The sequence below is a fragment of the Camarhynchus parvulus genome, chromosome 2 (genome assembly GCF_901933205.1).
Source record: "Camarhynchus parvulus chromosome 2, STF_HiC, whole genome shotgun sequence".
In the NCBI taxonomy this organism is placed as follows: Eukaryota; Metazoa; Chordata; class Aves; order Passeriformes; family Thraupidae; genus Camarhynchus; species Camarhynchus parvulus.
The window spans coordinates 130,800,770-130,872,858 of NC_044572.1; the positions used below are offsets into that span (position 1 = coordinate 130,800,770).

The window sequence follows — 72,089 nt, forward strand, 5'->3', positions numbered from 1 at the left end:
AGATGGTCCTTGGCCCCTCAGCAGCTGGGGCTGTTCTCCCAGCTAAGAATGACTCTGCTTCCCCTGCTGCAAGGGAGTCAAACCTGTCCAGTTACCTGCAGACCCAAGGGGCAGGTACCAAAATACCAGGTAAAGCAAAAATTAGCAAAAGATGTAACAGAATACAAATTGCCCACCCTTCCTAGGCAAGATGACAATTCACTGCCTTTGACTGGGGAGCTGAAGCAATCGGACTGTCATTTTGAGGCATATGTTGAACTGGGACTGCTTGAGTCTCAGCCATCCCTGCAGAGGAGCAGAGCAAAAGCATTGGCTGCTGGAGTCTGGCACATGCTGCCTGCCTGGGAGAGGCATCTGAACATTTTGGTGCTTTTCTGCTTCTAGAAATGTTCAACCTACTCTAAGCATCAGTGTCCATCCACAGATTGCATGCACCTGCCCAGCTTGTGGGTGTTCCAGTGAGAAATCCCAAATCCCTAGTTATGATGGTGTGTTGTTCCCATGGAAGCTCACTGGAGAGCATCATGATGAATGCCTGGTGAGGGCTTCCTCCCCCAGGCTGCTGCATTTGGTGGATGCAGTGGGAGAGCCAGGCACTGCTGACTGGGCCCAGAGAAGGGAATCCCCAGTGGTTCATTGCAACATCAGCCTTGCTCCACCTTGGCCAGGACTGGGTGCCAGGGGTGTTGTACAGTGCAGCACAAGCTCTGCTCCACAGATGAGTGAGCTGATGACTGGGAGGAGAAGGGGAGGGCAAGGCACAGCACCAGGGTGTGTATAACCCATCCAAAAAGGGGCTGGAAGAAAAGGAGCATGGAGGGAATTGCATCTAGCCCAGCATTACAGACTTCACTCAAAACAAGAGCTTCAGAAACATCGCTGATACTCTCTTTGCTTGGCCTGCATAGTCTGGGGGCATCCTGAGTTGTTCTGAGGCAAACCCTTCCATCCTGGTTCCTACTACACTCACAGGCAGCCTTCCCCCAGATCTGCTCTTGCTCTGTGTGTACAAGTGACAGCAGCCTCTGAATAAGCAGAGGATGTTAGCTGTCATCCACTGAGGAGGTGGCAAAGTCCTATGGACAAGCAATACTTGGAACATTGCTGAATGTTTTATCTTAATACTGCTTAAGAGGAAAGATGAACCATTAAAAGGCCAGGAATTTTTAACTACAGTAGAATGAGCACAGTGAAACCCAAAACAAAAGGCAAATGAAATAGAAACAGCTACTAAAAACGCATTGCAAAGGCAATCCAAAGAAATATATAAATGTAGAAAAAAGAATTATCTTTCCATATACTGCAAGCTGCCAGTTTTTGAAAGCATCATGAAACAAGCTGTTGAGCAGTGGAATGGATAAAACCAGGCTCCCAAAACACAGCTCTGCTGAGCTGCCTGGCCCATTCAATCTCACTGCCAGTGATGCTGCTGCTGGGCCAGAGGCAGGTGGGGCATGGGCACCCCAGCTGTGCCCCTGTGCTGAGGGGTGGCTGTGCTGAGTGGCACATCATCTGCCACCTGCCAGGCCAAGCTCCTGCCAGGCGAGCTCAGCCTCCCTTCCGTGGGCAGGGCTGCTGCTATCTCTTGCTGCTATCTCTTTCTTCTATGCCCGGCTACCAATTTGCAGTAAATTTATCAGAACCTCTATATTTGAGGCATCTTGGCCAAATTTCATCAAGGTTACCTAGGGATACTGAGGAAGAAAACAGGCAGTCAGGCATTGGGAATTTACAAGTCTCTTGCCTTTATGAAATGCAGACTGAAAATAAATGCAGAGCTCAGAAGAGTAGCAAATGCCTCTGGCTGTTAGAGAGTGCCAGGGCCTGAGACAAGTGCTGTGCCTTGTGCACAGAGGCACCCACAGTACTTCTGCCAAACATGGCACTGAACTGGGCATGCAGCACCAGAGGGGATGTCCAGCCAGCACAGGGATGGGCATCCCAGTGCAGATCTTCTGATGGGAATCTGCTGCTGCCCTCTTCTGCGGCTCTCAGCCTGGACTGTGCCTATTGCATGTGAGGTGTGAGGGCCTTCCACAGCTCAGGTGCCCCAGTGCTGAGAGCAGGGATGTTCAGGTACTTCAGTGATCTTGAGTGTGAAAGTCTTGATGAACGTGGACTTGGATTTGGGAGGCAAAAATGCAAAGCCAAATAACAGGTCTTTGATCACCACAAGGATCTCACTTACTCATGGATATAGACTGCTTTCTTCTAGTTGGCTAGGGGTTTTTTCCAGGTGTTTTTCTCTGTAAGAACAAGTCTGTTTCATCCAGCTGCTCCTTTCAGCCTGCTGCTGATGTTTTTGTGCTCTCTGCCTGTGCTACATGCTGCATGGGCATGAATAAGCAGGTACAGCACACTGGCAGACTCTCAAGGGATCTGCAGCAAACCGAGAGCACGGTGATCCAAAATCATCTTCCATCTCATGCTGGCAAAGAACAAAGCCCAAGGGCACTGATGCCAGCCAGCATAGCTGGGCAGGGAGGGATGGGGAGTTCCAACTCCTCCATGTCTTTTCTGACATCACTGCCCCATGGGGCTCATGCTGGGTGTTGTTTCCTGTGCTCCCTAGTGTTGCAGCCAGCACAGCTTCCATGGAGTGAAGAGAAGGTTAACAACAGCCTCTGCTTTCTGCAATGGTGCCACTGCAGCCAGGTTACTGGTCTTCAAAAACAAGTTGTCACTTGTTCAGCTGATTTGCACAAAAGCAATTCCCTGTCCATCTTCATAAGAGCTGGCTGGCAGCTCAGATTTAACAGCTTCAGTTTCTTCCCCGGGCACAGACAAGATATTGCCAGATTATTATCCAAAAATTTCCCAAATCCAGGAGGAAGTCTTTGCACTGGGGATCTTGGTGGACAGCAAGGCCAGCAGTGCCCTTGAAGCCAAGAAGACCAAACTTATCCTGGAGCGCATTAGGATAGGGTGCCAGGAAGTCAAGGGAGGTGATCCCGTCCCTCTGCTCAGCCCTGGTGAGTCCTCACCTGGAGTTCTGGGTCCAGCTCTGAGATTTCCAGTTCAAGAAAGACAAGGAAATACTGGAGAGGGTCCAGCAGAGGGTAATGGAGGTGATTCACAGAATCACAGGGTTGGTTAGGGTTGGAAGTTGCCTCTGGAGATCATCTAGTCCAATTGATTAGGGGTTTGGAGCACCTCAGTTATGAGGAAGGGCTGAGGGAGCTGGGCCTGTTTAGCCTGGAAAAGGAAGGGCTGAGGGGGACCTCACCAATGTCTGTAGGTGTCTGAAGGGAGGGTGTCAAGAGGATGGAGCCAGGATCTTCCTGGTGGTACCAAGCAACAGGACAAGAGGCAGCAGGAAGAAACTGGTGCACAGCAAGCTCTGTCTGAACATGAGGAGGAATTCCTTGCTGTGAGGGTGACAAAGCACCGGAACAGGCTGCCCAGAGGGGCTGTGGAATCTCCTTCTGGAATGATTCAAAAGCTACCTGAACACAATCCTGGGTAATGTGCTTTGGAGACCCAGCTCATGCACAAGGTGGAACTAGATGATCTCCAGTGGTCCCTTCCAACCTTACCCATTCTGTGATTCTGGGAAGAATCCACAGCTACCCTCGGGCTACAGGAATGTGGAACAGAAAAACAGGGCTGGCTTCCCATGGCTTTTTAATCTCACTTTCTGAGTAATTCTGTCATTTTGAGAGTGGAAACAATCCTGTATTCTGCTCCAGAAGGATCAACCCCAGGAAGGCATGAGTGTCCCAAAGCAGACCACTCCACAGGAAATTCTGCTGCTAATTAGCTTTGGCTTTCCTGATTTTCTGTTTAATTTTACATTTTTCTCACTTTTATAGATGAAGCCTTCTGCCACTGTAGCCAAATGGTGGCTGGAGCACCAAAATGAAAGGCTTTCTTTTCTGCATTTTTGTTCCACTGGAAAGGGATTTGCATCCATGCTTTACTCAAGATCCTGTTACTTGTACCTGGTACTCATCTCTGCTCTTCAGTTTTCCTGCCTATCCCCTTTCCATCTTTGTTCTTATCGCTGGGTCCATGTGAAAGCCAGTATTTTTTATAGCAGGAATGTAGCACTAATTCCCACTGCCAGGGAGCAAACAGGAGCCCTGACATGTTCTGCTTGGCTTATCAGAAAGCAGGGCTGTATGGTGAGGAGCTGTAGCAGGCAGGAACACACAACTGCTTGTGCAACTCCCTTCCCTGAAGGGGAGAGTTTGCTGTTAGCCAAACAGAGCAAGTCACAGCAGCCAGCAGCACCAGTGCTCCTTCCACACTGCTGTCCCCTGGCTGTGCCCTGGGGGAAGAAAACAGGGCCAAGGAGATGGCCTGGAAATGCTGAGTCCTGGCCAAGACAGGAGGCTGCCAGCACATTGTGCAGGCAGGGCACAGATCTGGGCCATGTCCAAGCCCCTCTGAGCTTGGGGGTGGGATCTGCAGGAAGTGCTTGGTGCCAGCTGAAGAGCCACGGGGAGGAGTGAGCCCTGCTGAGCCCAGCTGCCTGTGGGGGTGAAGGCCCTCGCTGGTCTCCCTGCCAGGGCTGGGCTGGTGGTGTGCAGTCTGCAGCTCTCCTCTCCCCTGGTGCACTGCTCACACCTCCTGCACCTGCAAATTGCTTCTCTTCATCCCCCTTTTCCCCTTTGCAAGATGGTCAGAACAAGGGTCCCATCCAGGAGTTTTATGTTCTCTAAGTTACTTTTTTTTATTAAATTATTGTATCATTTCTCACTCAGCCTCCTGACAGATCCCTAGCTGTTGTCTTGGACCATTTGGAGCCCCTTGGTTGCTGCCCCATTCTCTGCTGGCACAGAAGTTTGTGGCCAGGTTGTGGTTGCAGAACATCAATCTCCAGCTCTCAAGAGCCTGGCACAGTTTCCTGTGTCCCAGTCCTTCTCCTGCAAGCAGCCACCAGACAGGTTGTTTGAAGCCACAGCCTGGTTCTTAAGCATTTCCTATTGTTATTGTGGAGATTCTGAAGATTTTTTTCTCAGTCACTGAGGAAATCAGCCTGAAAGACAAACTGGGAGCAGAGGGTTTCCAGCTTGGTCTTATTTGGTGCAGAATGCCTCATGCTTCATCAAGGTGCTGGAGCACATGCTGCCTCCATGAGCTGCTCATGAACTGGATTGCACTTTGAATCTCCACCTGGGGACAATTCCCAGACTGAAAACCAGTAGGTGTCACACCTTCCTCCTTATGACCTTCACATAGGGGGTGGAGGTGAAGTTTGGCTTGGTTGTGGAGCCAGGAGGGAGTATCTTGACTCAATACAGATCTTGGGCTAGGGACACAGGGTTTGAAGCAGTCAAGTTAGCAAGTTAGAATCATAGAATAGAATCAGAGAATAGGTTGTGTTAGAAGGAACCTCTTATAATCATCTTGTCCAGCCCTGCTGCCACAGACAGGGACATCATCAAGTATATGAGGTTCCTCAGAACTCCAAGCTGACCTTGAATCTTTCCAAGGATGGGGCATCCATTACTTCTCTGCACAACTGTTCCAGTGTTTTGCCATCCTCATTATAAAAAAAAATCTTCATTATATCTTAAGTTCTATTCCATATGCTGAGCTGAGCTTGACCCTACACGAAGTAACACATTTCAGACTACCAAAGCTCCCAAACTGCTGTCCATCAGCTGAGCCATCAATTGTGACTATTGTGCTCTTCATGCTGCCACGGAAGTGTGCTGAAACCCGAAATAAAGTGGGACTCACTCAAGAGCACTGGGCTGGGTCTGGATCTGTGTTTGTCCCTTATTATGAGGGTCTTGCAATCAAGTGCTCATGTACATCCATGTCTCCCAACATCTTTGAAAAACTGTGCAAGCAACAGAATGGTGCTCAGGCTGTTTCCTTCATTATTCTCCATGAACACAGCTGCACCTTTAACAAAGCTGTCCCAAAATAAATGAATAGTTGGTGCCCTCTGTTCCCAGCTTTGGTGTGAGAGCCAGCCCACAGAGGCTCTCCTGGCTCTGCTGGCTCCCTTCCTACCATTCTTTAGTCCACTATCATAGGGGTGGCACAAGGGCTTTCTCCCTGCTGTGGACAGGGATGATCACACCCAAGGCTACATTTATACACCATTATCTCAAGTGTGAGATCAACCAGTTAAAAACAGTTACCTTCTCCATCTCTTCCTCTGTGTTTCTCAGCTATTGCACCAGGAAGATCTGTGTTTCTCAGAAGAGCCTTGTTCTCCACTGCTGTTTTGACTGGCAACAGGTTGGTGGTAGCCTGCCTGCTGCACCCCATGAGTGCTCAGCCTGGGGCCTGTCCTGCCTGGGCAGAGGGCTGACAGGGATTTTCTAGCTGTGCCTGGCCCTCTGTGTCACTGTCACCCACTGGGAGCCTGAATGAGGTGGCCAGAGGCTGCTGGTGCCAAGATGCAACTCCCAGGCACTACTGCTGCTGCTAATTGTAATTTCCCCTGGCTGTGCCATGTGGATGAGATAATAGGATAGCTGTTCTGCTAGGCAAGCTGTATTTGGTTTTACCACTGATATATCTTGCTTTGTCATGGTTTCCTTACTTTAATAAGGAGCTTTTTTTGTTTGTTTGTTTTTAATTAAATGCCTCATGAATTTCTGTAAACAAGGAGGGTGAGGCCCATGTTGGAGAAACTTAAAATGTTTTCAGTGAAATCCAGTGTCACGGAGCAGAGATGTAGAGACTGGAAACTGACCATAACTCACCACTCCATCCCTCTGAAGAACCACATCCAGAGATGGCAGTATTTGCCACTTGATGGCTCCTCCTTCATGCACTGTTGGTGGCCTGATCCAGAGGTTACTGGCTCCTTACACTGACTTCTGTGGGAATGTTTTTGTGCTTTTTTGTCCCTTTGCTGGACCAAGGTTGGAGTACTTCATGTGCCACATGACAGAGCCTGCCATGTAGACCTGTCTAGTCATTAGTTCCTCTGACAGCAACAAGGTTTGAAATATTTCTCTGAAATCCAGTAACAATCCAGAAGGGAATGAGATCCCATCTGCAAGAGCTTGCCTGGAGAGCTGAATGGAAAATTATAGCTCTAGAACACCATTTACAAAAGACTGGTGCAAGACCTTTTTGGCTAATTAACACTCCCTACCTTGTCTTTTGAAAAGCAGAACTATAATTTACAGGGAAGCTTGATCCGGAAGCTGGGATCTCAAAAATTACGTGTGTTTCTGTAAACATCTGATTCATGTCCAGAACTTGCTGCTGGTTTCTGCTTCTCTGTATCTCAGGACTGAATGTGGGAGGATGGGCTCTGCCTCCCCTGAAGTTCAGGCTGTGTGGGTCTGGACACCTCTCTTATTTCACCTGTACAACCATTAGTCCAGCTTGAGTGCAGCCTATGTTTGTTAGACAGGCTGAACTCAAGCTGATGGTTACAAGTCTGTATCCTCAGAGCACCTTTCTCCCAGTGGTGGCAGAGTTCTCCCTGCAGACCTGGACAGCTTGTCACCCCAAAACAACATGGGGTGGAAAGCCACATTTAGGGTGTGTAACAAAAAAGGGAATTTAAGAAAGCTGTCTCTCCTAACTTGTTGCCCTGTGATGTCTTGCATGCAGGTGACCAGAGGAGCTTTTTTTTTTAAAAAGCTGATTACTGCTTTCTTGAGCTCTCCTTCAGCCTCCCCTTTTTTCACAGCTGATTGTTGTCCCTGTTCTGTGAGTAATGAATCAATGGCACAGAGATCTCACTGCCCTTACTGCTCCTCCGCCTTCCTTCCTGTTGCTTCACACCCTTCAGAGGTTTTAGAAAGAAGGTAAAAGCAGAACAGAAAAGGTTGCCCTTAAATGCTGATCTCCTTTTGCTGATCTCCAAATGGCCATGTTCTGCAACCTTCAGGGAGGAAGGAAGATGACACCAGGCTTTTAAACTCACTTCATTTTCCTGGCAGCACTGTCCCTCTGCCCAGGGAAGCTTACATCTCTTGGGTCTCCTGCCATCCGCTTTCCTGTGGCACAGGGTGGGGGGCTGCTCTCCTTTCTGTGTTAAAATGTGCAAAGTGATGACTCTTGAGGACAGCTTCTCCTCTAAACCATGTGGTGCCCTGAAGGAATGTCCAAGATTGCTCCCAGTTGGATAGGACTAACGGAACCAAAAAGCCTCAGGCTGCTCCCACCAGCCCATGGTCCATCCCCTCAGACATGTTCCCCAGGTGTGTCCCCAAGGCCTGCCCCAGAGCACTGCCCCTCTCTCTGCAGGCTGCCAGGCTTGCAGGGCACCCGCGCCCCTGGGCCAGAGGTGGGCTGGGTGCAGGTGAAGGGGAGGCTGACATTACCCCTCCTGTGGTGAGAGAAGCTCAGCACAGCGCTCCTGGCTGGCTGGAGCTGCCCTTCAGAGGCCACCAGCTGCATGTCCCTGCACCATCACACTGCTGGGGAGGAGAGGGAATGAGGTGTGTGGGAGCAAAGACAGCCGTGAGTGCTGGGAAATCACTGTGTTCATGCTCGTAACTCCACCACCAGCTTGTGGCCAGTGAATGCATAACCCCAGAGCCAATTTTTTACTATTGCCAGCATGTGAGCTCCTTTTTCAGCAAGATGATGTGGCCCCTGGGAGGCTCCAGCACTGACGAAGCAGCTGTCTTGCTGGATTTCCCCTCCTGCTGCTGATGAAAACCACAGCTGATGAAAACCACAGCTTCCTTCCACACCCCCTCCAGCCCCGCCCTGTCCCGCTCCCTGGGGTGGCTGGATGGCTGCTCATCTCTCCCGTGCGACCTCCAGCCCCTGGCAGAAATACCAAGTCCCCACACCATTTTTGTGCTCCTGATCTCTTGCATCCCCAGGTGAAGGACAATGGAAAAAGCTGTTCCAGGTGGTAAGGGCTAAGTGCACGGGGAGAAGTCTCAGTGTGGCACAAGGGGAAGAGGGTTCAGGGCTCCTGACAGCACCTGGGCACCTTGCTGTTGGTCCTGCTCCAAGCAGAGGTGCTGGAGTGATGGGCAGGCACGTGGCAACTCTCCATCTTTCTTACATGATGATTTTTTTATGCTGGGTAACCTGGTACCTGGCTATGTTCAAAAGGGTGCTGGTGGCTTTCTGAAAGCAAACATGTGTGCTCCATCAGGAGTGATGCTGCCTCTCTTCTTCCCAGTGTGGGGGGAGTGAGGCCAAATCAATCAATTAGCACTGATTAACGAGGAAGGAAGCAAAGCTGGCTCAGGTAACACATCCATGCACTCTGAGTACCAGAGCACAGAGTGTGCAGGTCAGGGTGTCCCTCAGTCAGGGCCTCAGACACATGGAGTAAGCTGTTCCTGGCTGCTTCTAAGGAGACAGCAGGCACAAAATCATCAGGGTTGGGCAGGGTTGGCCTTGGGCAGGAAGGGGTAGGGCCCAGGTGCAGAGGGCTGGGGTCAGTGAAGCACAGTCACCCCACAGGGTGCTGGCTTATAGGGCTGCCTTGGGAACATGCCTTATCTCAGTTCTCCCTGCTTCTCAGACATTGACACTTCATCACTTTGATTCCTCTTTTTCAGCATTCCAGCCTGCACAGTGGCAAAGGCAGTGCTGCAGCAGCTTCAGGTTTGCTTGGCTGTTTTCAGTGCCATGTGGCTGCTTGGTTGCAGTGCCAAACCATGGGGCTACTCTAACCTCAGGTGCTCAGCCCAGCTCCCAGAGAGCAGAGCTGCCTCAGCAGGCCTGGCCCTGTCTGTTGAGGTGGTGTCAGATTCACTTTGTTATAAACCCAGGGCTGGGACACTTCAGCAGGGAGCTCTGGTGTGCTTTGTCCAGTTGAAATTGGAGGCATTGCTGGTGGGAAGTGCTGCCTGCTTGGGTGGATGGGACCTGTATGCACACCTGAGGAGGCTCATTTAGGAATATGGGAAAATCCACTGTCTGCCCAGACTGAGAGGCCTCTGAGAGCTGAATGTTTGTCTGTCCTTCTCACCCCAAGCTCTGAGTGCAGCAGCACTCCCTCAGCTCACAGCTTACATCCAAAGCCTTCAAGTCTTTGGCTAAAGTCATATCTTGCAAGGGAAAAGCAGAGACAGACATTGTGAAACTGTCTTTCCTGTAAATGGGGACAACTTAGTGTGAGTTCAGTGTTTGCTGAATGGGAATAACCTGGTATCTCTTCCATGCTGCCTTACAAACAGTGCCAAAGTGCTGACTTTTTCATAACACAATATTTTGTCACTTCATTATTAGTGGGAGCAAGACTTAAAACTGCTAGGCTTGCAAGCCCTCCTACCTCCAGAGAAGTTGCCTGTACCTGGCACTTAGGCAGAGGCAGCCTGAGACAGCTCTTCCTTCCCCAGGACGCCAGGGGTAAGGCTTGGGAAAGCTGGAAAGAACAACCCAGAGTATTTGCTGCAGTGTTTTAAGCACAGAGACACACCACACTGTGATTATTTTCCACATGGATGTGAAGATATGAAACATGGTGTAATTTATGGTTATGTTAAAACTGCAGTGCATGAGCTGCTAAGGCGGCCCACGAGCGGCACTGGAGTTTGAGGAATGCTCAAGGGCAGATTCCTCTTGCTTCTCCAATCTATGTGGCATTTGGTGAGGTCTACATGGAAATGCATTACTCACCCTCTGCTTTCAGTGGGAGAAATTGCTCTGGGCTTCCCCAGGAGTGTCGTGGGCAGGAGTGGGTGGGGACTGAGAGCAGGTCACGAGAACAGTCCTTGCAGTGCCATATATCCCTCTGTCAGCCTAATGAAAGCCCAATAATTAGGATTGCCATTCTTGTTATTTTTAATTATGAGGTAGCACTTTATTGTAGTGGGCAAAAGTAACTCTGTAATTAGCTTGTGTGATTACTCAGTTATTAGCCAGTCTCTGATGCTGCAGACACCCAGGAGAACCCTTGGCAGGCTGTCACAGGGCTGTGTGGGTTGGATGGGACCCCAGGCAAAACTTCCCCATCCTGCTACTGAGACCATGCACAGACCTGGCAGGGACGAGGACAGCACAAGGCTTCAAGCATGAGGGGATGACCTCCAGCAGTGAGGAATTGCCATCCAAAATACTTCAGCTCAGCTTCTCTGGGCTGCTGAGACCTTGCCATCCTGCATCCCCAGTGCCCCCAGGGTGGTTTCTTTCACCTGCACAGCTACAGGCTGGATTTCCCAGCTCCCAGGCCCCACCATGCTGACACCCCATGCTCACTGGGAGAGGCTCTTGCCAGAGGGCATTGCTTAGCACTGCAGTGCACAGCAATATCAAACTGTTGAGGGCATGGGCTGAGAAGCTAATGCATTTATAAAACAAATTACTTAAGACAGAAAGAAAGAAGGGGTGCAGAAAACTGCTGTAAACAGCCCTGTGCTTCTCAGCCATCTGAATCCTAGTCTGTACAGCTTGTATTGGTGCCTGGGTTGCTCCTCCCCAGGGGCAGGAGGTGGCATCACCTCTGCCCAGGCAGGTTACAGCCTGCTTACCTTGCTTGGATCTGAAGGACTGAGCAGTTTATGTGGTCACTGCAGTGAGAACCAAAGAATCTTTACTGGGCATGGGGGAGGAGAGTGGTGCACTGGTGCAGGGAGCAGCTGGGCATGGGCCCGGCTGCCTGCTGCATGCGGGCTCACAGCTCTGCTGGAAACACCCTGGATGGGCCAAGTTTTCCTTCTGCTGGGCAGATGCAAACCCTGCTCTCAGCTTAGCTGCCACTGCTGCCTGCATCCCACGCTCTGCTGGGCTTGTGGGGGGTTTCTTGTCCCCTCCTCTCACCCCCGCCAGGTTTGCTTCTTTAGCTGAGCCATTCGGGGGCGGCTGGTATTTCAGTCACTGAAGAAATTAGTAACTGATTTATGTAACATCTCGTGGGACTGCCTGCAGGGTCTTCACAGAGAGACAACTGAGAACAAGTATGCCATCACCAGAATGAGAAGAAGGGGCCCAGAACACACCCCACAGTGAACTGTGGAATCCCACTGCAAAGCCAGATGCCACCCTGCTGTTGTGGCACCTGTACCTGTGTGCCATGGCTGTGTCCTGTTTCACTGCAGCTCAGCTGCAGGCCAGGCCCAGCAGCCACATTGCCATGTCCTTCCTTGGGCTCACCTGAGCTGGTTCTCACCTTGAAAAGGAGTTCCTGGTCTCCTCTGTTTCTCCAGCTGTCAGGCCAGGCCCTGTGCCAGCAGTACAGCACTCAGCACCGGGTGCTGTGTCTCCCAGGGCCTGCTCAGGCTGGCATCACCTGCAGCACCTCCCCTGCTGCCCCTGCCCAGCTGCATCAGTGCCCAGCAGACACTGGAGTTGGGGTTCAGCAGAGGCTGGGTGCTGTAGGCTCTTGCTCCTCCTCCTGGCTCCCTGCTGAGACTTTGTTGTCTGTCTCTCACCTCTGGTCATCAATGCTCATGGTGGGGCAGGAGGGACGGTCAGCCCACACGTGCATGGGAAAACCTGGGCAGAACAATTCTGGGACATCAGATCCTGCAGTTCTCCCTGACTCTCCTGGGGCTGAAGCTTTCAGCTTGGATGGTGCAGGGGTTATTCTGAGCATGGACATGTCCCTGGGCCACTGGTGGCAGACCTGACATCCCAGTGCAGGAATGGAAACCCCACTGGTTCAGCAGCGGTGGGCGGGAGGGCTGAGCAACATGCCAGCATCCCTCCCAGCAGCTGTGATTCAGTAGCAAAGGAAATAACAAAGAAATGCTTGCAAAATAAAAATGCTTTTGATGTGAATAGAAATGTTTATAATAATCTGGATTTTTTTTTTCATGTAAATAAGGCTCAGAAAATGTGTTTTGTCAAAGTGACACACAGCGAGCTCTAGTAGGTGTACCCATCTCAGCATAAAAGGAACAGAAGCCACTCACTTGATGAACCTGAAAGCTTTCTTAGAATTACAAAAGGAATAAATGATCTTAATCATATTAACTCCTGGGTGGTTGCCTGAGTCTTTGTGAGCAGTATTCATCACATCCCAGACAGTGTAGTTTTAAACTCACAAAAGGCAACTTCAGATGATCTCACAGTCGCCTTTTCAGCAGTGTAAATTATTGCTAATGCCCCAAAGGCTGGGATTTAACTCCAACAGAAGCATGTCCATTTCAGCAAACCTCAGCATGGGAAGACAACTGCTGCTCTCTGCTGAAGGAGCGCTCCTGGCAGCCTCCCAGGGCCTCTGCCACAGCCTCAGCATCCACCAGGGTCTCACAGGGGCTCTGGTGCTTGACAGCTGGGGAGGGGAGCAGAGGGGCTGCAGGAGCCGGGACATTCACTTCTGCCATGCAAACAGCTGGACAGGAGAGTGTGCCCCTCCTCGTGCCTCCTACAGGTGCCCTTCAGGACAGTGGTTCCTGCCCAAGGTCACAGTGCAGCATCGGCCAAGCAGCTGCAATCCTAACATCAGCTGCTGAAGCTGCTATATCATCATGTTTATAAAGCATGAAAAACAATGTCTGGATTGTACCTTTCCCTTCTGCTATGCGCTTTCAAAGGCAGTTTCCCAGACTGTCTTGGTCTCAGGTGCGAGGTGCCACTAAATTTTTGCCATACTGACATTGATTCAGCAGCTGTTGCCAGTCTTCTTGATCGTGAAATGAAAGTTCTTCACCAAAGGACTAATTCAAATGCAAAATGAATTAGGCTTTTTTAATCTTACTGCACATGTACTTCAGGAATTTAGGAATATTAAGAACCCCTAGAGATTACCTTCTTTTCAGTTACCATGGTTCATCTCGACAAGCAGCAACCCCCTCACTTGCAGGCAATGCCAGAGTTTTGCTTTCTGATGAGGGCAGGTGGGAACAATCCTGTGTTGTTTCTGGAAGAGGTGCTGGAGTCTGGGCACCTCAGTGTGGTGGGTGAAGTGTTGTGAAGGGCAATGGAAATCAAATTAATCCCCCACTCTCCCTCTCCCATCCCCTTTCCTGCAACTGAGCTGGTAGGAGATGGCAAACACTGTAAAATTCAGTTTATTCACCCAGGATCCTGGCTATGTGCTGTGGAGAGATTATCAAGTGAAAATGCACCAAGAGATGCTGTGCCCAGTGTTGATGATCTAAACTTGGTCTGATACAGTGTATGGGTTGTTTCCCTACAAACCTTTCATGGCTTCTGTCTCCAGCTCATGCTGGTTACTGCAGCATGCCCCCAAAATCATAATCCTGCAGCAAATGTTAAGAGATCTCACCAGCATGTTGTTTTCATTAAGTAACAACATGAGGATGAGATAATATGCATTGTTATATAATATGCACCCTTTAATATGCATTGTTTATAAACAGAAATCTCACCTTCCTCTTTCCTTTTGGGAAAAAAAATGGTGAAGCAAAGTGCTTTTTTACTGCCTAACCTAGTTTCTTTTCAGGAATAGAAAAAAACTGTAAACATTTTTAGCCTTGGTTTATATCTTACACAGGAGTAGAGTGTGTGCAGGACAGGATCCAGCAGTGGGTGACCTCTGCTTCACACAGGAGTGGCTCATGGATGAATCAGTCTGGCTTAGATCATAAATGCTCCCACAAAATACAGCTTTGCTCCACGGGATGGAGCAGCCGAGTCCTGCATGTGGCTGATGCAAGTTTTCAGGATCAGGCTCTGCATGCAGGGCTGTGATCACAAAGGGTGGTCCCCCATTCCTCGTGCCGATGCTGTGCCTCATGCCCTCACAATCAGGGACCTCACCACAAAAATACAGCTTGGGTTTCAGCTCATCAGTTTTCTGGATGTGAAACCACACAAAGAGATGTGGAGGATAGCGCAGGGAAATAAACAGCAGGACTGCAAATCTTACCCTGCAGTGTCAGCTACAAGTTTTGCCATGATGCTTTTTCTCTCCATTTGCAGCGCATACTTTCTGCCTTTTTGAGCTTCCAGTACAGTTTCTCTGAAGGACAACAGCAAGGCCTGTGCTGATCTCAGGAACAGCCAGTTCCTTGCCTGGGACTGGCTGCAGCACAGCACAAGGACCAGCCTCTGTACCTGGCCTGCAGGTGCTCCCCCTCAGCTGTGTGGGGGCTGCAGGGGCCACCTGGGCTCCTTCCCTTCATTTTGCAGGGGAGAGGAGGTCAGTGTTCTGGCAAGCACCAGTCCATGCAGGTAGCACCCACATGCTGCAGACAGCTTGGAATTAATGGCAAAAACGTGTCCACGTCCCATTTGCAGGTTTCCTGAATGCCCTCTCTGCTTGAATACATACTCTCAGCAGCATTTGGATTTGCATGTATGACAGGTTGAATCAAAGGTTTATTGTCTGCACAGCTCCTCTGTTTATCTAGAGATTGTGATTTTGGCAAGAAACGGATTCTTGAGGCCCTGGGGTGTCTGTAGGCACAAGGGTCACTGCAGGCACCAACTCTGTCAAGGGGTGACTCCGCTGCCTCCTGCTTCAGCCACATAAGCACAAAATTGAAAGGAACCTGGAGGATTTTGCAGGAATTGCTTTCCCCACTGCTTGGAAGCAAGGGAAATTGTTATAGAAACAGCAGCGTTAAGAATCTCCCTGCTCCTCGGATTGTCGTCCCCAGCCCTGCAGAGGGTGCCCTTCTGGAGCACTGCCCCAGCGGCTCCCAGGACAGGGACCTTGAAACGCAGCGAGCCTGGCGCTGAGTGGGGGCAAAGGACAGCGGGCAAGGCTGCACACACAGCGGAGCAGGCATGAGCAGGATGCAGAGGGGCAGCTCCTCTGACTCCAGCCATCAAACACATGGCTTCACCTGCCCACCACGGGAGGGAAGGGCATCTCCAGGAGATGCCTGTGCCTGTTACACACAGCATTAGTCACCCATGTAGAGGGATCCATTCTGTTCTGATGGCTTTAGAGGGGCCACAGGGATTACCAGCACCCTGCACGTTGAAGCTTGTTCCTGGAGACAGGTGGAGGGGACACTCCTGCTCTGCCTTCTCCATACAGTACCAAGTCCAAAGGTTAGATGCTTTACAGTTCACTACCATGGCCTCTTCTGTGGTTTGATGCTGAGGAATACTGTCCAGGGGTCTTTAGGCTCAAAACTGCTTCCATCAGGCTGGATGTGGTGTTGAAATGTGGAGCCTGACATCTTTCTAGCCCACGACCTACCACACCAGCCACTTGCTGCCATGAGACAGATTATGATGCTGTCCTATAAGCAAGGCAAAAAGATTTTGGGTGTTCTGGACAGAAAACATGCTGCTGCTCTACCAGAAGAGCTAGACTTCCTTATTGAATACAAGAAATGAAGTTTCAGTTTGAACTGCCAACCAGTGCTCATTTACAGGCACCAAGGCTTTAATACTTAGGTCTCTGGACATTTCTCCACTGAGTTACACATAGCAGATGGAGCTGCCAGACAGTAACGGACAGAGAAATGAACTTCAGCATCGTGTTCAGCCTCTGGAGGAATTCTGCAGATGCACTGAACAACAGCTGAGAGCACAAGTCCCCAGGGCATGTGTTTGCTATGCCCTGTAGAGCCCAGAACACCACTTGCTACCATTATCAACAGCAGAAGCATTTCTTGAGAGGTTTTCCTCTTCTTTCAGATAATTCTGCATCTTCTGAGAATTCTGTGACACAACACACCCTTTTCTCAGTGCTCCTTCCTCAGCCACAGAATAGTCAGACCTCTGCACAGCATCCTCAGGCTCTCAGAGAGGCAGCTGAAGGGTGTCAAATACTTTCAACAGTAACTCTTAAGTAACTAGAAAAATACTTGGTTTTTCATCAACAACATAAGCAATATTTTAATCTTTTTTGAAATGTGGTGTCACAGACATCTTTTAATGAAAATCTTTTCCTTAGGATTTTTTCCTCCTGAGAAGCTGTGAGGCCTCAGGAACAAAATGTAAATAATGGTTATCTGCTGCTGTGGAATGCAACAGGTGGGTTTGTGATTGGTCTTATGTGGATGTTTGGAATTAATGGCCAATCACAGCCCAGCTGGCTCAGACTCTCTGTCCGAGCCACAAACCTTTGTTATTCATTCCATTCTATTCTTAGCTTAGCTAGCCTTCTGAGAAACCTTTTCTTCTATTCCTTTTAGTATAGTTTTAATGTAATATACATCATAAAACAATAAATCAAGCCTTCTGAAATATGGAGTCAAATCCTTGTCTCTTCCTTCAACCTGAGACCCCTGTGAACATCGTCACAATGTGGATTTTATTTCTTGCTGTAACACACCATGAATTGTATTAGGGAGTCTGATAACTTCTTGATTTGTTATTTTGGTGGGTTTTGTGTTTATCAGATGCATATGGTCTTATAAGAAGGGGTTTCAGTCTATGACACAACTGGAAGCCTTAGCACATGCCACATGATAGAAAAGACATAATTAAAGAGGGTCTTGTCAAAAAAAACCCCAGTATCAGAATAAATTCTGAAGGACTTGCAAGTAAAAGAAAAATGTATCATCAGAGTGTAACAGACATTTCTTGAATCAAGAGAAGGTCATCTGGCTCATCTCCTGGACATTTCATTTCATCATGAAGGATTCTTAACTGATTGTTTAATTTGTTCCAGGAACCTTGTTAGGGAGAGTGTAATGTAGCTTTTGCTCCATATGTGACATGGAGTCTGTTCCAAATTCAGCTTACACGCCCTCAAAAATATCTGTGATTTTGTATAAGGTTTTAATTGCATCTTGAAGTTCCTTGTTTGAATAATAAATGCTGTAATTGAACATTTCCATTAAAAAGATCTCTTACATGAGCTTAAGTCAAACCTTGCAGCCCTGCAGACAGAATTCCATTCTTCAGCCAGGCAATAGGAGCAGGAGCAAGGCAGTCAGCCACACTGAATTTCTCTGCCAATGTCTCAAGTGTGACCTTTAAGGACAGCTTTTAAGGGCAGAGAAGAGCTAAGGCTTCCTCATTATCATTCCAAGAGAATGTAATTTCCTATTACCATCCCAGAACACAGAGAGCAGCAGTGAGGCTCGGTGTGACTGCAGCACAGAGAGCTGGCCCCTCTCTCTGGCTGCCCTTTGTGGGTGAGCTGTGTCCCCTGCAGTCAGCACTGGAGGCCTGCAGGAAATCCATCCAGCTCCTTGGGGTTTATCCCTCAGTGCCTTCCCCAGTGGAGGAGAAGCTGACAGGCAGGGGAAGGAGGTTGGCCACATTCAACCTCCAGGTTCAAAGGAACTGAATTCCTGTGGACCAGTGTGGAATTCTGCATCAGTGCAGACAGTGATGGCCATGTCCTTGTTTTTCTGACAGCTCAGGAGTGGCTCTCCCCTCCCTGGCTGACTTGTCATTCACACTGTCAGCCCTGGACAGGATGTCCATGTCCCAGACATTAATGACCATAATGCATGAACTGGCTAAGCTGCACAACTGCCTCAGGCATCCACCGTGCTGGCCTGCTGGGAGGGGAACTTGATGGCTCTGCTGGAATTTGTTTCAGGGAGGTGAGGCACAGCTGGGGTGCAGCCCTGGGGCCTCTCCTGTGCTCAGCAGCAGGTGCTCAGCACACACACTGCCCACTCCAGATACTCATGGAGACAGAGAAGCAGCACAACCTCAGGAGAAGAACCAAGAGAATGAGCCCTTGAACTTCTTTGGGGAAGAAGAGTCCTCATCCTTTTGCAACAAAATACAATATAAATATTATATGAACATGCAGTGAACATGCAACTCAGTAATTTGCCACCTTGTTTCATCCATTTGATAAAGAAAAGAGAAAGAAAAATATTGAAATCCAGAGATAGAAAAAACAGATCTTTTTTTGTCTGAAGTTTTTACGATAAAGTTTCTTTTTGAGTCAACTACTAGGCTAAAACCAGCCCAGCAACTTCTGTTTCTCACCCCTTTGTTATCAACCCCAAGGTATTATAGGATAAAGGAGAAGGTGACTCATGAATCAGTGTGGCTCTTTAGAGGTATGAGGCACAGTCTCATACACAGGAGGCTGTGAACTCATCACAGACTACATCCAGGGGATCACTGGAAGCCACCCTTCCCCATATACATTTTCTGTCACCACCAAATGGCCATCTAGGCATCAATTTTAGCTTTTCATCTGACTTCCAGGGGTTTCCCTAATTAAGTGCAGTTTGACTAGAAAGCATCCTGGATATTTCCTTTACATTTCCATGGGTTTAGAACATGAGGCACTACAAAAGTATTTAATAAGGGACTTTGGAGGGTTTTCCCCTGCTATTATTATGTTTATCCCACTGTAGGAACACTGTCCACTGCACCCCAACCATTAGAACTATTTCCTTCCCTCTCTTGAAGATCCATCACCTTCTGCTTTCCTAACGCCACACCTCTCTCCCAATCTGCTGAAAGCTGCTGAGAAGCCCCAGGGCTCCCTCAGGCAGTTTGTCTGCCAGGGCAGCTGCTCCTGACAGCTGGAGCCAGGGAATGCAGCTGGGTGGGCAGCAGGCAGGTAGCTCCCACATGATGGCTGCAGATTGTCCTTGGCTTGGGCAGGCTGCAATTCGAATGTCAAGTCCAATTTTCATTTTACTTTGCAAGCTTATTCAAAACCTTGGGCCTTGTGTATACAGCAGCTTCCAGAGTAGGGAAGAATTGTTCCTGGTATATATTGTATCACTGAAACAGCTGCTGCAGCACAACTCCCCTAGCTGACCAACCCCTCAGGATAATCATGTTGAGCTCCTGCAGTAATGGAAGAGGAGAAACTGTTGAGTCTGTGATGACATGCCCCAGCAAGGAAAATCCCAATCAATTAGGCACTCCTTTAAAACTCTTATGTGTGTGCAGCATTTGGTATCTTCACTCCAACAATGATGTCATTTTTACTGGTTCCTCTAGGACCTTAATTGTGACCTAAATTTCGACTGTGGATAGCAGTACAACCAAAACCAGATTTTCATCAACATCTCATCAGTTTTGTCATTAACACAGGCCTGATACATTAGCAGATAAATTTTTAATTTAAAAAAAGGTGTGAAAAAAAAAACTTAGAAACCTAACTGTGCTTTTGAAGGTCACATTTAATGAACCTGATCCCATTTTGCAAAAAGTCCAGATCATTTTTCTAGGTCGCTTTCTGTCTAAAAAATTCTCATGTGTCAAGTCCATGTGTGAGCAGCTTGTGAAACACCTCCCAGTCCTACACCATGAAGGTCCCACTGCATGTGCTACTCGAATGGTCCCAGCTCTGAGGGCTGGCCTGGAAGTTGGGTTGTGTAATCTCTTGTGTGCTTTGAGGTTGAATTTTTGCTGCCTCACTTCCCTATCTCTCTCAGCACGTCTCCTTACTTCCTTTTGTTGTAGTCTTGCTGTCAGCATTTTCTCTGCTCACCTCACCAAAGTGCCTGTTTGCCTTCTTTGGAAAATGACTGTTTATCTTTCAGAATACTTAACACCACAGACTTATCTTCCCTACAACTTAAACAAACTGTTTCTATAGCCCAGCTGTGCAACCTGCTGTTTTGCTGGGGCTATACCACACAATGAATTTCAAGCATGACAAAAACAGACTGGAAAAAGATGGATAGTCTACAACATTTGCTATGCAAATGTTAGACTTATTTATACTACTGATAGGCAGCAGGAAGTAAAACCCATCCTCTTTCCTTGGCAGGTCAAGCTATGCTGGACCAGCTTCATTTTGGAGAACTTGCTCACTGCTGATGGTTGCTGCCTGAGAAAATAGACCTGCACTTCTGTTTCCCTGTTACAGGGTAGGCACCTTGCTTCAGTCATTTTCTGCTCTAGTGCAAGAGCCTGTCACCCCTCCATGTCACTGCTCCTCCACACATGGCATGGTGAGCACATGGAGATGAATGGTCTGGAGTCACACTGCAATGCCTGACATCACTTGGGTGAGAGCTCAGCTGTAAGCACTGAGGAGTTAACCTTCCTCTACTGGAATGGAACTGTGAAGCTGCATAAAGAAAAACTGCCAGGTCTCACACCACGCAAAGATGCTTTGCTGAAGTTCAGTGTTTTCTTTACAAAGCTTACTGGAATCCCCTTTGGCCACCCCAGGAACATCCTTGGGCCAGAAAAATTCTCATTCATGAAATGCCACTTGCTGGCAATGCAGAGACAACCTCACTGACCTAGAAGGGTTCTCCAGTTTGTTTGGCAGTAGGAGTGGAATTAGATGTGCTGATGCTAAATGGCTTAGCATTAGCAGCAAAATAGCTTAAATACCCTGTCCCAGAAGGTTAAACTGTAATGAGCCTCTTAAAAAACTCTCAGTGCAATGGGCAAGCACTTGGCTCTGTAGCACAAGGCTGGGTGATCAGTCTTCCTCTCCCCTCCTTGTGTGGCTATACAGCAGCAGAAAGCATCAGAGGAAAACATTTCCAATATTATTTTTGAAACATAAGGAAATAAAATTATCACACTTAGATGTAAAAAAAATTCTTTCCTCTTTAAGGAACTTAAAAAATTCAGCAGCAGGGACTTGGCTTTGCAAATTTACACATTGACAAGCTGATGTGTCTGTCCTACAGGTCACCTAGGGTCCACACCAGTCTGCTGGGATGGTAGCTCAGGTGTATGATATTCAGATTTTATGTGGCTGGCATGCTCATCTACAGCTAATGCACCATCAGTGGATGCTTCCAGTACACAGATACCACTTTACTCACCAAAGCATGTTGATCCCTGATTAAATGTTCCAACTTTAAAGAACTACAGTACAGTTTATACAAGGGAGCAGGATTAAAAGCAAGGAGAAGAAAGACCATAAAGCAAACAAACAGAAAACGAGTAATTTCTCCCACTCAAACCGATGTTTCCTGCCACGCAAGAAGAAATGTCTGGTCAACAAAAATAATTTGCTAAGTTGATTCAGAGAAGCACATCTAGAGTTAGAAAGAAACTACCATAAAACACACTCAACCCTAAGAAAGAACAAAACAAAAACAAGGTAGTCTGTGGTTGAAAATACTACTTTCCAATCCCTTTTCAAGACAAGCCTCAGACATGTAACCCAGGGCATGACATATTTGAAGTTCTGTCCTTGAAACCATTTCTTTTTGCCCCCTTCCTCCCAGTCACAAGTCACACAAAGTAATGGGTCTGCAATGAATTACAGCATTCCAGATCTGCATCAAGCAGCTGAGTTAGGGGGAACCCGTTTCAGCCTCCTTCAAGGCTACTTTCAGCCACTACAGTCTGGTAACATCTGGAGGCCTTGCCAGGAGGGCAAAACAACCATCTGAGTAGTCACCTTAAAAGGTTTCTGGGAAAAATAATATTCTGAAAAAAAAAAAAGAAAATTGCAGAACAGCTCTACCAGAAAGTTCTTCAAAGATATCTGAAACTGCCTTGCTAGAGGAACCTTGGGTGTTCCAGAAATGTGGGTTCCTGAGAGGCCAAGCAAAACTGCATGGCTTGCAGAGTGACCCACCAAAGCCCTTTAGCAACTCCTACTTTCAAGCCATAATTGTTGCTGTATTTTGCCTGGGACCAGAATCTGAAGTTGTCATTTTCTCCCTAGTTCTAAAAAACCAATTTGGCATGTGGCATGACTGACTTGGCTCTACCCTGTATTTCACTGCTAGTAACTGTTAGCCCACTGGAAAACCAGAGGTGCATCCATCACCTAAATGGTGGAGATAAGGGATACCCAGTTAGAGCCTCACTCCAGGATCCAGGAGTCCTCCCACTCCAGCCAGTGCTGATGGGATGGCTCCTGCCCCTTGTGTCCCTGCTCATCTGTGAAGCAAATCCACACCTCTAGAATATTTAATATTCTAGATTTATATAAGAATATAAATTTGTTGTTTCAAGCATATGGTTAAAGATAGAACTGCTTTGCATCTACTGAAGCCACATCTCAGCCTTGCTGAGGAGAGAAGGTAATTTGACTCTCAGCTCCCAAGAACTGGTGATAATGTGAAGTGCTGACTCCAGGAAAATCACACCAACCTTGGGACTAAACCAGGAGAGCTGCTTCAGCTTTCCTGCTTTCAGCTGGAAACTGAATTACACAGACAGAAAGTCTTCAGAACACTTTTCAGTCACTCATCTGTCAAAAGCAGAGTTTGGAGACAGCAGAGCACAATGTAAAGAACATTGAATTGAGCTTAATTATCTGTATTCATATTGAAGTTGTGTCTTATCATGAATATTTCTGGATTTTTCAAAGATCAAGTAGTTGTTATGGCACTTTGCACTTAGTAGGTTAAAAAAAAAGTTTTTGTGGTTGCTATTTCAAATCCAGCTACAAGAGGACAAAAAGAAAAAAAAATAAAAAAAAGAAAAGAAAGCAATCCTTAGGTCAAATCATTTTGCTACAGAAGAATAAACAATCTTTACTGTAGAATTCATAACCCCAAGAGTTGAAAAGCATGCTTGGGTCTCACTCATCCCAACTAGCAGCTCCTAGTGCTACATCTAACAGGCAATGCCAGTGTTTCAAAGGTTTGGGGAGGCAAAACATCGTTTTGTGAAATCCATGGGATTAATGCAAGGTGTCTGAATACAGCTCAAAGGTAACAGTGACTGTTTAGACCAGCTCTCCACACGTGAGTTTTGAGGCCCTTAAAACCATACCTTAAAACCATACCAGTAGCAAACAATCCCCGTTTAAAGGGTATTTTGAGTAATCATTTTCAGAAAGGCTGAAATTCCCTATCTCTCAACAAATTTTAACTGTACTTTGGAAGAAAATAAAACTACTTACCATTAAAAAAAATCCCAAGAGTTGGGAAAAGTAGCTACATCTTGACTTCCAGTAAATTTTCTTGTTCCAAGGGCTGTCTGTCCGTCCTTCCATCCTCTGTCCAGAGTCAGGATGTAGCAGCCTGCCAGGAGCTGGCTGAGCTGTGATTCAGTGGCAATAAGGAATCTTACCCTCCACACAGTGCCTGCTGCACAGCTGCCTCAGCAGACAGGGCAGCCGGCTGAGTCACCTGCCTTGCCACAAGTGCTACCTGGGCTGTCAGGGCTGCTTCCGCAGAGCCCTGAACTTGCACCTTTAAAGCTTCTGCATGGCCACACCACCATCCTGGCAGGTTTCCCCATCAGAGGGGCACAGGGCTGCCAGAGAGGCTTGGCTGCCCCACGTTTAATGGGGGCTTCCTTGCAGACACCCCTAATCCCTCCTGGGTTTGCCTGTTCAAGCTGTGCTGCCCAGCCCCTGTCTGGCCCTATGCAGACAGATCCCCGAGGAGGGTGTGCAGTGTGTGGTGTCAGTCCTGCACTCAGCACTCGCAGCATCGCAGGCCCACAGAAGCATTTTCTGCTCAGCAAAGCAGGAGGCAGCACTGCCACACTTTAGGGGCTTCACAGTCAGAACAAAAACTGAAAGCAGCTGAAAACACGTTTGTAGTAAGAGAAGGCTGATCACTCAATATAGGACATTTTTCATCATCACATATTGCAGGTCACTTGAGTGGAAGAATGGGGGAAATGAAGACTCCATGTGAACCTTCTATGGTATTTAAAAGATCAGCATAACTGCTGAGATCAGAGAAGGCTTTCTGAAACAAAACCCTCTGCACCATTCAGTGACCTATGTAAAGATACCTTCGTATTTTGTGTTCAAAGGCACAAGAATAAAATATTCCTTCTGCTGTGTTCCCCTTGCATGATTATATGTGCTTCCTCATTTTCAGGAATACCTTGATTTCCCCAGGCACATGGAATTACTTCACAGAACCCTATTACTCAGAACTTTCTTACAGTTGGATAAAGGCTTAAAAAAATGAAAAAAGGGCATTTTTCAAGGCACATTGTTTCATCTAGTCTAAGTATTTACCATGCTAGCTGAAAGCCACATCCTTTCAGTAAGGGAAGTAGGCAACGTCTTCATTAAAGTGCATCTAAGACAGAACTCACATGTGCTGCAGAGCTGTGCTCCTTCCTAAAAGTGGATCAGATATCCCCACTGGAATTTTTTTAGTCATGGTCTATCAACTTCCCTCGCTTCCATACTGGAATGTAGCCCTTTGTTTCATAAATGTATGTGATGACTGCTTTTTCCTTCTGACAAGTGCTTTCATGTATTAAAGAAGTCATTGTTACTTTTTCCCTGGTGACTGAGAGATGCACCAAGCTCTCCTCAGAAAGCCTTGTTAACCTCTGCCCTCCATACACTTCCCTTTCTCCTGTTCTTAATTGGATTCTAATTTTTATTATGTACTGTAACAGATTATCACCTTCCAATTCTAGGAATGGTGACTATGTCCCTAACTACTTTTATAAAGGTGTAAAATTATCCTAACCACCTTTTCTACTTATCTTGATCCTTAAATACCAGAATAAAGGCTCGGATGCTTCTGGAAATGGAACATCATGGTCCAAATGCAGTGATGTAATTTAAAAAAAATTCAGGAATATCTAATTTGTAAAAGTAAGATCTGTAACTTGCTAAAGTCAATTCCACGTGCAAACGGGTAAGGCCACTGAGTTCATGTTCAGTGACGTGGTTCATTTGTTTCCTCCAGGTATCAAGATTAACGTGGTAACTTTTAAACCCTGTGAAGTGTATGTAAACTTAGAAAATACTTACACTGTGCTTACAGGTGCAGCTCAGTCAAGAAAAAGCCACATAAGCTTCCCTCCTGCTGACTACGTAAGTGTAACATTAATAATTGAATACAATTCCATTACTTTCCAAGATTCTCAGTACTTGACAGGGATATGACACTTTGAAAATCAGTGTCAATTTCTCCCTGTAACTATTTCAGTTTCACACCAAGTATCCACAAATGCTGTAGTTAGTCTGAATACCATGGATGCACACGTCCCTGGGGATGGGGAATGCAAGAGCATCATGCTTCAACACTCTAGACTTTTCCACAAACTGAGCTGTAGTGTCTGAAACCTCTGGACAATACAGAGGCTCCTGCTCAGTTCTCCTTTAAAGACCCAACAGTAGCAAGCAAGAGTTTTCCAAATAAATAAAACTATTCCAAAAGGTCAGCTCTTACAGAAGTTTTTAACGCCTTTTGCTCTAAGTCTGGGGACCATCTATGTTAAGGTACCTCCAGAGTTCCAGTCAGGAACAGTCAGAAAGCTCAACCTAAAAGTTCTAAACTAATTACTAGAGCAATCTTGAAATCAGATATGGGGTATTCAATCTCAACTTCCCTAAAATGACCTAAAATACCTAAATGTGTATTAAAAATTTCCATAACAGAAATACAATTTCATATTGAATTTCTGTCTAGTACTGCCATTCCTCTCAAAGGTGTAGGAAGACAGATGACATGAAATCTACACCAAAGGTAGTTGAAAAGTCCATTCATAAAACTTTTATTCCACTTACATCAACTTAATACACATGTTCTGAACAGTTATGCTTGGATTGTTCATGAAAATTTCATAAGACATTAAACAAAGCTAGCCATCATCTCAAGTTATTTCCCTGTTAACTATTTTTACAGCACATGCATGTTAGGCAAGTATCAAAAAAAAATCACAAAAGCAAAAAACCTAAAAAAGTTAAATACATGGGTTTTTGTTTTACTGCTGTGCTCGATATACAGTGTCATTATGAATATCAAGCAATTCATTTTTTACTGCATCTTTACTTGTACATTTGTTCTTAGGTTGCTTAAACCATTTAAATACAAATAAAATGTGTAGCAAAAATAATGAAAGCAACAGCAGGTAACTTTACAAATAATGGAATGTGAACCGTTTCTCTGTCCTTCTCTAGAGAAAGCTGACTGGGTAATCAAACTGTCTTAAGGAACACTTCAGCTGCAATCAAAGATGTACACTTGATTGGAATATTCCACAGATGTCACATGTTCCCCTGACATGCAATATCTATGGGACATCAGTTTATTCACAGCCATGTGTGCTCCAGCTTGGATATTCAGACTAACTACACCTGTGGCTGCAACATTGATTATCCCTTTTTTCCATCGTGACAGACCAATATGCAAGCAGTCATCTTTGCCTGACATAGAAAGCTGTTTTAACACTGGCCTTGTGGGAAGCCACAATGTACCAAAAGTACTATGCCAAACATGTAAAACTTGTATAAAAATTTCACAACCCTATATTGGCCACCTCAGATGAAAACAGATAAATTCCCCAAATGTTAACTGGCTCTATTCCCCTAATATTAAACAAAACCACATGGGAAATATAGAAATCCAAATAGAAGTAACATAAACCTGTCAAATCGTAAACAAAAACTATTTGTGGGACAGCATGGATGACAAATGGTCTACTGTTTAAATTTCAGAATGAGGCAGATGGAAATTGGAAGGCTGGTTAATTCTCCCCTCCTTCTCCTGCTTCAGCTTCATCTCCCTGGGTATCCGATGTCCACAACTGTTTAGGAAAGAAAAGAAGAGTAACAGGTACATTATTATATATTACTAATAATTAGTAAGTAATTTTTAGAAAGGTCTATGTCTTAATAATAGCAACTTCTAACAGGTCCTACTAAACACTGTGGAGAAAGAAAAAGCACACAGTAACATGAATCTATTTCTTGGCTATGGAAGATGGAAATTCAGTTCTAGGCAACCCAACCCTACACTGCATTTAATGAGCAAGTTTATGAACAGTGAAAACCCAAGTATCTTACTCACAGGGCTCACTAAAATACAACTAACAAGCAGGCAAGAATCAGGTTTACTAAGCAGGTAAGTGAGAATCAGGAACTAACAGCAATTTCTTTCTCCTCAAGCAAGTTTTACGTGCCTTTCTGAAGGAAAAACTTCAGCAAAATTATCTCTCCACATCCAATGCCACAGTGAATGTTACTTTTTCTTCAGAACAGGCATCTGAAGGTTTTGTCTGTTTTTTTAAACCCCAAAATATTTCATCAAAATCTCTACCCTCTGGCTCTGTTCAGTTAGTTGTGCTCCCCTTTAGCAACTTTCAGAACACTGAGCTGCCAACTTGGCAGGCAGGGCAAGGACGGAAGAAAATCAGGCTAGGCATGCACTATGCAAAAATGTTATTTTCAGCTCCATAAAATCATACTAAGGAACCATATATCAAGATTAAGTACCAGCTAAGGAAACTGAGCATCAGTTCCAGAGGAACAGTCAGTGCCAAGAAATTATTTCATGAACCAAATTATCTTCATGCTGGCTGCCTCCAAACTATTCCCAGCCCAATATGATTTGTCATCTCTCACTTTATGGAGTTAAAGAAGCACTAATCAAATGATTCATGCTCTACAGTATAAGGTGGTAAAACATAAAACCGACCATTCTCTCCACTGACAGTGCTGTACCAATGAAGTCTTACAGAATGCCTTTATTTTTAAAATCCATCATCAGAAACATTTCATGCTTTCAGGAGCAGAAGGCAACAATGAAACCTGCATAAGACCAGCAGCCTTGTCCTTGCTCTGAACATAATGCATGGCATCTGCACCTACTCCTCCTTGCTGAAGGCACTAAGCAACAAGTTATTTTACTGAAGATAACAGCACACCAATAGTCTGTTTCTAGAGCTGCACTGCAATCTTTAGTACATTACTGTATTACTACATTAGTCCCAAATTCAGTGCTATTCTTGTATGGAGAATTAGTAAGAACAATTCTATCGTCTTTTATCAGAATTCAGAAATCAGAAGTTTCTATTCTAAATCATCACCCCTAGAATACAGTCACAAGAGTAATTTAGGATGGAAAAGACCTTCAATATCATCAAGTCCAACCATTAACACTGCCAAGTCCACCATGTCCCCAAATACTACATCTACACAAATTAAATACTTTCAGGGATGGTGACTTAACACTTCTCTGGGCCACCTTGCTTGACAACCCTTTTAGTGATGAAAATTTTCCTCATGTCCAATCTAAAATACACATTCATTAAGACAAAAGGGCCTGACTGCTATGAAAGGGACTTTACCAATTTTACCAATTGAGACACTGAGATCACTTTAACCAATCTGCTCGGGGTGGGAGGGAAACGCCTAGGAAGGACTGCCTTTTATTTAATAAAAGAAAACAAAATTTTTTAACAGAGCAAAGAAATTACCTAGCAATTCCAGTAAAACAGATTTTGATATGTTAAACAGCCCTCTGAACACTTCTCTGCCTTCAGTCCCCACACAGAATGAACAGACTTCTTCAGCCATACAAGACTTGAGGTAAGACAACCAACAACTGAGAAAAGTGCAACTGCACAGAACTGATCAACATACTAAATCACTGTCTAAAGTCCACCTACCTCAGACTTCACCACTTGCATAACTAGTAAAACAGACCTTTTTTATATTTATGAAATTCACTGTAGTCTGTCAGTCACACACATATCAGAAGTTATTTTCTACCTCAAGAAGTTGTGGATAAACATGGAATCAATGCACTTGTACACACCACACTAAGCATTTAAGGCAAGATACATAACTTATTCAAGAATATGGAATCTTCCATCTGTTTACAGCTTTCTCCTTGCAATGGAAAGCTCACATCAATTATCAGGCCTACTACCCTAATTCACACACTATAGTAGCTCAGTCTGACTTCTGTTCTTGTGTGAAACAATTTGCTTTCCAATTGCTATGACAAGCTTTACATTATTTTTACTGGAAAGTTAACAATTAAAGTCAGCTTCTCTCCTGTTTCAAAACCACTCATTCAGAGGGCAGCTCTTAAGCAATCCCACTCAAGGGGACAGTACACAGACACTGAGAGCAATGCCAACACTTTATCTGTCTCCAATACAGAGGTTGAGAAATCACTTCCATTTGTTTAGTAAGCAACAAATGGAACAATAACAAGTAGTTTTTGCAGCAGTGTTAAGTTGCCATTCTCATGGAAAAGGTTCCAAAACACAAGAGAAATTAAATGTTAGATGCAAAAGCAGAAAGTATGGCAACTCCATTTTTTTACAACTGCACAATTTTACTTGTAGTTATTTTTAAAGCAGTGCAGCTATTTTGCAAAGGTGTCTGACATCAGAAGCACAAAGTGTTAACAAGGGGCTACATGTGGCAACAGTAAGTGTTTCTTATTTTTTTCATTTTTTGCTTGCAGCTCTTCTCCCCACAGACCAAGGAGTGAACTAAGCCATCTAATTACACTCTTGCATGTTTGCTCACATTTAAGCTTCATTTGCTTTAGACGTTTATCTTTGCCAGTTTTAAAGTTCAAAGTACAATAAAAAAATCCCACACACAGGATGAAGATTTTGATTATTCTGACAACTTACACCACAGCTGTGAGTCCAAGGAGGAAAAAAAAATTAATTAAGACAGTTATGTTACAACTGCCATGGAAATAGCCTGGCTAACATCAATTTCCATTTCAGCTTTACCAAAATTAAAGCCAAACAAAAAACCTCTAAACCACAAGTCCTTAAAGGGACTTGCTTGCTTTGTTTCCAGTTTTCATGTAGAATCTCTACCTTGCAGATACTTTAATGCAGAATAAGCTATATGAAATTTGACACAAGCTTTAAGAGGCAAATGCAACTGTATTCTCAAATGCTGCTTAACACTGGGCAGTAGGTTTGACAGTCACAGTTCAGACTCATCATTTAAACATGCTAGATTCCTTGAATAAAATAATCTGAAAAATGTGGTTAATTTGTCAGAAAATCATGTTAATTAGTATGGAAAGGAAAAAAACAAAACCGAAAAACAATCAAAACAAAACAAGGGAAAAAAAGCCCAACAAACTAGGCAGGAAAAATATTTAGCTCAGAAGGATGATGTACTGTAGACTTGTTTCTGAGTGACAGACACAGCTCCATGGCCAGGAACAAAAAGGACACCCTGAAGTGCCAGAAGACCAATTCTGTAATCTATTTGCAAACTTTGATGATACTCACTGTCAAATTGTCTCTCAGTAACTGCATTATTAGCGTGCTGTCTTTGTATGACTCTTCACTTAATGTATCAAGTTCAGCAATTGCTTCATCAAAAGCCTAGTGTTATAAAAACAAACAACTCTATTAGCCATGTGACAAAAGGTTATGCAAATAATTTAAATGGAATTTCCCCCTCTTTGACTTACCGTTTTTGCAAGGGAACAGGCCTTCTCCGGGGAATTGAGAATCTCATAATAGAACACAGAGAAGTTCAGAGCCAGACCTAATCTGATGGGATGTGTTGGTTGCATCTCCTTTTTACTGATTTCAAAAGCTTCTTGATATGCCTGTTGTGATTGCTCCACTATCCCTTTGGGGAAAAAACAAACACAAACAAAACCCACAACAAGTAAGTAATTCACACACTGTATGCAGGATACAATCAGGACTGTGTTCACACTTGCATGAAGAAACCATGTCAGGAGTGAATGCCTGTGAATGAGCACTTTACCTAACAAGTCGCTATTTAATAAAGATTTTATTAAATTACATTTTCAAATTATTAAAAAGGAGGGAAGTTGTTACTGACCAAATTACAGCTTTGAGTCTCTTCCCAATGCCCTGTGACTACTTGTATTTACAAATATTTGCAGCAGTTTTGTAGCACTGAAGATAAAACCCAACATCTACTTGATACAGTACCACAATTTCAATGTCTTTAAACACTGTAGAGCATTAGAGAGCCACATTTTAGTCACAGGAAACACTGATGACCTTTGCTTGTCATGCTGAACCCTTTCAGTGACAGTCATCTATGAGTCTCCATTCAAAACACTCAGCAAAGATAGTGTGGCATACCTCAAATAAAATTTAAAATTAAATATGTATTTTTAAAAGCTTCCAACACAGTTCTATTTCCCATGCAGATATGGAAAGCATTTTTACCTAACTTAGAAGTTCTAGTACCTATAAACTTTGAAGGGAGAAAAATTAATAATTTGGCTCCTTTATTTTAGAGATGAATCTCTTGTCACTCTTGTGACGTTGTACAAGTTATTAAGACTTGGAAAAACCAGCAACCACAATGTGTATATGAAGATTGAAGAGCTCAACAGTTTCCTTTTTCACTGAAGGCACGTGAACTTGGAGCAGGTTCTGCCTGCACAAGTCAGAGATCATGGCCCAACACAGCCCACAGGCTGCAGGGGCCAGGGAGCCGCTGCATGCTGAGCACAAAGAGGCACTTGTTCCTCAGCTCTCCACCAGCATCTGAGAAAAAGGTGGGCAGAAAGTCATCCAATTCAGATGCAAAAAGGATTCCAACCCTAACATTTCTGGATCAAACCAGAAATGCATCCAGCATGATGTCTGCGAGAGTGCAGTCACACGTATTCAAAAACAAAGGAATTTTAAGATAAAGACTCAAAAATACAAGCAGGATTTAAGTAAGGAGTTTTCAGACTCAAGTCTGAAAACAACTGAATACTAATACTCAGGATATCTATACAATCACCATTTGTTCACCTTCAGATAGTCACAAAAATTAAAGCATCATACTGTTCTCTTCACATGGAAGAGTGAGGACATGCACTGCACAGTTCATCAACAGTGCTCTCTCTGCACTCACCACTAATAATGGAATGCTTCAGATCAAACAGCTGCCCTAATGTCTTGAAAATGACCAGAAGTTAGTACACTGCAGTTGAGAAGAACTAGGTTTACTGCAAGTTAAATTTAGAAATTGTGAGAAATGTTTAACTCCTCTCATAATGGAAAAGCCTTAGAAAATGGTACTGTTTATGAAAGGCAAAACAAGCAGAATGAAAAACAAGTAACTTCAGGGAATGAAGCTGAGAGTTTTATTTTCTAATAATTTTTCTTTAACGTAATTTGAAAGCAAAAAGTGTATTTCTTCTCCCTATCTGCGAAAAGTTACCTTTTGAGCAACAAGTCAGAGCACTTAGTGCATAATTTGATGTATTCTGTTAATTTTTAAATCAGTCACACAGTATAAGAAAGTTCTTAACCTTGAATTCTTTAGGAAGTGCAGCTCCAAAGTTAAAGGATAAAATGGAGCGAGGTACCTGCTTGACATTCCTGTCTCCTAGACTGACATAAAGAAGCCCCAGCCGATAAAATAAACAATGTGGTTTAAGAAGATAAAAATCTAATTCCTAGTATTGGGAGCTTTATATTGTTGCTGTATTTACTGCTCCAACTGAACAGCCATTCTTTCCTACATAATAATTATCAACTGCTCTTCTTCAAGGTCACAGACAACATACAGGAAAAACATGTGACATGAAACACTGGAGGAAGGGGATGAATTGAAAAAATGGAAACCCGCCAAAAACTGCTCAGCCAGGAGACTGGGTTAAATAAAAATAAACTTTAAAAGCACTTTAAACAAAGATTTTCACAGTCTAATTTTAGAGCCTGTTAATTAATACAAAAAGAAACTTTGGGACTCAAAATATTGTACCTCCTATGCATGTGAACAGAGATCACTAAAATTACCAAAGGAAAACATGGTAACTCTCTTTAGCAGATCTAAAGCACTGGTAACACACACAATTCTGCAGTCGCCTGGACTGGCTCAGTTTGCATGCAGTAAACATCAGAAACCAAATCCAGCCTTACATACTAAGTATGAGGATCTCTGTGTAACTCCCTATTATCCAGCATGCTGGGAAAACTGGGCTTCACTGTGAAATGTGGATATAACACATGCCAGTAAAGCAGACACATCTATCCCCTTGAAATTATTCCATGCCTGCTTCACATCTATGACAGGCTCAATCTAGTCTGAGGTCCCACAGCCATGGTTCTGTGCCACACTGGGGGGGTTAGCCACGGGCTGCAGGAGCTGCTGAGGGTAGAGTGGGGCTGCACAGCTCAGCACTCCTCACCCCTGTGGGTTCCTGCATCCCCAGGGCAGCTCAAGGCAGTCTGACACACCAGGCTGGCTCTGTACTGCTCCTCAGGGCACACTGCCAGCAGCCCTGAAGTGGCTCCAGGAAACAGCCTGGCACTGTTTGCAGCGAGCTGCATCTTGCTAATGCATTGCTCTGAACTGAAGGGGACTCTGCACAGAGGCAGCAATGCTGTCAGGGTGGCTCCCACCACAGCAGGTAAGGAACTCAAAATGATGAGTACCTAACATTAACTTTTTAAACTAAAATTAGGTGAAGGCAACTTACCTACAATTGTGACAACCTGCTTACATGAAATTATAAGAAATTTGAGGAAATAGAAAGACATTTGGACATTAAACTATTGTGGTTACAGAATAAACTTTCCTAACAGTAAAATTAGTTTTATTAAATCTTTTCTCCTCCAGGTTGTTTCTAGTCTCTTTGCTCACTGAACCTATGCAGACTTCCTATATTCCGTAGAAATGCAGGAGGAATGGCAAGAGTAAGTCTAAGAGGTAAAACCCCTAAGATTCAGCCACACAGAAATGCATAAACCAGCGCTTCAGTGGTAAGCCAGATACATGTGTGTGGAAGTTGGAGACAATTTCAAGATTTTGTAACTCAGTGCCTGTTTTGTGCCTCCATCGGCACGTATGTGAATATTTCTGTAACTCTTGAAACCCAACAATCTATGATTTTCCTTCAGAAAACGGGAAGCCTATCACTAAAGAAATTTATATGCAAATCAGAATTACTCTAAAATTAGGGTTGTGTCACTACCCCACCAAAAGCAATCTAACTGGACAATGTTTATCTACAAGGTGACATACAATACCTTTCTTGTCATCTCCAGCAGCAACCTCAGCCAAGTAACGGTAGTAGTCTCCTTTCATTTTCAAATAGAAAACTTTGCTTTCTGCTTGAGAAGCATTGGGGATCAAGAACTTTTCCAACAGAGACTAAAAAGGAAACAAAGAACACAGTGTTTTGAACATATGCTGAACCAACAATTCAATTATATTTCCATTTATTTCAAAGTCAAGACAGCTTCACTTCTTGCTTATTTTCTTCACATCCTACATAACACAGTCAGCTAGAGAACATGTTCTGGATTCCAATTCTAGATTTAAAAAGAATGCTGCATTGTGTGCCTTGATGGGGAGAAGGAGGCTGTGTCAATTTAACACATGAGTTTATATGAACAAAGGATGGCTTTCTATAAATCACTATACAGAACTCTGGCAGAAGTAAGGTAGTCCAAAGACTCTGGGCAGAGGGTATACCATGGAAGAAAGCTTGCATCCACAAAATCTAATAAAAGGATTTGATATAATCAGTCTCCAAATCAGAGACCTCGTTATTTTACATACACAGGCAATAGATAAGCTTCCTCAGCCCAGCTCCCATTAACTTTAATGCACCACTGGCATTCCCAGCAAGAAACCACAAGGTGAACCTGTATTCTTGCATTTCCAGACAGCTAACAATCTGACATTCAGCTCCATAGCACTTCTATCTGACTTTATGTGCTGCCCTAACAGGTATTTCCATTATCTTCCAAAGCAAAGTAGCTCTCTAGAGTCACTCCACCAAATCCTCCCCATGGGCTGACATTTAAGACCAGGTTTTTCTAGATTATTCTAACTGCTTGTTAACATAGCAAGTTAACATAGCTGAGGCAGTCATGTAACTTAGCAAGAATTCTATTATGATGAAAAAAAAGGAAAAAAATCACTAGCTTCAACACATTCAGTCAAATTAAGGTACAAGCTTGTCAAACTTTGCGATATTGAGTGCTTGAAGTCAGACTCTAAAAGAAAAGTCAGTTATTTAAAAGTCAAAAAAGGTACAGCATGCCTGAATAGTCAGAATTCAATCAGAAGCTGGTACATATACTTGGTGAAGGCTATGCAGAAAATAATTTTTTAAAAGAAGTTTCAGTACAGATTTTTGGCCATTTTTTCCTGTATAAATTAGATGACTGACACTGCAGTTTTGCTACACTTTTTTAGCTTTTACTTCCAAGGATACCACAGAAACAGACAAACTAATTTAGTTCCAACTTACAGAAATGATGGCTGCTTTAGAGCACTTTCCTCTCAAGGCCATCCAGGAGGTTAAATGAATGTCCTACAGGACACTGCTGGGACAGGCTGCAACTACTGCACTGTGACATGGACACCTGGGGTACCTGCTCTGCCTAGCAGGCCAACTATTAAGCTACAGAAAACTGTAATTCACAGAAAGAGCAAGAAGAGCAAGTCTGGTCTTGGTTTTTGTTGCCTTTTTCTTTAATCAAAGTACTGCTAATTCATTTATATGAATAATGAATATTTATTGGTAGACTCAAACTTGCATGAAGCTCCTCAAAATGAAGCTATCCACCACAGCATCTCTCTCATTTCTATTGCAGCAGACAGATAATACAGAAATCAGGCTGACAGACATGAAAGACAAGGTTCAGCCATGCCTATGCTACAATGAGACAAAACCTGTAAGTGGACTTTCTTTAGTGGCTTCAACATAGTGGATTTATTTCTTTAATATTAGGCCTTTTCAGTACTGTGGGACCTGGTATATAGCTTCATTTTATAACCCCACAGTGAGACACTGAAAAATCCTGCATGTCCTCACTTCCCATCCAAATGACAGCAGAGACAATTCCTTGGCAACAGAAGGAACTCAACACAAGCCAGTGAGCAGCAGAAGTATTTTTCTGGAGACAGTCAAAAGGGCTGCTGAGCTGCCTCATGCCAAAGGCACCCTTCTGAGGGCATCCCACAACACCAGGAGAAGAGTTCAGAGCCAGCTCTGTCTCCAGTGAGGCTGGGATGTAGCAGGAGGCCAGCAGCTTTATGGGTCACACACCTCAGCTCTCTGTGACTCCTTACACACTCCGTCCTCACCACTAGAGAGCCTCAGGGTTTGCAGCTATGACATTTTCCTGAGTGCCAAGGACCTCCAGTGACAACTGAAGCTTGCCAGCTACTGAGAACAAGGCTCCTTATCAGCTTTTCTCTGTGAGACTTCAATTAAACCAGGTGTGGCAGTTTGCACCTACACTTCTGGCACTGTGGGGAGTTGCCCTTCTTCTGCATCCACCATTGATTGGCCGGACCAAAATGTTTTTAGTGATTCCAGACACAGAAATTATTCCTCATCCCTACAGAAGGTCATTTGATTAAAATGTACAGCTCTACTCTTTCACACAGCAGGAACCAAGCTCCAAGATTTAAACTTCACTTAGATCACAAATGAGGTGAAGATGTTTGCAAACTGAATGGGTGAATTGCACCAGCAGACAGATAGGAGGGAAGACTACTAATTATCTTTTTAAACAGACCAACACCAGCAGGGCAAAAGGAGCTTGAACACTGTAAATCTTGTACTGCAAGAAGTTCTAAAGCCATACTGAATTTCAAAGACTGATGAACTGAGAAAATCCCTTTGAACAGCTATTCACAAAATATAGCCAATGCAGAGACTCCAAGTCAAACTGCACTGGGAGCTTACTCATATTTGGATGAAAGAGTCCATTCTATACAAACAACACGTAGGACTGGGGTGCCACGTATCTCTGGAAAAATTTTATTTATGCCAAATACTTCATAAACAGCAACAATAAACCCTGAAAACAGATGAATATTTAAAAGCTAACATGTGAAATGATTGAAAGGAGATCCCTACCCTATGATTTATTTGGTCATATAAATTCAGTTTCTTCTGTTTGTATTAGTCCATTTATTTCAGGATCTATTTTCTTTTACTGGCAGAAGTAGACACAGACCACTCCTTTAAAGTTAGCCTCAAGATTCAGGGTACACAGATTTATCCTAGAGTGGTTGTGAAAGCATAACCTGCATGGACATGGTATGGCTACAGAAAGCCAGACAGGTAAGACCAATGAAACTACTAACCTTTTAAAGTTCAATTACAGAAGATAGCAGAATCAAAAGCACGACAAATCTAACAATTTGTTATCTCCCAACACATCAGCTTATGGGGAATACTGTTTATCTTGTGGATTTTTCTAAAAGCTTTAACTGCAAAGCATCTCTGGAGGATACATTCTTTTCCACAAGGAGGAATATCTAGGTATTTAAGTTCTATTGATAGGTTGTTTTTGCATACAGGGCAATACCAGCAATACAGGGCCACCTTCTCTCTCCTTTACCAGTTGATAGGGCAGTGTTTATGAGTATAGAGCTGATCACCATGCAGGCCACTGAAGTGGGAGCAGCTAGGCCAAGACTGGCTCACTTAGGTGATCTGTATTTACTAAGCTGATGTGATCTGCATCCCTGCAATGCATACAGCAACCTGACAACTGCAGTCCATACAGCCCACATCTATTATTACATTTTATGTAGTTAAGGTCTCATGCTTGTTCATGATCTTCCTTGCTACCACACAAAACTCCCATCCAGGCTGGATATATACTAACACACGGGCAGTTAATTACAGCATCTTCATCAGCATCTGGTAGGAACAGTTTTCTGAACAAAACTAAACAGTCCCTGCCTTTGAAACCCCCCAAGGAGACAGCAGTAATTGTCAGAGCTTTTAATTTGACAGCAAGAATCTAACTGCTGTGAAACAAACCATACCATTGTAGTCAACTAGGCAGATGCAGCAGCACTTCCGAGCACTTTTCAGCCCAAATCTGTAACACCTTGTACGAGTGCTTCTAGCACTTTTTGTAAGTCTTTTCAGAAAGATTTAATGGGAATTACTTTTTTTAAAGAAAGGATGTACTAAATCTGAGTATCAACTCTTACTAATATGCTGGCTGTTCAAAGATCAGGCTTCAACACTTCACACCTGTGATTCTGGCTATGACTAAGCCAACAGCTTTCTGCCTCTCTGCACTGGCCAACAAACACACTCAAATTCAGGAGATGTCAGCTGTGCTCACACATACCATTGGTAGGATTTGGTATGTTCCCTCACCCTCAGCAAGCACTACAGAAAAGTCTTTGTCTTCAAAGACATACCAGAAACTGTCTGCACACAACCTGAATTATCCTAATGGTAAATTTCAATTCTGGCTTATTTTAAACACTAAACTGGAGAGAGATTTACTTCCTTCATTCTTACATCTATTCTACTGCCTGAACAGGATACAGCCAACAGGTGGCAACACGAAGTACTTCACATTTTGAGCCACTTTGATGAAAGGCCTTCCATCAAGGCTCCTGTGGTTTTGCAAGATCAAGTCTGAAAGGTTAAGAGTTATCAGACTTAGGAATGTGAAAGAAGCCTAACAAGTAGTTACCGATAAACCCCAATAGCCAACCTTCTCCCAAAATTCTGCCTGCTTCTTACTGCAAGTGGACATGCTTAGCCGTCCAGCTGTGGTGAGGCCTGCAGTTGAAGACAGGAAGTCAACACAAAGACTTGAAGTGTCCTTTCCCGACACTTAAAGCCTAAAACTACTCGTTTTAAAAGCATTTGTTTCCTTGACAAATGACATCTGTGGGCGACAAATCTACTCCCAAATCCACTATAAGAACATAAAATTAATTTTATTTTAATGCTCAGTTTTGCCTTGTTGCTTCTAGTTCAGTGCTAATTTCCCTATATTAAAGGCTTGGTCTCAGTACATGTTATTGCCTAGAAACTTTAGATAATTATTAATGCACTAGAGATGATTGCATCAACAGCTTGATTTTCTATTTATAAATTTCCCTCCTGACAAGCAGGAAAATAAGAACAGTCATCAGATTCTAGGAAAATGTAGGAGCAATTAATGGATAATACACAGTTAAAATACTGGGAACAAGAAGTTTTACTTTTAAATATGGAAAATCTAATTATTGAGATATCTAATTGAATAAAACCACTAGAACCATAGAAGAAATAAAAAGATATTTTTGCACAAAAGAACCAAGATGCAGAATGGGAAAACTCAAAAGAGAATATACTGATAAACTTTAGGTACTTTAAATACTACCAGTTCTTCTCTGAAATAACCTGGCTTTTTGTTTAGTAAATAAGCAGCCTTTATGTTTTCATCCAGTATCAAAAGACACCTAACAATAGTTATGATTTTTCTAATTTTGAGAATAAATTACACAAGAGTAGTAGCTGAACTTCAACTCACTAGTCACCCACCCATGGTATACAACATAGGGATGAAGACGGACATGGAAGAACTCGTGTTTTTTAAATTCATGAAGACATGAAAGAAACTATCTTTTTTTCAAGCACAGCTTGACACTTATTAAATATTTAATGACATCAGCCTGGTATTTTCACAATGTAAGTAGCATTCTTCTCCAAGATGTAAGAACACAAGAGGGATCATACTGGCTGACAGGAGTCCTCTGTCTGCTAACCTCACTGCAACACTGCCCAAAAGAGGATGCCACTAGAAAAACCATAGGAACAAAGCAAAAAAGTCTCATGCTTCTCTTAGCCTCCATCAATGCCCAGGGATTTTCTGAGCCAGATGTGGTTTCTCTGGAGGTAATAACATTTAAAAGGCTTCTTGTCCACATTCCACACATTGTTCAAACTCCCATTACATCAAAACAACCTTAATACCCACAATGCACCAGAGAAGAAGCTGCAGATACCTGTGTACCTGTACATGAGTGTTACTTTTATCTTTAAACTGCTTCTCAGTTTCATAAAAAAAAATATTCCAATCAATTCCCATTAGAAGCTAGCAAGTGATTTTCCATGACCGTTTTCCACACGAGGATTAAGAAAGTTACAAGCTATAAAACACATGCAATTAGCTGCACGGCAGAGACTGGCACACACACTACAGAGGGTTTAATTAAACCATTTGTGGCCAGTTTATTTACACACATGCATCTAAATTGTTGGAGAAAGAGACAAGTATTTGCATTTTTAAGAGGTATATTTTTAGACAATCCCTTCCCAAACCCTGTTTTGACCCAGGCTTACTCTGCTGCTCCCGATTACAGCTCTGCCCAGAGTTTGGGATTAAGGGCTCTGTAACTGCTGCCTCATGGGTGACCTCCATCCCTCTTGTGAAAACCAAAAGGACTGTTCTCAGCCTTCTACTCCAGCCAAAAGTGACACTAGAGTTTAAAGTCACCTACAAAATTCTCTCTACTAGTTTGCTCACTAGAAGAGGAATACAAGAAAAGCTGTCACTATTACTGGCTGCTGAGACACTGGAGATCTCTGCTGAAGAAGGAAAGCAGCCTGCTGCCTGTTCTCAGTACCAGTTATTCTTTCTTCCCATCAAATTGGCTGCTCGCAGAAAAAGCAGCAGAAGTTTGAGAAAGGTGACAAGGCTGGCTGGAAGAGATGAAGTGAGAAGCACGACCCTCAGCAGGGGAGGAATTCAGAATTTGGGACAATGGATCTTAAAGGGGAAGGGAAGAATTTGACTGTAGAGTTATCTGCAGTGTTTATGCAACAGGGGGAGATGTGGCATTGCTAAGAGCAAGAGAAAGGTACACTTGATTAGCAGTTTTGCTGTAGTCAATCTGGTGAAGATCTAGAAAGGAAACGAGCAGAGGAAATGAAGTCTGAGTAGGAAGACAGTAACTGAAAAAAAGTTCTGAAAGGACTAATGGACAGAAGAAAATCCCATATGACAGAAACAATGGCAAGAAATCTTAGTTTACACATAAAAGTACTACTAAACCAGCCTAAATGTGCTCCCTTAGAAAAGTGAACAAAAGCAGCATCACTATGGGCAGGTGAAGGAAACATGGAAGAAGCAGAATACCCTGAAAAATCATCTTCATGCTGAGACATAGGCTGGGGGAGAGATAAAAGTCAGTTAGAAGTAGGTATAGGCACAAAAATGCATACAGGGTGCTTGGCATGACCACTGGTCAGCAAAACAAGAAACAGCACTTGAGACAATGAGGAGCAGCATCTCAGTTCACACTTTTACAGCCACAAATGTAGCTCCCTTTGCAGATCTGCCTTCCCCAACTTAGACTACCATGCCCTCTAGTAGCTAGTTTCTTCTACTGTTTTGCTTTCCAATTAGTGTTTATGGCAGTTTATGGCAAGGGAGGCAAGTGTGCCTCATACCAGGATACACTCTTGAGATAATTCAAGAGGCTCCTCAGGTGTTTCCTGCCAATCATTATTGTTTTCTACCAAAGCATGCGTAACAAACATGACAGTGAGGGAACCAAACTCTGAAACACAGGTAAAAATACCTCCCCAATTTAGTAACCCACTCTGAAGAAACTCATATGAAAGGCAGCAGCTGTAAAGACGCTTAATATAAAACATTAGGAAAGGTCTTAATATTTTTGAGACATTGCTATAGATCTTAATAAAGTTTCCATTGAAGATCAAAGTCAATATGTAATTTTTACCTGGGCCTTTTTTCCTCAGCATCACCTCATTAAACTGCTTCTTGAATACTGGGGACTTGCATCAAAATAAAATGGTACCAGATGCATCAATCATTATTCTTTTCACAATATCCTCTGTGAAACTTGAGATAATAAAAAACTGAAACCAACTGAGTTGGGTAAGAATTTCTGCCCAGGATGTAGGTCTCAGCTACATCTATTGCAGCTGTACTCCAAACCAGAACATGTCTTAAGACTCCACAGTTTTGGTCTCTAAATAAATACTAATAAAACTCCCCATAAATATGATGCAACACTTTTCATCCTTGCTCAGAAATAGAAGCAAGAGCCATTTATCTTTTAGCAGCTTGCACTCTGAGCAGATTTCAAACCTCCTGAAGCAGAATATGGATTGACTAGGGATTCACTATACATACAATGTTAATAAAAACATTTTGTTAGGAAAAATACCATTTTAGCAATGTAAACCTAATCTGCACTAGGAGAAAATGATCAGTTGAAAGATCAGATTACCTTTGTTGAATCTTTTGTAACATAATTGCAAAGGGTAATATCCAGAAAAAAACCCCATCACCAACAAAAACGAACTGACAACTTTTCTCAGCCTCGTGTGAGCTGCCTTATAGAATCACAGAATCAAGTAGGTTGGAAAAGACCCCTGAGATCATTGAGTCCAACATATTATATCTGATTACAAAATTTAATAATTTCCTGTTGGTCTCAGCAGAACATGACTTTTTTATTACTTCTCTTTGAAGAGGCATTGCCAATCTTCTGTCAGTTTTCAAGAAAAATAATCCACTGCACAAAAGTTAACATTCAGTTAACAAAAGAAAAAGAAAAAAAGAAAGAGTTTAAGAAATAATCACTATCTTAATTCTGTTCAATCAACTTTAACAGCACAAGCTTTCCCAAGCTATTTAAAAATGGTAGTCAACTACTGCCTGAATGGACAACCAGCTGCAGAGGCAGGAGCTGATGTGTGCCCAGAGCAGAGTACGAGTAAAGTGTTTGAGAACCTGTTTCAGAAATGCACTCCTGTCACGTGCACGGTAATGAGACAGAAATTTCCAGATAAAACCAGAGATAGTGCATTATCTCTGCACATCTGTACAAACACATACTGCACTAACTCTGCTCATATTCTAAATTTTATGTTTCTACCACTTACAGCTTCCACATGCACAAGAAGCTGCTGATACATTAGCAATGCAGTGTTTCTGCTTCTTAGATTTCTAAGCAACCAACCAGTGACACAAATACAATTATCAGCTTCACAAAATTGCAAGTACATGCAATGAAGCTCTTCCTTCAGCAGCACAAAGAAGATGAAGAGTTATCTGTCACAGGTGACTAAACTATCAGCTTACTTTATTTTGCTGTTTAGAGCAGAGTATCAGCAGTAGGTACATAAAGTACTTGAACAATGAAGGCTGCTGTCAAATAAACCAAGTTGTTACTTTGATGCTTTTGAACAGTATAAGCACTCGGCAACTTTTTACTGTAAATCAAAGCAAATTATTAAACATTAATGCCAAATGAGATTAGTACAGTGGGCTAGTGGTTATAATAAAGGTTTCTCGTACTTGCTATAAATGCAAGAGGATGCAGACACATGTACATATGTGTTTCCACATGTGCAAGCAGAGTTAATGTAAGAAGTAGCTGCATTTATGCAAGCACCTTAGCTGATTTTATGATAAATGGGAGCATTAAACATACATGTCAACATTATGGATGCCCTTCTTGCTAAGATTAGAATAAATTAAAAACAACACAAGTAATCTTATATTTAAACTGATACATGAACGATGATTTAATTATCAAAGATTCAACAGTTTTGCAACAGTTGAATCAATTACAAAAGTAAAGGAAATTACTCTAGCTTAAGCACTGCTTTCACTGCAGGCAAACAAAAAAAAACCTAACAAAAACCAAACCAACAATCCAAACCAAAATAAAAAACCAACAGCCAAAAAAAACCCCAAACCCGAAAGGGTGTAGCTACAATCAGGGAAGTGAGTGAAATAATGAGGTTGATACAAATTGCCTCTGCTCCCTACCTTCAATACATTTGAGCAATGATACCAACCAAACCCTTACTGAAAAAGTCAGACTTGCAGAGTTAAACAAAAGCCTAAATTATAACCCCCCCTTGTAAGTTAGCAAATCCTGGCTACATTTTGCTCTGCAATATATAAAAATTAATTCACAGAAGCATTTGTGAACCAGAGTACTCACATATTTTCACATATGTCCCTAACACATTACCAATTACTATCTTTTAGTGCACATTTTAACAACTTGAGATGACATCTTGAGTTCTATGCCTAGGTTTGAGCTCCACAGCACAAGAAAACCAAATATACACTGAAGAGACTATGGGGCTGGAGTACATGAGGGACAAGGCAAGGCTGAGAGAGATGCGTTTCTGCAGCCCAGAGAATTCCAGCAGATCTTACTGCTGTGTTCAGCTGCCTAGAGACCATGGAACCAGACTCTTCCTTGAGATCTACAGTGACATCACGGGAGGCAGCAGACAAGTTGGAACTTGAGAAGCTCTGATTCCACACAAGTATTCTTTCCTTAACAACAAGAACAAATATTAAGACAGGCTGTGGAATCTCCATGCTTAAAGATAATAAAAATGTGACTGACAAGGCCTTGAGCAAAGCGATCAAACTAGATCTGTTCTGACCAGAGTTGAACACAATGACCTCCCTTCTAACCTCAATTCTTCTTGGTACCTCCCTTCTAACCTCAATTCTTCTTGGTACCTAACTCCCAGATTTCAACATATTAATCCCCCCTTTCTGTAACTGACATTTCTGGAAATAGAAGGTTCTGTAAATGTCTCTCCTTTTTTTTCTGAAAAATAATGACACAAATCTTAAAGACAAAGTGCAATAAAAAATAAAAAATTAAGCAAGCCTGAAGGAATCACAGAACCAAAGGTAGTGATTTTCTGTCAGAACACAATTTTCTGTTAGTAGCAGATATCATCATAGCAAGAAGGTTGTATGGTAACCTCAGTCTACAGGTTAGCTGTGCACTTTAATTATCAGGAGGACACACTGAGCATGCAGTGGCTGAGTTTTAAAAAGACAATTCTCACGTGTGCATGTCAAAAAACGTACGGCGTCCTGTAGGAGAGAAGACCGAATTTCCTAACCCTGTCATTAAGAATTAATGTTCTGTTATAGAACTTAACATAGTAACTTATTAGATGTTTGCAGGCAACTAGAAAATAGTTCCATAGTAATTTGAGAATGACAGCAATAGGCATTAATTCTGCGGTATGCTCTTTAAAAAGCAATTTAGATGCATTTGGAATGGAATTACACTCCCTTCCCGCAGTGAACTGCAGCCCCATGACAGGATACTAAACATTCTACTCCCCCTCTCAAGCAACATACATAAAAAAGATATGTTAACCTAAAGTCACTAATCTGAGATATAACTGAACCTTCTGCTCTCACCATTACCACTTCTAAAACACGAAACATCCATAGTAAGTGCAAAGAAATCTCAAGTATGAGTGCACAAGGAGTACGTTTTTAGGCTTCTGAGGGTAAAATTTGGAAGAAATAATGTAGTGAAGAAAGCAAACAATTCATCTTACTGGAAGGCCCTAAACAACACCATTAACCTGCCGCTTTTCTGGCAGGAAAGGAGTGGGGGAAAAGTGCTGAGTAGCACCAATGTGTAACAGTAACTCCAGAAGGCTGAAGGGCAGCCAAGGTTTGCACAAGTTCTCCAGACCTTAACAACTAAAAGGGAAAAGAAATGGTGAAAGGGTGCTTGGGCACTGCCAGAGGAGATTTACTTAGGGCATTTCTGCAGTGGAACTTGGAGGGGGAAGACTGGGCATCGGGCAAGGACATGGGAACTGTCACATACTGTGCACTTGGAGGACATGCAGGGACTGCTGCAGGATGTGCCAGCCTGGAAGAGTGCAACTGTCTGCAATTATATCCATAGGAATGCAAAGATAGCCAGTCATGTTTTCAATTACTAGTTTACATTTAGCTCATGTAAGAGACTTCCTGAAAACTACCAGAGCTCCTGAGAACTTCTAACATACATGCAGTGCAATGTGTTAGCTATTCAAAGATCTCTCCATTCTTCTCTGTACTTCAGAACCCTTGTTAGCTGAAAAACTCAGCTTACTGCAGATTTAATTTGAATCACTTCAGTTACAACTCACTTCTCTGCTAACAGCAGTTTAAAGAAAATCCACACCTGTTATATTAATAACGATTTTTATTATGGAAATGACAAATGGAAGTTGACCATAGATCATTATACTGGTACTTTAGACAGACCCTCCTTTCTACTATAAAAATCGAAACAGAACTTGAAGCACACAGCTAACATAAGGAAAAGTATTGAACTAAAAGCCTAATTTCCTGTATCGACTGGAAATTTTCTATAATACTCAAAGCACTTTTCAGATGCTCAAGTATGGCAATGTACTTCCTTACACAGAGCATCACCCACATTGTATTACTACTGAAGAACTTGGAAATACAGTCTTCATTGCCACAGTGTAAGGAACTTGTACTACACTCAATATGTCACAATTATTTGATGTTTACCAGCACTACCAGACCAACTCCAAACTAGAGCTGGTTATATTACGCTTTAATATATTTAAATGCATATCTGACAGAATTGGTGCTGGAACAAGATATTTAAGATGTCTCTTCTTTGTACAGCAGCACTCTGAGGCTGCAGGAAACAAGAGGACGAGTTCAACTCTTTTGTAGAGTTGTAGATGTACTACATGGCAGGCTGAAGAAAAAAGATTCAGGAAGTGGCAAGGATGCAGATGCTGTCTTTTCCTGTTGCAAGGTCAGTGTAAAGGAGAAAAATAAACATTTGGACCTGACCACATAACTATTAACACTTTTATCATTGGGCCCAAGAGGGATGAAGCAAGAAAGAAGTTCGTCATTAATTGCTCCTACTCTCTCTGTAAATTAGTAGAAGAAATGGAAACAAAGCCCAGGCAGAGTTTGGTATATTTGGTATCTACAGGATTAGAGGAGCTATTTGTTCCAGTACACTAGATTTCATTCCAATAAATGAGGGAAGAGAGCAGGAAGCTGCAGAGGAGCCAGCTTTGGCCACACTCTTCTAGTCACAAACACATTCTCTAAATTGCTCTCCTCCCTTCAACACTGAAGTTAGGACGGCTGTGATGTAACACCCCTGAGCATTAAACATTACTTAAGACACTAGCAGACAACTGAAGACACAACAACAGCTCAAACGGAGCCACAGCTTCAATAAAAGATACCAAAGTTGCAGAGCTGCTTTTGTACTCTAATTCATAAGGCTCATGATTAAAAGCTTTGAAAGTTTAACATTTCAGGTCTAATTAATTAATGGTATACCTCACACCAATAAAGATTGGGTAAGCCCTACTTTTCACTTCTGTAAACAGTTATAGATTAGATTATGCTGCATAAAAATGACAGAGATCTTCTGAAAAAAACCCCAAAAACTAAACCAAACCCTAGTTCTGCATTTGCATGTAGCACTGTACAGACTAGTGTGTTCATGTTAAGCAATTGAATCTTACCACAGTTCTTTTTTTTCCTGTTAAAGCAATAGTCAGCCACATTTCTAGGTAAGAATGATTATGCATAGGATACTTCAAGAAAGAAAATATGAGTATAGTTTTAAATATAAATCTAAATCTTCAAAGTAATTGGCAACATCAAAGGTAGCACATGTCATTTGAAAGTATTTTTAAATCCTATCATTTGAATACAAAAGTTGTAATTTTTTTCTTTTTAAATGCAAGTCTAAAAAAGTAGTTTTATTACTGCTAATCACTGCTTAAGGCATTGTTTCTTCTGGACAGTAATTTTTCTTTAATGTATTAAGAAAACTTGGACTGGCGATGTTAAAAATTAGTCATTAGCTTCTTAAAAATAGTAGCATGTCAAAGAACAGTAACTTCTTTGAATTATATATGTCTCATTAACACAAAGGGAAATTCAAGTCCATTTTGAGATTCACAAGATTTAACAAGACTCTCTGCTGATATTCCTCCCCTCCCAGGCACTCTAGTTGCAGCAAACTCAAAAGCTGAGTTTTGTTTTTTGTATTTAGCACGCACAATAAAAGCTAGTTTCACCTTAACCTGGTTTCCATTATCAGACAAAAAAATTAATTGCAAACACTAAATTCTTCTAAGGTTTATAAGCCCACATTTAATTAAAATAATTTCTTAAACCAAAACGTAGCTTACAAAAGAATTTCAGACCCTGAACTGTAAGCATCCACCCCCACCCCAACTCTCCCATTAGTAAAAAAATTAAAGAAATAACAACCAATTAGAATGCCAGATTCGGATCCACATTTCCTGGGCTTGAATAGATGAACCACCACTTTACAACACAAGTACTAGTAAATCAGTTCTTTCCTATGAGTAAGTTCTGCATTTCATTTTCAGAGTAGAAGTTAAAGAATTATGCTTACATGAGATAACAAAACATACAAAATTGGGTGTGTTACAATAACCATAGCAGCTAGCCTGAACTGGAAGCCAAGACTCAGTTACCCATACTGACTCTTACAAACCATTGAAGAACCAGCCTTCTAGATGCTATCAACACCTGTATAATTTAGTTATCTCACACATCAAGCAAAATTTATGCTACTCATTGATCTTAACATTCATATGGTATCAGACCTTCAGCTATTTAACATTCCCTCATGTCGCATATAACTCTGTCACCTGCAGGTGATCCCTTGTCACATACGGGATGACAGCCAGCAGCGTCCACAGGGCAGTGGACAACTCTATTGCTGACATAACCTCTACCTCACAAGTGGCTGTAGGACTGAACAGCTGCTCCTTGCGGGCTCACTGAGGCACCACAGGAGTGTACAGTTGAAAAAACCTGACAATCTGGAATAAGCATTTGAAAGAGGTTTGGATTTCATAAACCAACCTCCCAGTGAAAATACAGTGTTGCTTGCTGTACACATGCACATATTAACGTAACTACAAGTCTCAGAAAATGCTTAACTTGAACACCCTTTGAGTTTGCTACAAAAAAAAATTTAAGTTTAAGCGGGTATCACAGCATTTCTACTGCCTCTTCCTGCAAGCAATTTTCTGCACGGCTGAGTCATAACTAACATTACATCATCTTAGCCAGGGAGGGGCACAATTTCCGTAGAGTAAGAACTACCTCTTACAACCACAGCAGCATATTAAAATTGCAGAAATTGAAGACATCTCAGGATTCAAATACTGCACTAAAGGGGAAGGGGCCCTTGGGGAGGAGAAACCCCCAAACTAAACCTGTACACAGTTCAGTCTCAGGGAAATATGTTAACCTTTCATAACTACTACTTTACGTACAATAATGTTTCTACATGCCTCCAAGTTTATTAGCATTCATAAATATAATTTGTATATAAATAAGCAGCCGATTAGAGGGAAAGAAAAACTCAGACATTTTTTTAAACCTTATTGTCAGAAATAGCATAGGAGACCACAGCTTTACTGACAGACTAGAAATAGTCCCAGAGGCCCAGCACCATTTACTCTGCAACTCTAAGTAAAAATGGATCAACAGTTTCATTATTTCTCACCAGCACATCATTGCAGATGTCTCTTAGCTCGGTCTCAATTTTCTCTCTGTATTCTCGAGCCATCTGCTGTTTTTTCTCAGCGCCTTCCGTCTTTTGTTCAATACTTGAGACGACTCTCCAGGATGACCTACGGGCTCCTACAACATTTTTATAGGCAACAGAGAGAAGATTCCTCTCTTCGTTGGACAACTCAGCTCCTTGCTCAGTCACCGATTTCATGCAACTTGCCATGTCATCATATCTTTCAGCCTGCTCAGCCAGTTTGGCCTTCTGCACCAGCTCATTTTTATCCATGCTGATATTTCTAAAGAGGAAAAATAGTGAGGCATTATTCAGACATTGGTCAAGGACAAAGGCGTTTTAACTTCATAGGCAGAGCAACGTGTATTCTCTAGTTTGGAACTGTAAGAGGTACAACTGAAATCCAGCACACAGGGCATACTAGCAGCACTGGCTGCTCAAACACATGGACACATGGAGTAGAGAGTTAAAGTCACTGATTCCTCATGAAAAACTGTAAACTTTTAGAAGTATGTTATTTTAATAAACACAAACAAAAGCATCCAAAGGTGAACCGAAACCAAATAATTTCTATCTTACGCACAAAAATGATCCTAATTCTTGCCACCACTCTTTCATAAGACTACATTATCAGTGCAGCAAAATTGACAAAGAAAATATCTAATAGTAAGCTTTCCATAGGAGACAACCCAATAAAGGCTGGACAAAGAATACCAAGGAGCAGTCTGAGCCTTAACAGAATCAGTTACATGCAGAGGTACTTCACATAAGCATCTGCAAATTAATCCCACACTGGATGTTAAAAAGCCACAGTGCAACAAATATCTAAATTGTGAGTTGTACACCTTCCCACAATGCTAACTCCGTTTCCCAAAATGGGAATCCCCATTATGGGATGTTCTGTGTCAGGTAGTGCCGTTCAGGCTGGGAGGCTGTGCTTTCACAAACAAAAGAAAATTTTACTACTTAAAAATAAGACCTCAACATCAATATTTCAGATAGCACAACCTGGCAGCAATGCTTCATAATCATCCTATCGGCACTTAAAAAATTTTTAAAAAATCAAACTCTGCTAAACAGAGGTATTGAGAAATTTCTTTTGACAGAGGAAGAAAAAATACTTCTCCCTGACTCCCCATCCTTCTGCGTATCCTAACTTGATAATTTGAAGGAACTGGTAATGTGCGTTGGGGATACATTATCCTTTAAAGTTTAACAAGATTATTAAAGCATGAACCAGTTTTGGTCATGAGTGCTTTATCTATTTCTGTATGTTCCACATACCCCAATCAAACATTTCATTTTTAACCACTTTTGCCATTATACGTGACGTTAGGACAAACAATGGCAGGGCTATGTTCCGTCTTTGAGAATAAATTAAGCACATTTTAACATTCCAGGCGACTGCAAGTGTTAACGGCTCCTGTCCCCAGCAGGGAGGCACAAACCGGGCGTTTGCTGGCGAACGCCCGTTGAAGGGCTCGCCCACACCGCGCGCGGCGGGGTTAAGGAGCCATTTTAAAGCAACCGTATGGCGGTGGTGATTTACCGCTCGCCGTGACCGGCCCAAATGTGCTCGCAACGCCGGTCCCGCCGCCAGGCCCCGGGGCACCGCAGGCTGCCGCGGCAGCATCCCCGGGCGGGCGGGCCGCCCGCCGCCCCCGCGGGCTGGGCGCTGCCGCGGCTCCGGCACGGCGAGCGCGGTGACAGCAGAAAATGGAGCGGCCCGGGGGCGGGCGGGAGCGGAGGGCGGGGCGGGCGGGCGGCCCCGGGGCGCTACGGCCGCCCCTCCCTCCCTCCCTCCCTGCGCCGCGCCCGCCGCGGGGACACCGAGCGCCGCGCCCGCCGCCTTTGTCACGGCGGGTGGGCGCCGGAGCCCGGCCCGCCCCGATCCCGCTCCCCTCCGCCCAGCGCCCCCGGGGGAGGATGCCGCGTCCCCGCCCCGGAATAGGGAAAGCCCGCGGGTCCATCCCCGGGGGATTCGGCGCGGGGGAGGGGAGCGGCGGAGGAGGAGCCCCTTCCAGTCCCGGGGGAGCCGCCGCTCTCGCCCGGACCCCTCGGCCGGGGCGGGAAGGATGGGCGGGGGGGGGGAAGGCCTGGGCGTTGAGAGGGAGGGTTGGGGGGGGCCTGGGCGGAGGGAGGGAAGTGAGAGCGGCCGAGGGGCGGCCGCCCCGACTCTTCCGCGCCCGGGCAAGGCTCCCGGCCGGAGACCACACCCGGCAGCGCCCGCCGCCCGCACCCCGGCCCCCGCCCGGCGGGGGCGGCGCTGCCCTCCCTGCGGGTCCGGGGTCGCCCTCACCTGCCGCCCCCTCCGCCGGCGCTTCCCTCTTTTTCCCCGGCGGAGAAAGGCCCTCGTCGCCCCGCGCAGCAGCCCCCGCGACCCGTTCCCTCCCCGCTGAGCCGCGCCGGGGGAGCAGGGCGATGTCCCCCGGCCGCTCCGCTCAGTGCTCCCGACTGCCGCGCGCCAGAGGAGCCGGTTCTGGGCGGTGGCCCCGTTACCTGTGCGCGGCGGGCGGGCGGGCGGGCACGGGTGCGTCGGTGCGGGCAGGCGGCCGGCGCGGACTGTGCGGCTCTGGCGCTCGCGGCGCTGCAGCCTCGCTCCCTCCCTCCCTCTCCCGGCGCCGCGCACGGGGCGTCTCCGCCAATCACCGCGCCGCTCCGCGCGGGCCGCGCGCCGTCCGTGACGTCAAGCGGCGCCATGGCAACGGAGCGCGAGGGCGCGCGCGAACCTTCCCCCGCGGTCACGCCCAGAGCCGGTGGCGGCCCCGCCCGCGGGCGCGCGCCTGCACCCCCGCCCCCACCCCCGAGCCGAGCGCGGCGTGCCGGGGGGCGCGCGGGTTCGGGGCCGCGTCCCGCCCCTCCCGCAGCACGGGCCCCGGCCTCACGGGGACACCCCCGCGCCCGCCCGTGGGCGGCGGAGCGGTGCCCGCGCCTGCGGCACGGAGCGGGGGCGGCAGCACCGCCTCCTCGTGCGGCCGCGGGGTGTGCGCGGATGTCACCGCCGCCCGGGCGGGCTCTCCAGGCTTTGTGCCGCCCTGAGCCTCCCCAGTAAGCCCCGGCGAGCCCCGTGCGTGGCTGGGTGGCTGAGCCCCCAGGGTGGTAGGGGGGCCGGGAGTGTCCCGGCACACGCGCGGCTGCGGGACGGCTCCGCATCGAGCCGCGCCCCGGAGCCTCATCCTGCACCGGGAGCGCGACACATGCTGGGGGTAAAAACGAGAGGGCCGGAAGAGGATGGGGGGCCGGGGATGGCGGCAGGGCCCTGGGAGACCCCCGGGGCTGGCGGATGGGCGCTCCGCGGCTCTGCAGGCGCAGGACGGTCCCTCTGGAAGCCTCTCCCTTGGAAAGGCAAGCGGGTATTTCGGACAGCACCACCCAAACGTTGAGAACATGCTGACAGGAGTAGAAAGAATATTAATAAACATTGCTGTTGCTGGAAATGCTTTTTCAGTTTCTGAAAAAACCCACCGTTTCCTAAAGATCTTGGGAGCCGCCATTCACTTGTCCCCTCACTGAACAGCATGCCCCAGCCTGAATCCTTGCTCAAGTATGCAGTGTCCTGACCTCTCCTGCTTTCTCCTGGGCTCTGGGATCAGCACTGTCTCACAGGATTAGAAATAAAATGGAGAATAATAAGATGGAGAAAGCACCTCGATATCTTTTTTGAAAAGGGCCAGGTAGCCTAAAGATTCTCTTGTAGATTCATGTTGTATCTGGCACTGGCATGGGCCAGGAGCAACTCCGGACCGGGAGGGGGATTCCCTGCCGGGGGCTGGCTGCAGGCGGCCGTGCCTGCGGGAGAGCCCGCAGCTCCCGCCCTGCTCCCGTTCGGTGCGAACCCCACGGAAAACCTCGGCTCCGGTCACGTGCCCGGGCTCTGTCCCGGCTGTGCGGCCGGAACGGGCGGCAGCGGCTCCCGGAACGGTCCCGCCGGATCGCCTGCACTCGCCCGGCTCGTTGCTCGGAACAACTCCCGCAGGACGGGCCTGTGTTTATATCTACAGCCATGACAATGCTGGCGGGGCAGAGTGAGGGAGTAGCGAGGGAAGAGTGAGGTGATTGCTTCTGGAAAGCAGGAGGAAGTTCTGGATGTGTGTGTGTTCTGGAGTGGCCGGGAGCAGGTTAGTTCGGTACCAGAGAGAACAGCATCTGCAACTTCTCCCGCAGATGCTCTGCCTCCTGCTCTTGCCTGCACGCCTCTCTCTGTCTTTTCCAGGCAGCTCCAGGACAGCTTCCCAGAGTGGCCTTGCACCCTGCAGGGACAAAGTGACTGGACCTGAGAGTGAGATAAAGTGATCAGAACGGTGATCCTGTATTTTGACTGAATATCAGAAAGGTGCTACTTTGAGATCCTCATGTCAAAGTTGACTTTTTAAGAAACAGGCTTTTTTCATTATATCATATAAAGAACAGTTAGCTCTTCCGTGGTGGCATTTTACCTGCAGAGTTTGTTTCTGGATTTCTTACTACCCTTCCTCATGGCCTAAGATGTATGTTGGGGTTTGTCATAATGTACTCCACGTAAGTTTTGCCCATCAACCTCTGTTATCTTAGACATTAACAGTGGGATATTTTAAAAATTATTTCTCATCAGTTCTAGTTCCTTCAATTAACTCCAAGGTTTAATGAATTTCACTCATGTTCCTATGGAATATTGTTGGAAAGCTTGTGAAAAGAGCTAAAAAAGGCAAAATAGGCAATATTGTGCAGAGTGAAGCTTACCAGAATTTACTAGCTGTGTCAGGTGAGAACATCACTGTTGCTTAATTTAAATGTGAAGGATATAACCTTCCTCTTTGGTTTCCAAATGATGCTTCATTGGAGTATATAGGTACAGAGGGGGGTTTTTGAAACAAACATTGTAAGGCTCAGGTTCATAATGTATTCCAATACACGATGCTTCATCTTATATGTTTTTATTTTTTACCATTATTTTCCACTTTAGGAAGCAATAGGAGGAGAGCTTTAGAGCTGTACTTGAACACAGATGGTATGATGGCACAGCATTTGCTGCATCTTGTTTCAAGTTATGTTACAGAGTTCATTTTTAACATAAGCTAAAAACCCTTATTTTGTAGAAAAGTCTCATTGAAATGGCAACCACCCAAATATAGAGCATACGTTTTCTGAGGTACTTGAATATTTTCTGGTAACATGATGAAAAATTAATTGATGCAAGAAAAATTATAATCCTTAAAAGTGCATAAAGAACCCAGACTGGAGCCTGCATTAGAATGAAGCACAAGTGTATATTGCATTTTGATATTTCCAGGAAATATAGGGGAATCCCATGTGAAGTAGGCTGCAGTACTGTAGGCAGCGTTAATAGTTTTGTGGAAGGAAAAATCAGCCTTTCCATTCTGTCCTTTCCAGTACTTTTGGTTTTGGAGTGAACGGAACATCTCCTGCAACACCCCTAATTGCCACTAACCGTGGTTTTGTTTGCTAACAGCCCCGTGCGTCAATAGCCACTGCACTCTTTCCCCTTTCAGTGGCTATTTTTGCCAAACACCATTTCCACTGCTCTGGATTTCATGAACGCTGCCATTTGGAACAGATCCGAGGAATTAGCTGTTACTCACCTTTGCATATGCTGTGTCTTAAACAGATACTCGCCTGCTGTCTTTTATTCTTACATTTCCTGCACTTTTCCCCCACTGTGGAATGTTTTATTTTGTCTTGCTTATTGCAGTTTTGACCAGGGAACTCGGTCTCTTAAAAACCTGGGCTTTTAGCAGCTTTCCTGTTCTTCAGATGCATTTTCTCTGTTGCTCTCCTCGCAGCTTTTTTGTTCGATGACTTGCACTTTCACTATCTCAGACTGTCAGGCGGCAGCCAGCAGCAAAAACTCATTTGTAGAGTTAGAAACATTTGCATATGAAAGTACATATATGCATGTTTATTTACACTCATTCTTACTTTACTTTCTTACATGAGAAGAAGAAATCCAGGGATGGGGAGGGGAAAAAATTACTCCAGATTTATTTTATTTCCCCTTTAAAACAGCTTTTAGTTCTTCTTCCTTTCCATCCTTTCTCCACAAGTGCATATTTATTCTTTCTTGTGCTTAAGCAGAATTAATTAAAAATAGATGAGTACAAGGTTGGGTTATCCCCGTACTAGAAGAGGATGGCAGGATTTTTGGGGGTCACCCTCACACAGACCAGGAACAACAACACAGGAAATCCATAAGAATGTCTCTTAGAAGTTGGTGAATGCTGTCAGGACTGGAAGGCTCCGTGGTGGTGACCCTTGGTGCTAACTGGGCTGCTGCTAGAATATGGAGATGTTCTGAGTTACTGTTGGTTGGTGTTTGTGTTGTTTTTGGGTTTTTTTCCTGGGAACAGGAAAATGAGAAAAGGCAGCCTAGCAAAGGGCATTTCCCCAGAGACCAGGAGATGATTCTGCAAATTTACGGCCTGCAGAGGAAAGAAAAGAGGAGCTGGCAGCTCTGTTGTGTGCTCTCCTACTGTTAAGAGCTACATTTCCAAAAGCTGCTTGCTTAAAATCCTGGCTGTTGTGATTTTGTTACGTACCTTTCTGGGCTCATTCTCAGGCTACATGATCATGTGCATATGGGTGTATTTTTTTGCAGCCTTTGTGTGCTTCTGTAGGATTTTGAATTTCTTTATCCCACTCATCAAAAGTAAGAACCTTCAATTAATACAGCCTTTCTGGAATAAAACATTTATTGACATTTTTAGGTATATATTGTACCTATCTTTATTTTTTTTTTCCTTGGCCACTGCCTGTGATTTGCAAGCCAAACTTCAAGGTTTGCAGAAGGGAATAAGATCTTTTGTTCAACTCCTTTGTAGTCTGATTGTGCTTTTGGATCAATGGATACTCTTCATCCTCAGGACACTCTTGTAGGTTGACCCACCTGAAAGACTTAAGTGAAGGATGCATGCATTTAGAGTATTTTCTTTTTTGTTCCCTCCCCCATCCCCATTGTTGTAAAATGAGTCAGATTCTGACTCTCTGTCTGGTGCCAGTGATAAATCATGAATTGTGGATAAGGCTACTATTTTCCATCACTGAGCGGAAAGTAGTTGGAGCTGCTGGATCTCACAAGGCCTTTCTCTCTGCCTCATCAAACATTTTGTAGTCTCCTCATCTGTTTGTAGTCTAGTTTTTTCATAAAAATTACAAATCTAGCCAAAACATCAGTGTACCACTGAGTCCTGCGTAAGTAATACTTTACCTTGGGTTCAAATCCTTAAATGATTTTGTATATGGATGGATTTAGGTGTATATATATTGGAGAGTTAGTGCATGGTTGGAAGTGTCCCTAAGGGTCATTCCTCCAGTTCACCTGTCAGTACAATGTGAAGATACTTTCCACCAAAATTATTTTAAAATGTTTGCAAACATCTTGTCAACAGTGACAAGTATCCAAGGACAGGATACCCAACAAATAAATGGCATAGAAATGATGAATTGTAGGTTACCACATTCCCTGATTCTGAAAAAAATTAATGTAAAATGGCAACTGCCTTCACAGAACCTGTCACCAAGTGATGAAGATAAATCAGCACTGCTCTTTGCTTCCTAGTGACCTTTCTGAGAAAGGAAGCTAGATGCTGGTCTTCCTTAGAAAAAGCTCCTGAAACTTATGAAAGGCTGTGAGTTTGCAGAGAGGTAACTAAGAGCTGAATTTACTCTAAAGAACTTTATTTCTGACCCTTGGTGTATGAGATGGGGGAAAACATCAGGAATTGGCTGCACTTACAGGGCTGCAATAACTTCCAATAATCCATTAGCTGAAAGGAGTTTTGAGAGGTCTGGGTGCTGAGGTTGTCACATACATATATGCATGTTTGTGTCTATGCATAGGTCCTGAATCTCATTTATTTCCTTTCATTGTAGTGTTCAAGTATGTTAGGGATGTTGTAAAAGTGTGCAAATTCTTGAGTTGTTGAGAGCTCATTTTGAAAAAGGCATCATGCCATTGCATTGGGTGTATCTGTTTTCTCAGGGAAAATCCAGTTTGTTTCTGTACTTGCACTGATCTTACAATTATTAAAATTAGATATGAACTCAAAAGTTGCATGAAATAACAAAGTTCATCACTCTTGAGTAAGGTTGATTAATCAGACTATTTTGAGATGCAGCTAGGGAGCAAGTGTTTTAGGGATGCTGCTGCAGTCATCAGAATTTTGAAGAATCCAAATGCAGTATCCCCATTAACAGCAACAAGAAGGAGAATGTTTGAAAAACTTGGCTAGACAGAGGCCTACAAGTAGAATATACATGGTTTATATATTATGATTTTATTATATTCTCGTTCCTGTCTGATTGCCTAATGCTGAGGTATTTGCATGTCTTCCAAAGATACAGAGCCCATCACATCTCTTTTCTTCACCATTTCTCCCTCCAGGAAGCAAGAGGGATGGTGCCAGGATGGGCACTCTGTGCCCTGGGATGCAGGAATGTGGTTGGGCACCTGCTCCTTTAGGAGCACTGACTGAACCTGAGTCCTCTGGGGCTGCAAGGATGAGTTTGAGTGAACTTAGCATGGCATTGATAAATTAACTGTGCATCAGTCTTATCCCAGTCCTTCACACAGGGCTGAATTGCTGAATCCAGAGTAACCCTGTTCATTTATAGATTAATACAGTTCTTTACTTTTTGCAAACAATGGCCACTGGGATTTGGGAAGTCAGAACTCTTTAGCTTGTATTCATTCCCACTACGTGTAACTGCTCTTGAGTGAGCAGGGTAACACTTAAAAAGTGTAGCCAGAAGAGACAGGATGTCTTGAAGCAAACTTGAGACTAACATCATCCTATTATACCTACTTTGATTTATTTTTGGACTTATTTTTTATTTAGTTGTTCTTACTAGCTAATGTTATTTTAATGTTGATTGTCAGGAGAAAGGCTCCATAATGTCTTGGTTCAAGTCAGTTGTGCCACGTAATTTCAGAGCTTCTCATCTTGCATGCAGAATTTATCCTGAGTTTGTCTCTTATTTTTTAAAGATAAATTATTTATTTTCTTAGCATTCTTTAGAAATAGAACATAGTTTTTGGAGTTGAAGGGATCAGAAAAAAATGCTAAGGTGCAAGTCTCATAGGGTATGTTCTGAGGATTTCTGGAGGACCTAAAAATGAAACAGCATAGTTCCTCTAGGATACACTCCAATTTCTAAACTCTCACTCTAAACCTTTGCCATTAAAAGGATCAGTGGGTAACATATTAATCCTATATGTCTCTAAGGTAATCCAAGGAGTTATTAATGCAGTGAATTGTTTATCAGATAATCATTTGAAGTTAAAAATAAAATGTGACAGCACTTCAAAGGTTGTTTTATGAGGTGGTCCTTTTTAATTTCTATAGTAAAAAAATCTCATTAATCATTTACTGGTATCTGAACAATTTAATAGAGCTGTGGATGGAGGTAAATTTACTAATATATTTTACTTAGATTTCCACAAGCCCTTGGCAAAATTATCACAACAGGCTACTAAAGAAATTCAAATGTAGTTTTACAAGGAAAACTTAGGCCCCTAAATACATACTAAAGTAACTTTATTCAAGTTATAGGCATTAATAGAACTTCTAATCTTGAAGCTTTGCTTAATGCAGTAGGAATTTACATTTTCTACTGGTAAAATCGCTCAGTTCCCTTGTTTTCGCTGCCGAGCACGTGCAAAACCATCTTGACAGCTCCAAGCTGCTAAGCCCCAAAGAAAGACATAAAATAAGCATTTTCTTGCAAGTTTCCTCACAACTGCCTGTCAGCTTCAGTTTTGCATCCCAGCAACGAATTTCAACTCACTTTATTTTACACTGACTATGTTTATCAGAATTTATTTTATATTCTTGGTAGGATACTGAAGGAAGATCTCAGGGCCACATATTGCTGCCCAAGTGTTAGACAGCATTTAGCATGACCAGGGTCAGAAATTAAAACCTGGCAGTTTTTAGCCTGGTTGCCTTTGAAGTTAGCTTTGTGAGATTGTGTTGTTTATTTCTCTGTACATTCAGCAATTCCCCCAAAAAACTTTGGGACTGGGTTTCAAGCAAATTTGAAAGATGAGCTGAAATCTCAAGATAAATAAGGTCTGTGACAAACTGCAGCTGTACAGAGGACAAAGCATGTAATGAAATGCCTGTGCCGAGGCAGAGGCAGGTGGGTGCAGCCCTTGCACAGCACTGAGAGCCCCCAGCCCCATGGAGTGGGCTCAGAGATTTTTGATTGAGCACAGCACATGCCCTATAGACAGTGGGCCTTGGAAGAGAACCTGAGGTTGTAATGGCAGAAGAGACTTTAGGAGACAAGGAACTTAAGTCTATGAAAACAGTCAATCAAACCCCACCTTGTTTTTTAAAGTTCTTACAGAACAACTCGGTTCTCTTGCCCTGCCTCTTCTTCCTCCTTTTGGCCCTGAACACCTTTTTTCCTCCCAGGATCCCTGGAGTCTGTTACTATCTTTGTATTCCCTTTGCTCTCCTGGCTCAGCATCAATTTCTGTAACTTAACTGCTCTAAGAATCCTGTCTGATTTAGAAATGAGGTCTCAAATATACACCCTGGTGTGAGCCACTTAATGGCTGGCTCTTTCTTCATCCAAGAAGTTCAGCCAGGCTGTTAGGATGTGCTCCTGTCAATAGTTGTAACAAAACTAATTGGTAGATACCCTTTTCCATCCTGACTGGAGAATCTCCTGCTTTGGTATTTATACTCCTGAAACACTTGTGGATTCTTATCATGCCCCCTTGTCAGCTACCTGACATTTTGAAGACCCAGCTGTTGTGTGTGGGAGCTAATGAATCTAGTTTAAGAGAGGCTAACTACAATGAAGCAAATTATTACTTTTTAAATCTATACACACATTTGAAATAGTACATTGCAATGGTTTTGTAATATTCTTATATGGAGTTTTGCAACTGTCCCACAGGTGTGTGCTGCTCTGAAGAACATATGAGAGTTGTATATTTTACAAATCAGCTTAGCTGGAGAAACCAGTAAAAACGCCCTGTCTCCTTTGTCTTCTCTGTCAGATTCTTCCACAAGATGGGTAACTTACCTAGCCTGGAAGTGTTTGTAGTTCTCTGGTCAATTATCTAAACAGGACCCAATTGAGCTGATGTCAAAACAAAGACTACACGCATGTATCATACTGGGCCGTGATAAAAGCTGCTCTTCTACACAACTTCCAGCTTGTGAAACCTGACTGGTTTTGCATAATAGATAAGCCCCAGGAAGTATAAAATTAGTGGGAGTACTTGCAATGTGGCCAAGTTACATTTTTACAGTCGTTTAGAGGTCAGCAGCAAATTGACATCTACACTCAGTCCTGCAGGGAAAGGCTCTGTAGGGACAGAGCTCTCAGGCAAATGTCCATGTGATTTCCCTGTGGCCATATGGAAAAACCTGAGGCTGAAAAAGGGGCTGAGATCATATCTGCAAGCTAGTGCCAGAGTTACCAAGCCAATCTTTCTTGTCATTTATCTGGGGCAGACTTTGAAACCTAAACCCCAACGAAAGATTTTTGAAGAAAAAATCCAGGCCTAAGGTCTCACAGGGCAGGCAGTCTTTTTTTCTCCCAACTTTTGGGTTCTCTTTTTTGTATCACTTAACTTGAAAAGGATGTTTCAATGAGAAAAAGGTTAAACTCCTGAACAAGACTACCAAGTTTATAGATGATATTATCTCTCAAATAGTTAATGTCTCACTTCTCAGTTAAACTATTTTGTTTTTTTCAAACTTGGCAGACTTCTGGGTTGGCTAATTAAGAGTACAACTAGGCTGTAACCAGATGATCTCTATGATACGATAAGCAGCATGTGAGCAGCAATAATAGCAGTAGACTAACTTCAGAATGCTGCAAGTTGCTCTGAGCTTCACCAACAGATTTGTTGATCAGCTCCAGATTTTACAATGTCATTTTTCTTCTTTTACAGAAAAACTGTCACCAGAGCCGGTTACAGCTCACGCCTGCAAATGCAAAAAGTTGTATGGAGACAACAGTGCACAGGAAGACTTGCTAAGCTACAGATTAAACCAATTATTCAGAGAAGATGGTGAGCACAAGGAAAGCTCAGAAACTCAAAAGCAGAGGTTAGGTGCCTTTCTAAGGAGAATAGGTGGAGGGACAAGATTTGGGGGAAAAAACCTGCTGAAGAAAATGTTCCACTTACTGTGAAAACAGAAAAGAAGGAGGGTAGTAAAAGAATGAAGCCTATCTAGTTTCAAAATTCGGCTGAAGAAGAAGAAGTAGTAAAAATCACTACTACAGATGAGATCCATAGATAATCTCATGGGATGTGGAAAGATCTGTACTGTATCCTGCAACTATCAGAAAGCACATGGGGTAGAGGTTTCTTTAAGAAGCAATTTACAGGACAAAGTGGAGATTTGGAGGTGTCCAGCTAGAGCTATGGTTGATGTCCAGGCAAGAAGTTCTCAAAATGTCCTGAATTCCAGGCTTATATCCGTCTGTCAGTGCAGTCTGTGCTACAGCTGCTCAACACTGATGAAGAAACTCTCTGACTCTGAACTTTTTGTTTTCTCCATCTCCTACTGGTAGCTGGTGATGAGGAAAGCACAGTCAGGAGTTCTCATTCTGATGAAGCTTTTGAGTTCTCAGTGCATAAGCACTTGGTCTGTGACACCAAAGCTACTCCTCAGCATCTGGAACAACTCAGGGAAGAATTTTCCTCCAGGTTTTTGGGTAACAAGCTAGGCTGATGTTCCTTCACCTCAGCTGTAAATGAATCCTCTCCCGGCACTTGTATAGTGTGCCATTCCCAGGAAGATTTGGGAGTTTGTTGGCATGTCCTGCCCCTGGCTCACACATTCCCTGGCGTCACTCTGACAGTCCTACAACAATTTATATCCCCAGCAGATCACTTCCTCAAGAAAATATGGCATAGCAGCTCAGAGGGTGGTCGAGGACTGCTCAATACATTCATTTGGATATATGCAGAACTCAAGTGCTCTTTTTCTGTGCCTTGGTGCTTTGCCACCAACCAAAAATTCCCGCTCTCCCTCCTGCTGTGATCTTCCTCCCACGGACCAGCCTTGCTGGTGATTTTGTCTTGCTCCTCCCTTCCCCTGCAAGCTTCTTGCTCTGACAGATTCTCCCTGGGCTACAATAGCTCCTGCCAGGTTCCTCCCAGTCTGTGGTCATGGCTACTGGGGCAGATGTGAGTATACCTGGCCCCAAAGCCACAAACTCTCCCTCTGCACCCCTAACAGCCTGGAAACAGCTTCAAATTCATGAATCCATCCTGCATATAATTTGAAAGTGCATTTTCTTCAGAGGAAAAAATAAATTGCAAGAAGAAAGCCTGTGTTGTTTTGGGAGTGGAAAAGAATCCCTAAACAAGATGACAAAAACACACAGTATATTATTTGGATTACAGTTGTTCTAACCAAATCTTTTTATAGGTCTGACAATTATTAAAAGGATTCAAAAATACAGGAGGTACATTTTTTTTCCCCTAGTGTTTTGAATTCAATCTCCATGTTTGCTAGAGATCCTTTTCTATGCTCTTTTTTGCCAAGGTCCCCAAGTAAGATAATGTTTTTCCTGGGGTTTTTGGGGGAGGGCCTTAATTAATCTTGATGAGACATTTCTAGAGAAGGCTGGCTGCCACAAAACCATGGGTGCTACAGACGCAGTGTTTCTGAGGTGTGGTACTGGTGGGCACTTGTTCTGTAACCTTGGGGGGGATCTTTGCTGGACCAAGTGCATGCTGCTCTTCTCACATCACACCTGTTGTGTCTTCCTTGGAGCATCTGTTCATTGCTATCAAGGGACCCCGGGCAGCTGGCTGCCCACAATGCCAAAGGGAATGTCTTTTATCAGGCTGGGGGGCATTAACATGTGGTTTTCTTGTGGAGATGACAGCAGCAGGTTTCTGTGTATGTTTGTTTCTTCCCATCTTCTTTTTCGTGATGAATTCAGTCAAGGTCTGATTTGTTATATAAGGGGGGGTTTGGTCTTTCACTGTACTGCTTACTGCTGCAAGGAGGGTGCTAGGGAACCCCGATACTCCTGGGAAAGATATCCTGAATTTATTTTACACAAAAGTAGTCTATAGGGTACAGAGCAGAACCAAATCTTTTCACCCTTGTTTGTGAGCTCTGGACAGCAGACCAGCAGGCTGCTGTTGCTCTTAGGATCAATGCTCTGTTATTAATTTTTGGACAAACATTTAGCAGGAGCTAAAGATCCCCTTGTAAAGACTGATAGGAAGAGTGTGCCCTAAAGAAATGGATTTGCCTTCTCTGGGAAGTGAATTGAATTGGAGTCTTCCATGTCCTGGGTGAGAGCTCTTCCCACTGAAGTGCTGTGTTAAGGTGATGGGGAAGAGAAGGTAGGCAGCTTCATTCACTGTGGGAAAGGAAAGCTTGCTCTTTTCACAGCTGTACCTTTGGAAGAAACAAGTAGCTCTTAATCCTCAGCAAAAAACTTTTCTTTGCTTCAAGCTGGATGTGGGCAGAATGAAGATGCACCATTGGAGAGATGGTGCAAAGGGTCTGGATGCCTGTGCATGCAGCAGCAACAGCAGCAGCATTTCCAGGAAAAAACTGACACGACTCTGATGGGGCTCTGTCACACACGGCAAGTAAAAGGTGTAGGCAGAAAGTCTGTCCTGTGGGAAGTCCCAAAATCTTGCCAGAACTTGACATGAGGTGGGTGTGGAGGAAAGGGAGGTTTCCATGTTTTATGCTGAAACAACATATATATTCACGAGTGTCCATGTTCATGGTCTGTGTGGTTGTGCTTGGTTTCACCAACTGTGCATGGGATGGGCTGAGGGATGTTATTCCTGCTTCCCTAACAATCCAGGTAAAAATGTCAACCTGTGCTGAGATCCAGTCAGGCTATAAACACAGCAAGCTGGAAGGAATCCCTGGGAGAAACAGAAAGACAGATCACTTGCCTGCAGATAAACAAGACTGTGGCAAAAATAGTACCTGGTCTCTGGACTGAAAAGCCTGGAATCAGCCTGGTTTGTCCTGTGCTGCCCACAGCTCACAGACAGATGTGACTATGTCAGCCTGAACTGGAATCTGTTACATCTAATTAATTATAATATATTAAACAATTAAAATAATGAAGATCAGGCACAATCACTTTCAAAACAAAGAGATTTAGCAAGATTAGGCTGTTAACACTGTACAAATGATGCCATTAATCTTGGGGGAGATCCAACATAAATGATACAATATCTAGCTAGCTGGGAAATGGTAAACTGGAGATAATATCAGGTTCCCAGTGGAAGGGAGCGCATGGATTTTCCCATTCAATTTTGCAACCGTATTTTTAGACAAGAACAAAATACTGAACATATCCAGACATGTATATGTGTGCACATATACCCTAGGTATGATGGCTGTGAGTCACACAACTTGTGGACTTCAAGGAGACAGGGAATTCACAGCTTGAAGTGCTCAGTTAATTATATATACTGCTGTACTTCCTATTTATGTTTGTAAGAGTTATTCTGTTATTTGTGGTCACTTTAGCACTGGGGGACCTGACTTTGGCAACTCCAGGAGCAGAAGTTGTTCTTTGTCCATAAAACAGGTACAGCCCTTCAGGAGATGAGAGGGGGCCTGGGGCCCCATGCTCATTCTTTTTTTGGTTTTTCCAGGATCTCATCATGGCTGTTGTCAGCAATAACACATTTATGACACTCTGATGTTTGTGAGAAGAGCCCACTGTGTGGTTCACATGAGGCCATGTTCCCCCTGGAAACCCAGGTCTGGTGGAAGGTCCTGGAGCCCAGGTACAAAGCCATGGGGAGCTGCAAAATACCCCAAAGTTGTTTGTTGGAGGCCAGACATGGAGAAGAACAATTTGTAACAGCTGCTAATGGAAAAGCAGGTGAATGTGACCAAAAGCCTGGCCTGCACTTCACAGGTAAAATTATTTTACCAGAAAAGGAAATTCTTGTTAAAGAGCCAAAGAACAAAGACATTTGAGGCCTCCTCTGGGAAATAAGGATGAGCAATCAGAACTGCTGGTTTTCTTTGTATAATCGAATACTGTATTCCTGGAGGGATCTTTTTATTTGGTTCTTTGCTCTCTCTGGTTCCTCTCTACAATGTACACAAGCTGCAGTACAGAAAATAGAGATAGTCAAAGAGAGATAACACTGTTCTGAGAGAATTTAATTAATAAGTCCTTGTGGGACTGAATGGATAAGTATGGAAAGAATGGAGGAAGATGAGCAAAAATAAATCCTATTAATGTCTGACTGTATTAAATATTTCATTGAAAGAAAGCAAAAGATGCACCAAAACAAGTTTAGAGTTCTTGAAAAACCTAAAAATAATATTAGACAATGTCTTTTCTTGTTTCTTTTGATTTTGCTTTAGACAAACTTAGTATTGTTCCACTTTCAAGGGGGACACTTTAGCAATAGACATCTGAAGACCTCAGAAAGGACTGGGGAAACAGAACAGAGGGAAAGACTCCCTCTTTTTTTTAACCACCACCTGACACAGTTGCTCAGGAGACACCTGTGAAGGCCTGCATGGGTGGATGCAGGGTGCACCAAGACACAAATACTGGGCACCCACTGCCACGCAGCAGGCAGGCAGCAGCGCTGCTGTTTAATTTCAGGCTGACCCATGAATGAAAGATTCTTGGCATACTGATCTTGACCTCTCTTCTGTCCTGTCAGCTGTTACTTCCCAGTGCCCTTGGGCTGGCTGAATTTGCTCTTGCTGATGGCCTTTATATACTTCCCTGTCCCGGTGCTTGTGTTGAAACTGGGCTTTTTAGGTTTTTCAGTAGATCTTGGAACTGCAAATTAAAATCACATATCCCTACTTTTACTAAAAGCTTTGCTGAGGTCCAGAAGTTGCTGGAAGCCTGATGCTTTTTACCATTTACTGGCTGTGAATTATGTAGCTACCCATATTTTTAATTTCCTTTCATTTACTTGTGTGTGCAGGACCTCTGTCATGCCCAGCAGGAAGCTCTCCCCTGGGTACAGAGAGGCAATTCAGCGTCTGTGCCAACCCCAGCTTGTAAAAGCCTGGCAGCTCTTGACAAACAAAGCCTAGAAATGTTGCTATTAAAAGCATTTATTGAATAAATCCATATGTGACAAAATGATAGCTGCAAAAAGCAGTAGAATTGTTTTTTAATGGATAAATCTTATTTGAAAGTTAAAGCTGAGCTGGGAAAGCTCAGAGAACAGTCACCTGAGGATAGAGCTTTGAGCAACGTGGGAAAAATTAGAACCAATATGAACAATATAGAGGATAATAGATTTGAGAACATCTGCTTTGAGTGGAAGCTTTTATGTAAAGAAAAGAAAGGATAAGCCTGGATTTAACTTTGGTATTTGAACGTTCTCACAAATAGAGACAGCAGAACAAGCCCTGGTTGCCTTTAGCAGGCCTGCAGCAGTCGGAGCAGCAGAAGCCCTGCCCTGCCCAGGGTCCTGCAGCTGCACTGGGCAGGGCTGTGCTCCCAGCCAGGGCACAGCTCCCAGGCACAGCCTGCTCTGCACCTCGGCCACAAACCCCAGCTGGGCTGTGACAGCCTGGGTGCTGAGGGAGGCAGGGCAGGAAACCTCCCTACAGGGCAGGGAGAGGAGCAGAGGAACCCTGATTGTGTAAAGGCTCTTGCAACAGCTGAAGAGCAGCTCTGCTGGAAATCCAAAATTACCATGGGACACGATCTTGGTTTTATGTCTCTGCTTAAAGTGTCTTTGCTTTGGCCTTTCCTGCGTGCTCAGAACTTGGTCTAGACAAGAAGCAGCAAAAAAAGAGTAATTGTTCAAAAAGACACATTGGGACAGTATTTGGCCATAAATTCCTCCCCCCACCCCTCCCCCCCAACATTTGCTATCTGAATTGTTGCTTAGATACTGAATAGAATTAGTCCTGATGGGCTTTGGGTGGGTGATGGAATATTTCCTGTTGAGGGATGGGAAACTCTTTCTAAGAACTGGCAGTGGCAGATGTGGAACCTAGAGGTGCAAAATATCCTTCCTGGGAAGAAGGAGTCTCCAGCAAGGACAGACAGCTCCTGTGACTGCTGCTGACATTCATGAATGCAGTATGGGAGTACTCAAAGTGATTCAGGAATTTCTTGGTACACATAATATCCACATTAGGAAACTGTTTTGTATCATTTCAGAGATGGTCTAACTTGTCCAGATGCTTCAAAGAGGTTATTGGAGAAACTACGAAAACAGCAAATCAGGATTATAAAGGTTTTTTGAGAGCTAGATAGAAATGACAGGGAGGACTGAAAAATGTTATGGAAGAATGAAAACAAATAACATCTGAAAGTACAGCATCAGAAATGAATCTGCAGAGAACTCCTAGATGAATGTCACACGTGAACTTGTATTTAGAGAAGATACTTGAGAAGCAAGGAGTTCAATCTAGCAAGGAACAGATTTTTCAAAATCAGACATAGGGAAACAGTAAGAAGCACCTACTGTGTTTGGAATGTTACACATACAGGTGCAATTGCCCAATTTAGAAATGAGTATGACGTTCCTGCTCACAATCTAGGAGCAAGTGAATGTTTGTGTGCACTATTGCTGTAAATCAGTCTCATCACCTATGAATATCTTGCTTTTGGAAATATCAGTATTTTATGTGAAAAAAAAAATCCTCTCTTCAGTTTCTTCCTAAAATAGGATGCCTAATGTTGGTAAAATAATTTCAAGATTTATCTCACTGGCTTTTCTATAACAGCCGTTTCCCCATGTACTGCTTCCCACAGTGGTAGTGGTAGAGCTGTGACAGATCATCAAAGAACATGATGGGCTTGGTGCTTGCAAACCATTTTTAATTAGAAAGCATCTTAGTGAAACCCCCTCCCCCCTTCAGTTTCCAAAATTTGGGCTACTTAAACTTTCAGAAGTGTCTAGGATCCTTAATTTCTACTATACTTTACTCTTAAAAAAAAAAGAAGATGGATAAAAGAAATAAAGTCACATCAACACCTTATACAGGGGAGACTAGCTAGAAAATGGAGAACAGAAGCACATTGTATTTAATTCACAGGTAACATCCCCTTTGCATTAAGAGTGAGCCAGGGTACCACTATTGTATTCGTTTCTCAGCTAGCTGGAATGCCATGTAAGTAAAGCCCAGCTCTGCTGTCTTATCTTCTTCCCTCCCTTGGCTGGTGGTTTTGTTGTTCTGGGGATGAACATGGGATGCTCTGCCCCTGCCAGCCCCAGCCAGCCCATGATGGTTTCTGTCTCAGGAGGGGAGGCCTTGTCCAGACATTTGGCAAAGTGCCTGCTGTAGGGGACCCTGTCACTGGGAAGAGTCAGGTGGCTCTGAGACATAGGATAGACTAGACTAGACTAAACTAGACTCAACTAGACTAGACTAGATTAAACTAGACTAGACTAGACTAGAACAGTTCTATTGGAAAGGACCTACAGAGATCATCTAGTCCAAGCAGATACGAGATATCAGCAAAGCCTTCTGCAGGGCTAGACAGTGTTTTGTCACCAAGTGCAGACATGTTACAGATGCAGTCCCCCACTCCCCAGAGAAATGGACACTGCCACATGCTCCCCACACATGTGGGGTGAGTGCTGGCACGGCACAGGACTTCAGGCTGTCACAGCAACACGAGGCATCAGCCCTGGCAAACAAGGCTCAGAGAATCACAGAATAAGCTGAGTTGGAAGGGACCCACAAGGATCATCGAGTCCATCTCCTGGCCCTGCTCAGGACCATCCCCAAGGGTCACACCATGAGTGTGAGAGCGTTGTTCAAACACTTCCTGAGCTCTGCCAGCCTTGGTGCCTGGTGCTCATGGCTGCAGTGGCTGGCACAGGAGCACGGGGAGCCAGGGCAGTGTTTGCTGTTGGGGGTGAAGGAAGGGCCCCATCCTGCAATAGCATTTCTCTCTTCATCCTTCCTATCTCTGCAGTAGGGGTGGCAGTAGCAAGCCTGGTTTTCCATCACAGTGCTGCCCTTCCTTCCCCTTTCCTGTGGCAGGAGCGATCAGCCCTGGCCCCTTGTTCTGAGGACAGCAATTCTCAGTGCCAGCAGCTCTTCTGAGGAGCCTTTGGTTGATTCTGCCTTGAATTCCCCACAGCAGAGTGTTGCAGTTAAAGCTGGGCACTCACTGCAGCCCCATGTCTAAGGCAGCCCACAGGAAAGGTATGAATGTGTCCCTCACAGGAATTCTTAAGGAAAAGCCAAAGGCTTAAGTTCTATTAGGACTCAGAGCTTGCAGTCAGGTTTTGCACCAGCAGAATAACTTCACAGCTAAGGCAAGGCCAGTGAAACTGGAGAGCCCAGCCCATCTCAACCTGCAGGGATACGAACACACACATCCATTGGGAATATTGTAACCACCAAACTGTGCTGCTGCCCATCAGCAAAAACAGACCTTTCCACCACAGGACCCACTGAGGAGCTGCTGCCTCATCCTCCAGCCCTTCACTGCCTCTTTCTGAGGGAATTTAGGCAATCTTCTCCAGCCTTGAACCTGTACTATGAACTAGCAAAAGCCCTGGACTCAGATGACTTTGAAATCACTTTGCTCTATTTCTTCCAACAATTCCCATTTATACACTGTGACATTTAAGTGTCCCAGACCCTTGAAGCAGAACGACTGGGCAATTATAACCTGCATTTGTTGTTCAGCTTGCGCCCCCCTCCCGTGAGCTGAACCATGAAAGCAGAGCTCACAGCAGCTCTGCTCTTGTGAGAGGCAGCACCATTTATAAACCTCCAACATGGGCTCTATGGCTCATCCACAGCCATGGATGCAGAACTCCTGCAGGTGCACAGAGCTTGATGTTCAAATAGTCACTCTGATCTCCAGATTCTTCCTTCCACAAGGCCTAAAAAGCTTCTCAGTAGAAAAGAGCTAATCTGAATTTCCCATCCAGAAATCCTGTTTGTATCTCTGTTTGCAGATTCTCTTGTTTCTTGGCCTATTCACAGTGGAGGGTGCTGTATAAAGATTATTTATTATCAACCTCCCTGGGAATGGAGTGGGACTGTTTATAATAATCCTTTGTATTTCTTTAGACCTGATTTCCTAGCTCTTGGCAAATGTCAGCACTTCAGCCTTGTGATGTCTCATCAGGAAGGTCAGTGCTGTTGTCCATGGGTTACAGGTGGGAAACTGAGGCACAAAGGTCTTAAATGGCCACTGGCACCCCTGGCTGCTGTGTGAAGTGGATTTAGATGCAAAGCATTCCAGTTTTGGGTCTTTGCCAGCCCTCTCCCAACAGGGCCAACAGGAAGAGGTGAGTATGAAGAATTCTGCCATCCCAACAGTAGTACAATTGGCCAGCTCTTGCCTGGATATGGGGAGCTCTAAACAGGATTGATGGGTCACAGGGTCTGGGGCCTGTATCACCTTCCATCACCTTTGCTCTGGGGCAGTGACTCACACTGGGTGCTTAGGTAGGACAAGCAACACTGCAGAACTGCTTGGTGTTTTCTGTCAAGAGACCTTGATGAGGATCAGAAGGTACATTTCTAACACAGCCAATTCCTTTCCAACCACAAAGACATCCTTCCTTCCCCATGTGTATCTGTCACTTGTTTTGATAGCTGCCATATTTTTCTAACATGAAATAGACACACATAATATGATTTCCCCCCCCTATTTCTCAAGTTAATCTGATGCAAACATATTTAGGAACTGGATAACAGAGCAGTTATCAACCACAACTTCAAACCACAACTTTTAAAGTTGGGTGAAAATTAAAGCAAAAATAGGTATTAAATTTGAGAGAGGCTGAAAAAGTTCAGTTGGAACTTGGAGGAATTTCAAATGTTATTTTTAACCAGACATTTAGCTCTTATGGGAAACAAAACTTAGAAGGACAGATATAATTAGGTCAGATATTGAGAAACTTATTATGCTTTGCTACAGATGATCCCAGGAGAATGTAACTTAAGCCCTTTTTTTTTCTATTAAGATTCAATCATGGTTCTTCGCTTTTTAGTGTAAAATAAAGTAGGATAGAAGTATGCTTTGTATTACTAACTGCTTCAGCATCTGAAGTGTTTGACAAGAAATCTGAGGACAGAAGGCAAGGTTTTTATTTCACTTTGTACCAAAATACATAACATTATGCTAGCATCTGTGCCTGCTTTTGTTCACTGTGCAGATACAATTGATTTACTGGTATATCCTGGGAATATCTGATGTTTGGTATCTCCCAAGCTCCACTGTGCAAATATTAACTGCACCTTGCAGTAGGATTGCAATGCAAACATTATTCCGATTACAAATGGGGAAACTGAGGCAAAGAGCCCCAGTTGTTTGATCAGCACTGAGCCTGTTTCACTGCTGCAGTCAGGACTTCAGAACTTCTGCCTTCTGCTCCCACTGCTTCTGCAGAGAGATCCACCTTGACACGAGAAGTGTGTGCTTCATGCAAAACCAGGGGAGAAAAGCCTTTATCAAAAGAAGAAAGGAACCAGTAGGTGGCTGATAGTGCTGTTAACACATGGATCTGTCATTACTCACAGCATTTATCATGTCTGTTGCTGTGAAGCACACTGTTCTTCTTTAAAGTAGGTGTCTAATTTGAGGGATACTGGTTTTCCTAGCAGCTGCAGTGATCTGGGGAGGGAGACGTGGTGAGTTGCCTGCAGTGAGATATTGCACATCATTTGTTGTAAAGTCTGCCCGGAGAGAGGTGAAAGTGGACTGGAGTCATGCTAGGCAGCTCCTGGATACCAGATTTTCCCATCACAGTCCCACTGCC

General features: G+C 44.0%; 1 protein-coding gene across 1 annotated transcript; it reads right to left on the minus strand.

Moving 5' to 3' along the window:
* Positions 1-26,019: 26,019 nt before the first annotated feature.
* On the minus strand, positions 26,020-52,045 carry YWHAZ (tyrosine 3-monooxygenase/tryptophan 5-monooxygenase activation protein zeta). The gene is made up of 6 exons (XM_030965594.1): positions 51,896-52,045; positions 49,376-49,679; positions 34,276-34,399; positions 30,732-30,895; positions 30,547-30,642; positions 26,020-27,078 (listed from the first exon to the last, which is right to left on the minus strand). The coding sequence occupies exons 2-6, from the start codon at positions 49,667-49,669 to the stop codon at positions 27,019-27,021; spliced, it is 738 nt and encodes a 245-aa protein (XP_030821454.1). The 5' UTR covers positions 49,670-49,679; positions 51,896-52,045; the 3' UTR covers positions 26,020-27,018.
* Between the last annotated feature and the right edge of the window lie 20,044 nt (positions 52,046-72,089).

What these genes read in the sequence shown, in the direction of transcription:
- YWHAZ (XM_030965594.1), bottom strand. Translation starts at nt 49,669, where the DNA reads ATGGATAAAAATGAGCTGGTGCAGAAGGCCAAACTGGCTGAGCAGGCT. An exon ending in ACATCTGCAATGATGTGCTG is followed by an intron (nt 34,400 to 49,375) that starts GTGAGAAATAAT and finishes TTTCCTTTTTAG; the next exon opens with TCTCTGTTGGAAAAGTTCTT. An exon ending in TGCTGGAGATGACAAGAAAG is followed by an intron (nt 30,896 to 34,275) that starts GTATTGTATGTC and finishes TTTTCCCCAAAG; the next exon opens with GGATAGTGGAGCAATCACAA.